Raw genomic sequence first — 72,089 nt, forward strand, 5'->3', positions numbered from 1 at the left:
CGATCACAATCTTTTCTTCTTTCGGCTCCTTCTACAAGCACTGGCCTCGGCCAAAGCCAATGTTGGGAATAACAACACCCCCGGCAGAGCACTGCACAAAGACACTCTTGCGTTCCTTGCCCCTCTTCCACAGACACCTGCTGCGTGTTGACTCTGTCTAGGACCTGACCAAAGCTGTCTCCATGGCAACTTGCTGTGACGCTATCACAATCTTCGGGCTGATGAATTTTGATTTTGATGCCAGCTCTTCGGGCCTACAAATACACAAACTTACATACATTCACACACACATATGTACACATATACAGATAAGCATTCTCCCCCCGCACCCCCCATCCCTCGCCTTTTTTTGTTATTTGTACCTCTAGTCTGACAAGCGGGTCTGTGACCAGCACTGTAATGGCTGTTGGACCGAATGGCTGTTTGCCTGCACTGGATTACCTCAACACTGCCCCCCCACCCCAATTTCCATCCCCAGTTGCAAAGTTGTGTGTTTATGGTGTATTGATTATGTGCTATTGTTGCTGAGGTGTTTTTCCTGTTCTCACACTGTGCTCTTTCCTAATGTTATGCTGTATCTCTTTTTTCCCTTTACTACTGTATTTCGTTGCCTTGTACCCACATGTGCAATGACAATAAAGTTGAATCTAATCTAATCTAAACATAGCCTTGGGAACATATTTTATCTAGGGATGCTGTGGGCGGGGCTTGATGTTGATCTGTTTACATTAAATGTGTCTTTAAATGTCAAAAGAATGAATATATTGATAATATAATGTAATTAGGGATGTCAGTCAATACACATTTTTTTATCTGATTAATAACACGGTGCAGTGATTAATCAGATTAATCCCAAATTAATTTTGCCTGTGAAAATACCCCAAAAAGATTATTCAAAGCTAGTATTGTGTTAAATGAGAAAGTATCAAGTAGACAACTAGTATCTTTAGAAAGAACAATTTTTATTTGTTTCAACATAAAATGTATTACACATGAACGTTTAGGCCACAATGTCCTAACATTATATGGTATATAAAATGTATATATATATATATATTTATTTATTTTTTTGCTGTATGCAGTGAAAGTCACTGGTAACCGAAACCGCTTTGTTACCAACAGTTTTCAAAATAACTTATTTAATTTTGTGCAAAAGTAAGTAAGCCATTCATGTTTGAAATGACATGAAGGTGAGTAAATGATGAAAACATTTTTATTTGTTTATTTATTTATTGACCAACTGTCCTTTTAATGTTTATTTATTTAACGATAATATAAGTTGCCCTGTGCATCATCAGTATGAGAAACTAAAAGGGCAGCAGGTGGCATTAAATGTCTTGGAGTTGTGGGATTACAAATTTATAAAATGTTAAATCTAGGTTCCAGTATAATAGTAGACATTTTGAGATAATAAGGCTGACATATCCAAGAAGATTGAATCAGGAAAATCTAGTTTTTGAGATAATGACCTTTTGTTTTTATGCTCTTCCTGAACATACAGTAAACTCAAGGCACAGCTGTGCCTTTGTTTCTATGAAAATGTGGAGGTATGGGTGATACTTTCAGGCACTTTGCCTTTGAATGACACTTTTATGCTGAAGAGATCAAGGCTGATTCCTGTACTTCATTTGCATGCTATAGATTGTCTCCACCTCTACTGTATGTATCCCTCCCACTTGAATGTATAAAATCTCCAAAGTATCATTGCTTTGGTTAGACTTGGATGATGGCAGCGATGCACAGCGAGTCCTCAATAAAGAGCCTGACCTGGTCTTCGCTTCTGAGTTTCCAACAGAGCCATTCATTCATTTGATTTGTTCAAATGGCTGATTCATTCAGGAATTAAACAGCTCTCTCTATGAATGGGCATTTGAATCATTGGTTCACCCGATTCGTTCAAAACAAGGATTCATTCAGAAATTAAACACAGCTATGTTACTCACAGATGCACAACAGTTCTGTGGTGGCTTTATATGTAATATTTATTTGGCAAAATTGAGCAAAAACACAATATTAACTTCTTATTTACTGAACTGTTGTATAAAATCCCATTTGTACTCTTGCTATTCATGCAAAAACAGCACTCGTGTGATATTGCTCTCGCTGATTGTGAGAAATTGCTTATCGTGATATAAATATGAGACAAAACATTTTTTGCAATTTTAGGGCATAACTGCATTTATGGCTTGGGTGCCCTGCATAATGTTTGTCAACAGTCAACTGTATGAAATGTATGGTAATGTACAGGTCTGTGGGTGGGGCCACTGCGTTAACAGTGTTAAAATAGTTCAATTGATTATTAATATAATATAATATAATACAATATAATATAATATAATATATTTAAGAGATTAAATACATTTAAGACATTCATATTGTTACAAAAAAATTTAGATTTCCAACAAATACTTTTCTTTTAACTTTTTATTAATCAAAAATCCTGAAAAAAAAAAGGTTTACACAAAAATATTAAGCAGCACAACTGTTTTCAAGACTGAGAACAATGATAATTTTTTTTCTTAATTTCTTGATTAACTGTATTCAAGTTCAAAAGTTCAAAGATTTACTGAGTTGAAAGCACAATGATTATTTTGGGACAGCGTGAAACAGACAGACACTCATTAAACTTTTTCTACACCATCTTTGGCCACAGACAACTTACCGTCAGATAACATATTTTCAATCCTTCACATCAATCACAAAATATTCAACCACTAAATGTGAAGCATGTGATTATGAGATAGATTCGCTTTGTAGAGACCTGTCTAATAGAATTGAGAACAGGGATGCTAGCTCATAAACCGACTAGTAGTTTTTATGCACTTGAATAATTAATTTAATTTCATGTGTTGCCTGTATATGAACTATAACAAGCCCAAACCTGTCACAGTCAGAGCATTACAAAGACATCACAATGAGCTGTTGGGCGACGCCAACCCAGCCGAAATGACTCATCTGTGTGTGGGAGAGAACAAATAGAGAGATCAGATGCAGGTCTTTGTATGTGACCTACAGCACAGCAGGTCTCTGATTCTATGCCTGACTGACTTAGACATTTATTACAAATAATAATAATAATCATCATCATAAAAAGTGCTTTCTAATTGCACAATTGTTTTGTTGTAATACTATATAATCACACAAATTATCTGCATCTAAAACTAATATCATAAAAATGCCACTGGACCAACACACAACATGTGTTATAAAAAGAATAAAATGAATGAATGAATTGAATCATATCCCGTGACTTATATTTAATGTTCACACCATCTGAACAATTCAAGTTAGAATTAACACCTAAAAGCGAGTTCACAGTCAGCCCAGCTCCAGCTGCATCACTGTAATGAAGCTGTTATTTAGTATGTTTATTAAGGTGTTTTCCTTCCAACATTCCCCACAATGTAGGCAAAACCTGACCACCACACACACACACACACACACACACACACGCACACTGCTTTCATCATAAGTCAATATATTCTCTAGTGAATGGAGCTAGATTTGCAGACACAACATATCTAACAATGATGCAGTGAGCATAAATTCAGTGCTATATGTATGCACATGTTTATGTGTGTATACATGCATGGAAAGTGTGTATACAGTATAACAGACTTGAGAGAGGAGATGCCAGCTAATTCAATCTGCCAAGATGCAGGGCAAATCTACCAGGCTTGATTAAGTTCTCATATAAATTGCACAATAAGCAACCCAGACATGGCTTAGATCAATTAACCCCAAAAACACATGGTGAACTAATATAGACACAGAACAACTCATATTGACGGCTTAAAGGATGAAGACAGAGATAAAAACTGATTCACATTAGTGTGTAAACAATAAATATACACAGGCCTCATTTACACATGGTTTTAACATGAATCAGATTATATTAATGGGTGGATCTCGGACTATTCATCAATATACAGTACATCAGACAACAATGCACACAATGAACACCCAACACGTACACTCAGAAAAAATACAACACACAGATGAGAGAGAACACGACCAGAGCAAACTCAAACTGCACAATCACACAAAATGGACACCCCTTGGCGTCTCCAATGTGGGACACTGAACGCAAGACTGAAACACCACACAAGACAAGTGAAGTGACATACAGCCAAGTATGGTGACTCATACTCTGAATTTGTGCTCTGCATTTAACCCATCCAAAGTGCACACACAGAGCAGTGAACACACACACTGTGAACACCCGGAGAAGTGGGCAGCCATTTATGCTGCGGTGCCCGGGGAGCAGTTGGGGGTTTGCCTTAAGGGCACCTCAGTCATGGTATTGAGGGTGGAGAGAGCACTGTACATGCACTCCCCCCACCTACAATTCCTGTCGGCCCAAGACTCGAACTCACAACCTTTCGATTGCAAGTCCAACTCTCTAACCATTCGGCGACTTTACCACAATAAAACAAAAACACGCCAGCCTCACAACACTAGACAGACAGTGTAAGACAGCAGAAACAAGATGGGGATGGATGGAGGGAGAGAAACCAAACCAAAGCTTGTGAGACAGCCCAAGAAATCTTGGGACAATTCAGGACCAACGCAGATGACCAGGAAGAAATCGGAAGGTTGAGCCAAGGGGGATCTGGAAACTCAGAAATCCTGCCGAATGACCAGGATGGAGCTAGAGGGATGGACCAGAAAGTCTCAGGGATGTCTGGAGTCCAGGCTGAGGGCCAGGGCAGAGCCAGAGGAACAGACCAGGCAGGCCGTGGTAAATCAGGAATACAGTGTCAGTATGTAACCTGAGACTCTGGACCTGGGGCGGATGCCTGAGAAGACTTGAAAGGTTCTAGGGCTGGAGTAAACTCTGAAGCAGGTTCCTCCACTGAAGCGGACTCTGAAGAGAACTATGAGGTCTCCCGGAGGGCTTTTGAGTTGACCTCTGAGGGCTCCTGGACTGAAGCAGGTCCTTGAGTGGACTCTGATGTGGGCACCCGGACTGGAGTGGACTCTGGAGTGGACTCTTAGGCTAACAGACTGGAGCGGGCTCTTGAGTGGCCTCTGATGACTCCCAGAGTGGAGCAGGTTCTTGAGTGGACTCTGAAGTGGGCTCCTGGACTGGACTCTGAGGGCTCTCGGACTGGAGCTAGTAGCCTCTGATGCAGGCGCCTGGGAACCTAGAGCAGACGGCAGGGCAATGATCATGGGTGGCCAACATGGCCAACATAAGAAGAGCAGACTACTCAGTAGCAGCCTCACTGGTATCAGCAACGAGATTGGGCTGTTCTGTGGTGGACTGTCCTGGAGCAGATTGCTCAGGGACCTCTGGGACCACTGAACTTGGGACCACCGGAGTTGGGTCCTCCAGGACAACTGGACATGGGATTAGCAAATTAATAAACTCATAATAATTTATTGCATTTATATAACTCTTTTCTAGGCACTCAAGGCACTTTACATTGTCAGGGGTATCTCCTCATCCGCCACCAGTGTGCAGCATCCACCTGGACGGCAGCCATAGTGCGCCAGAATGCCCACCACACACCAGCTTACTGGTGGAGAGGAGACAGAGTGATGAAGCCAATCAGAAGATATGGGGATTGTTAGGAGGCCATGATGGTCAGAGGCCAACGGGCGAATTTAGCCAGGAGGCCGAGATCAAACCTCTACTCTTTTCGAAAGACATCCTGGGATTTTTAATTACCACAGAGAGTCTGGACCTCGGTTTAACGTCTCATCCGAAGGACGGTGCTTGTTGACAGTATAGTGTCCCCATCACTACACTGGGGTGCTAGGACCCACACAAGACCACAGGGTAAGCACCCCCTGCTGGCCTCACTAGCACCTCTTCCAGTAGCAACCTAGTTTTCCAAAATCACCTAAATTTGGACCCCTGGAGTCAGGTCCTCCAGGACCACTGGAGCTTGTGGGGTTGAAAACAAGGTCTCATTGAGGAGATGGCCACTTCTTGAAGAACTGCAGCATCTTCAGCTGTCTCTAGGGGAGCTGCAGAATTTTTTGGCCACCTCTTCCTCTGGGGAAGCTGCAGTGTAACAAGATGTGGACACAAAATGTACACTCACACAAAAACAAGATACATGAGTGTCAGGACTTTGTCATATAACCAAGAATAAACCAGGCCAAAGTTGACAGAACCCTGACATCATTATTACAGTATTACTACAAATTGTAATGTTGATGTGTAGCAAGTACAATGTAGTCACATGCATTTCTAACTACATCTAAATGTGCTTCAAGTAATCAGACACTATATATCAGACACTATATATATATATATACATATATATATATATATATATATATATATATATATATATATATATATATATATATATATATATATATATATAATGTATAAATGTATAAATGTATTTGTATTTACATTGTGTATTTGTAATTGTACAAAAAAAAAGGCTGATAGTGGAATAATAAATCACCCACATATATATATATATATATATATATATATATATATATATATATATATATATATATATATATATATATATATATATATATATATATATATATTAGGGGTGTAACGATACGCGTATTCGTATTGAACCGTTCGGTACGACGCTTTCGGTTCGGTACGCGGTACGCATTATGTATACCGAACGGTTCGTTGGAGTATTTAATTATATTTGAAAAAAAAAAAAAAAAAGAGAGAGAGAGAAATATAATGATATGCGTTCAACAAGGTAGCCCAATAACCCAAACAACGTAACAGGCAACGCCCCTGACACTCCCGAAGAAGAAAAAAAACACCATCTTATATGTTTATGTTAGGCTACTCAGCAGGCGCTCGCTCACTCAGTACGCGCTGAAGGCTCGTTGCAAAATAGCCAATGCGTTTAACAGACTAGAAATGAGAAGATCCTCCAATAACCAACAGGTCTGGTGTTTGGGTGCACTTTGGATTCCCTTTAAGCTATAATGGTGATGGCAAGAGAGCGCTCGGGCAGAAGCGCTCGGGCTCGCTCATGAGGCGTCTGTCTTTGCTAAGCAACAATGACGTGCTCTCTCCATGAGACGCGGAAATTTCAGCGAAGGATAAATGGATTTGCAGCTCTAAAAATCGCTTGCAGTAGCTCTGCTACTAAATTTATTTCAAAATTGCAATCCATATACAACTATGATCAGCTGATCCTTCATCTTGGCTGAGCTCTCAACGTTGTTACGGGAAAGGATGAAGCTGATTGGTTGGTTCTTGTCACATGACCCGCGGTGCGCTTGCGGCATTCTGAAAAGTTGAGATGTTTTTACATTTTGCTGTATCTAAAACGTATCGAACCGAACCGAACCGAACCGTGACATCAGTGTATCGTATCGAACCGAACCGTGAATTTTGTGAACCGTTACACCCCTAATATATATATATAGTATAATTATTATTTTTACTCAGTTGTCCTGGAATGTTTTGGTAAACTTTTCTCTTAATACCAAGTGTTAAAAGGGGTCACAGTTTGTTTGTCTCTGTAGCGTTGCTGCTGTCAAACAGTATAGTACACTGGTCATCTCAAAAGAAAGCGTGTGAGAGGGAACAGATAAAAGAGTGAAAACCAAATGCAGCATCATACCTCTTCCTCAGCATCATGATGAAGAGGCAGAAGAAATGAGAAATGAGAGAATAGATTACATGGACAGAGAGATGGAGAACTTTTATATCTACTTTAAGGGGACTGACATGGTAGGGGCCCCGATGAGACAGCTCCTCGGCTGCAGTCCATTTGTCTCCCTGTTCCAGTCCGTCTCTTAGGAACAAAATCAATATATTTAACCTTTTCAGCAGCCGGAGGCTTAACACACGTGCTCGTGCGCACAGTGACACACTCTTCACCTCACCTTGCTGCTGCTGAGTAAGATTTAGTAAATCACATATCACCTGCTGCTGTTCATCCAGAGACATGGGGCTAGATGCCATGTATATGACTCAACACACACACAAACAGACACACAATAAATGTGAGATGATCTTTTGGGCAAAGATGCACAGAAAACACAGAGGCAGAGTGCCATCTGTAGGTCAATATGAGAAGGACAGCTTCAGCATGAGTAGCAATCAAGTTTTGCAGAGGAGGACGTCAAGTTCTTTAGATCTCAAATAAAAGGGTCTCAAAACATTAATTGATTCTTTTATCCATTATCCACAGTGATAAAACTGCAGTTTAATCTGAGAACGTCCAGATTTTAGATAAAATTAACAGTCTGGGTGTGTATCTGATAGCACACAAGTGGAAAGGAAATGTTCTCTGTTAGAAGTGCAATCTGCTATTAACAAGTTGACTTATAATCTTCATGGTGCCTTTCTGTTCATCAATATGAGAGCTCTGATATCTGCATTGTAGGCTGTGGTTGACGTGCATTAATCACTCTTTTGTGATACAGGCCCACATCTACACAGAAATACTGATGGCTCTCAAAATCAGCACAATCCTTCATTATGATCCATTGAGGAGTGGATACTAGAAAACTCTCAGACAGTCTGTCTGTATTTAATACACCGTGAGGCAGAAGACTTCAGCCTTGGGTGTCAATCACTGATGCTAATTCATGTGGGTCACAGCTGTGGCCTATCTGTTGTTAAGCCTCATTCAAAGCACAAAATGACCTGAGCACATTCATTTTGAATGAAAGCCGCTACCTCCCAGTTATATGAGTGACAGCAAATATTACCAAGAGGGTGTGTCAAAAATAAAACAAAATAAAAAAATAAAAACAAATGGAAGTGAAGATATTGGAGCTCATGGCATCCTTCTCTTTCAACTACTGTAATCGTGTGTCAGAATGATGGAGAAAATAATCATTGCAGTTAGCAATTTTGAAATGTTATGACATGTCTGATTACACACAGGAACAATAGTAAAAAATATGTAACATTCATAATCTTTACTATGGTGACATGGAGTCCAATAACTGTATGGATGCAGTGACAAAGACACTTCAAACTGTTTTTTCAAACAGAATATGAAATAATCTAAGAGATATTTATGTGTTTTCATATCAACTGAATACCACTGCTGTGTTTGGCTCTCCCTCACCAACTGCATATTCGCCAACAGTTCCAAGAATTATTTTGTTTAAAGATTTAAAACCCTTGCTCTCTTAACCATCTGAAAGTTCACAGGCTGGTAGCAGAATAAACACTATGAATCATGCTCATTTCATGCTTCATTTTTAAATCTACATCAGTACCATTAAGTTGCAAGCCATCCTTTTGTGTTCTTTTGAACTCGATCACAGTGAAGACAGAGAGCAGAAGATAAGCATCCTTACAGCGTTGATGTATATTTTAGGAAATGGTTAGGTAAGGATGTCAACTGCACTGTTTCTCTTTAGAATCTCTAAAAAAAAATTACAGCACATTTCAGGAATATATAAAATATATGGAAAACAGATTATTCAAGCATCTCATTCACCTCCCACTGATGGAGATGTCTGATATATCTATGATATTTCTATGCCGCTGTGCTTTGTTTTGTATCACCACTGGAAATACCATTTGTCACACTGATTAAATTAACGCAATTAGATTAAATTATTTCATTAAATATGTTTAATTCATTTTAAGAAGTCTTTAATAACTTTTATTACAGATGAAAATGAATATATATATATATATATATATATATATATATATATATATATATATATATATATATATATATATATATATATATATATATATATATATATATATATATATGTGTGTGTGTGTGTGTGTATATATATGTATAATTATACCTTAAAGTATTTATTGAATTGGAACAAGAAGTGTGCGACAACACTGTGTGTGGTTTAGGCTTTGCTTAAATTGTAGGGCCAGTAAAACCGGAAATCACCTACATTCATCTACTCATTGGGTGGTTCCCACAAGGAAACCCATTATTCATTTTTTTTTTTTTTTTTTTTTTCTAAATAAAGTATTCAGTTTCAGGCACACATACAGTACGTGGTTTGACTAACCAGTGGCAAACTCTCAGGGCCAGCAAATATGTCATTGTCGAAGCCTTCTAGTGGACCTTTAGTTACACAATCATGAAATATGTGATTTAGAGGGTGAACAATTTCTGATTTGTTGATTACTCGAAATGGGATGACAGAAATGTAAATTAGGCCATCTTAAAGGGATAGTAATTCCTAAAAGCCCTCATGTTGCTCCAAACCTGACTTTATTTCTTATTCAAAATGAATGAATAAATAAATCAATCAATAAATAAATCAATAAAAAATAAAATAAAAAATAAAAACATTCTGAAGAACTCTGGGATCCAAACAACACTAGACTCCATTGACTTTTAATGAATGGGTGGGGAAATAAGAAAGTCATAATAAATAGAATGGAATAACATGAGAGTAAATCACAACAGAATTTTCCTTTTGGTGCAAATCTCTAGGATCATGTCATGCAGTTGTTGGTGTTCACATCTAGTTTGTGAGAAAAAAAAAAATGTTAATATAAATTGGCTGGTAAAACACTGATGAACGATTACCATAGAGTGCCTTATTAATTGTGTCAAGGTGTTTCTTAACAGCATGAATCATAATAAAGGCCTTGACTTAAAATGCAAAGGCATAGGATGCCAATGACTGTAACTATTTGTTCACTAAGGACTTGAATCAAAATACTGTCATGCATGAGTTTCCTTGTTTTATTCAGAATATTGTGTGCCACTTGTGTGGCTTAGCTGTCAGTGAGGTACTATATTTTTTCATTATTGGTTTAGTGATACCTCCCTGTAGCTATCCATTTTCATTCAATTCAATTCAAAAAGAAAAGAAAAGAAAAGAAAAAAACACCTCCAGAGACATTAGCTATTGCTGAGTGAAGTAATTCATCACTGCAAGCTCTTCAAATACATGGGAGTTGCATAAAGCAACATAATGCATAGTTCACCAAACACAATGTTCTCATTTTTCAAATGGCATAACGCTACTGCTCTGGGATAAACCTCAGTGGCCTAAAAATACATTTTAGGTATTATTAAAGAAACGGTTCTGCTGAACATAGATCAGTAGGAATGAGAGAGAGAGAGAGAGAGAGAGCAGCCGTTATACCTGGGTGAAGAGACACATTTGATGGAGTGTGTGGGTCGGAGATGACAGCGGGGCTTTTTCATTTGACTTCTGAGTGCTGGAAGATGCAAGATTTAGGGCTGACAGTTCATTTAAGTTATGAGAAGGTGAAAAAAATCTCAGATTGTGCCTGCACCAACACACATACACCCAAACCAGCCTGAGAGAAACAAACAATCTCTGCACACAAATATTAGCATTCACAAACAATTCCCACCCTGTGGTGTACGTCTCCAGTGATGGAGAATTGATGAGCGAAATCATGATTCCATCACCATAACATCTGGCTGCAGATCCAGCTTCAAATCTGTGTTTTTGAACCAAAACTGTTTCACCAATGCCTCAAGGTGTCATTGAAAGAGGCAGGGTGTTAGTATATCCTGCACGTTTGGCTCACAGCACTCCACTAAAGAGCCGTCAGTGCGGAACATTCTGAATAAAGAAAGTCATTTAGCTGCGTTTTGCTGCTGGACAGAGAATAAGTGATTGCCCTGGGCTCCTCTCTACTCACTCTCAAAAACAAAGTCATAATTGAGGTCTTTGCAGGGAAGAACATTAGACTGTAAAACATTTATGAATGTGCTCACCAGCCGAATAATAATAATGCCAGCAGTGTTGTCTCTTTAATATAAAAAAATAATAATAAAAAAACAAAGAACATTTGCGCAAGTTATCTTCCCTTATTACTTATAAATGCGATAATGAGATGTTTGTGCTATCAGAATTTTTCTTAGGGAGAATTTAATCTACTGCTAACAATGTCAGCTTTATAGAGGTGAGTAGGTCCTATGATTTCTGCAAAGCAGAAACAAAAACTGAGCCATAAAAATGTAATTTACAGTATAAAATGTAATGTCATAGAATTTGCCAAGTTTTAGACGAATAAATCAGAAATTAATGAAAAAAACTGATTAGACGTTTTATTTATTTTTTGTCAATAATTTTTTGTTAAATTTATTTACAACATTTTGTAGTTCTAATTCATTTCAAATAATGGTTAATCAATGAAAATGATATTTCATATGTTTATGGTAAATTAAATGCTGATATTTAGTCTGAGAATCAGTGGCTTACACTTAGAAGTCAATGGTCAAATAGAGGGTTAATGTTCTGGCACCTTCTGTCTGAAAAAGAGTCACGAGTTTCTGTGTTTAAAAATTATAAATGGCCAGTCACAGTAGTAGGAGAACCAAAGTTATAACTCTTATCTATATATCCCCTTACAGAAATCTATACTGTTTTAGTAGATTTATCAAAGATACTTGAGAGAAAACCATATTAACACTGCCAACATAGTATATATTAAAGAGGGGAAAATGTGAAAAGGGGGGAAAATATCATCTGTAAACATCCAGTATCAATATCATGTAAAACATTATTCTAAAAAATGATTATAATAAAAAAAAAAAAAAAATGAATGAAAACAAGGTATTGCTACTGTATAATCCAAAACACCACAACCGTGGAATGTTTTGGTTCTTTTTCCATGTACTGTATGTAGCCCTAATTTTTCAGTTGTAGGCAGGAATTATTCTTTAAAGTTTTGTGGAGAGATCCACATTGATAGTTTGTAGACCAGCAGCTGAATCTTAATCTCAGTCTCAGTTTTAATAGAAGCTGTGTTTAGCACAACCCTGCTGACCACTTCACTACTGAAGTGAGAAAAGAAATTAAAACATTATTATAAATTCAAGTTGAACAACCACTTTCCTCACTTGCATATCGGTATATAATGATATTGCATATATTTTTTAAATTGCTAATCTTTACAAAGGTGAAAGTGTCATTTCTGCACCACTAGCAGTACCAAACTAATTGAAATCTGCGGTTTTGTTTTAGCTGTTTCAAATATCATATCATAGCATGTTACTGATATGCTGTAGGAGACTGACACATGACAACACTGATTGGTCGATGGCACCATAAGACCATACACAAGTTCTTAAATCCTTCAACTATTGTGATGTCAAAAGGCAACAGAGAAGAAAATGTAAGTCAATTTCACGCTTTTAAAAGCCTTTTAAAAAAAAAGGGGGATCAGGCACCTTCACAGCACATGGGTACTTCTGAACAACCATCAAAAGAACAAAATGCTTTTCTGTGTTCAGATGGTTAAGACATGACATTTGCAATGACAACGTAAGATGTAACTTCTCAGAGAAACTACAAGTTAAGAAGCATACTGTATGTCTAAACCTGCAGTTAGAGCCCAGACATCAGAATTGTTTCAGTCTAGACAGGTTTTTTTTTTTCAAAGAATACTCTCGCATTATGGATGTGATAACAATACCTGTAACTCTTCAGTCGAAAATGCAAAAAATAATAATTATAATTATAATAATTAAAGAAACATTTGTTCTAAATGATGACCAAACAGAAGTTAGCAATATATAGGAAGTTTCAAATTATGGATATGGCACATCATTGAAGTGAAGAGGCTTCATAAACATGGCTCTTATGAATAAAAAAAAAAATACAAATCATAAATTGCTGTTATGAAATAGTGCTTACTTACAATATTGAGTGGATTTTCCTAAAAAGTCTATTATAACAGCAATATAGTAAAATATAATAATAATAATAATAATAATAATAATAATAAAGAAAAAAACTAACCATTTACTATAAGAAATTTAAAGTCATAAGTCTTAGATATCTTAAATGTTGTAATAAAGATCTTATAATTCTAGGAGGTCTTAAATTTAGGAATGGAGAAACTATATAACATATTAAAATACCTTGATTTCATTAAATAAATACAAATGCTGCACGTTTAATGTAAAAAACATGTCACCGTTGCATTTTCTACGGCCTTGATGGTTCGATACATTTTGCAATCAGTCAAGCAGTTCTTTCTTTCTTTTTTTCTTTCTTTCTCTCTTTTTTTTTTTTTTTTTTGACCGCCATTTGTCTTATTCAGTTTTTGTTCAAGCATGCAACAAGTTCCAAAGTTGAAGATAGCACTTACACTGTTATCTTCAAAAGAACAAGAAGTTCTCTTTGCACCTTTTCACTCTGAAAGCTCATTAAAGCATGCACACTTTGAGACACGCATGCCTTTAATTAATAAAAACCTTCATATTTATTTCATTCAATATAATCTGCATATTGGCCAACTGAATAAGGTAGGCGGGACATATTTTGAAGCTGTGTGAAAGCCAAGAAAGAGAAAGAGAGAGATTTCTTTGCTGTGAAATGTAATCTCCTGTATTGGTTTGTGAGTAATGGAGGCAGATTCAGTGTTTCATTAAGTTGGCCGAAGTGATGTATCATCCCTCTCTTCTCAGTAACGTTGCATTAACTTATTAGCTTTACTCTCCCACTTTCACTTGCTCTCTCACTTCCCCTCGTCTGTCATTGCAACATTATCACCCTGTAAATGTAGAGATAATAAAAGCAGAGGCAATAAATGACCTTAAGAGAGAGAGAAGTTTACAAGATATTTTCTCCCTTAATTCCATCACTGTGACTCAATAGACAGACTGACAGTGGGCCATCTATGTGGCTGTGAAGGTTGCATCTGATATTTGCGTGTGTGTGAGTCAGTGCACATGTGTGCATATTTGCATGTGTATTAATGGCTCTCTGCATGAATGGAGACAGTTCATTACTGAAGCTGTCCTCTATCCAATGATAAAGCCTTTTTAATTATGCTTCATGAAACAATAAAGATTATTGGTGTGTGCCTAATTTTTCTAGACAGTGCCACTCCTCTCCGGGACGGCTGCCACCATGGGACAGATGAGAATGACTGACAGCGGAGTGAACTTCAGAGACATGACGGGATGTCGCTTGAGAGATAGGGCTGACGCAGCTCTTTTGGCCCATCTAGATGAGGAGCAGGACATTACAGGCATTTTAATACTGACAAATACAGATGTAATGCGTGAGAGATAGTGTACAGTCAGTTAGTTATTATGGCAAAATATTTAGCAGTAATGATGACTGGTTGTACATTATGCATTGTTACATAGTGACTCGGCAAATACATGTGTGCAATGCATCATTTACAAAAATAAACAATAATTATAGTAAATAATAATAATGTATATTTTATAGCTGCACTGTAAAAATCGCATCCTTATTTACATGATGCAGTTGATTGGATTATTTTTGTATCAGCAACCAATGAGTTTGGTGCTCAGTATTCAGATACTTAGCTAGTGCTGCTAAGAGCTACAAAACTTTCTTTATATTGTAATCATTATGATCACACTTGCAATAATAGCTTTAATGAGCTTCTGCCTGAAATTAATTCATGCTAGCTAACTGTATGATTCAGTTAGCTTGAACTGTTCATTTGTGAGATGAACATTACTTGGACACATTCACTTCTGATAACTGATCACTCTAAATTTTAGTGTAGACATGTTTTATCATTATTATCAGTATTATCATGGTGGTTATAAGTAAAGCAGATTTTGGTAATTCAAGTATTTTTTTTTTTTTTTTTTTTTTTTTTTTTTTTGTTATTAATAAAAAAAAAAAAATCCTAATATGTCATCTAATATGTAATACTTGAAACAGATATTTTTTTTTTTTAAATTGTGTATATTATCTTACATTTTCCAAAAAAGTTAATCACAATGTACAAAACATTCAGTGCTGTAGCAATATTATGGTAATCTCATTAATATGTATAATATCAGTCCCCTGAGAATTGCATTGAAAACATACCATGAAAATTCACTTTTATTTTATGCTTGTGTTTGTTTGCAATTGGTTTAGAGAAAACTCAACACCTTGAGCTCATTTAATTGACCAATTAACTTTAAATAAACAGTTTATTAAAGAGGATGCACTTGAATAGTGCATTCCACTGGGACTCAATCTAGGAAAATATCAAACAATTAAATGAACCATGTTCGTTATTAAAATAAAGAATCAATTCAAAACAAATCCCATGGTCTAATTAAGTGTTGATATGTAATTAGTCTTTTATTAAAATGATAAGGTCCCAAAACACTTATAAAGCCTGACAGACAGAGGCTGGATGAGAAGTGGGAGGGTGATTTATTTATTCTTATTTTTTCTTGCTTTTCGTTTAAATGTGTGATTGTCCTGGACTTATTTCAAAACTTGAATTTTCTCAAAGATTAGCCAATGTGAGTTCTCTCTCACACACTCACACACACACACACACACACACACAAACAAGCACACAAGCAAACTCAAAGCATGGTCCCCTCTGAGGCACTGATGCATTTAATCAGAGGGGCATTTTTCCATTGGAGGGAAAGTAATCATTTTTGCACAATAAGGACCATCTGAAAACATCCACTCACATTTGTGTGGTGGCAGCATGCTGCCCAGTGGATGCATTATGTATTCCAGTGATAGATTAGACTCATAGTATTTGTGCTACCCTATTGATGCTGAATGTCACCTTCTTTAATCATTCTTTCCCAAACAAACAACTTGAGTCTGCTGTTTTACAAAATAAATAAAAATTAAGCCCAAGCTGAAGAGAAACCTCTTCACTGTGAGTACTGTATCATTTAGAGAATGAATTGCAATCACGGAGGAAACAGTGATAGATGCATGCAAGAGGTTCCTGGAACAATCCATCAATTCACATCAAATTATTATTATTTTTTATAATTATCATAAAGTGTTGTAGCACCACTGAACTAATGATGTAAAGGTTGTGTTATTATGCTCAGTTTTTACTTATTCTGCACTTCCCTCAAAAAGGTATTAAGTAAGGGATAATGTACATCCAGACGGTTGTTATCTCAGAATTAACCCCCACAGGGTGATAGGGATTGTATCAGCCTGAAGGGGTTTATTCTGGGATAACAACTGGCTGGATGTACATTATTCCTCTTATTACACGGCTACTTGCCACATAAGTAAATAATTAGGCACAAAACATTGAATTGAGTTGAAATAGTTGAACACAAAACTTCCTTGTACTCAACAGTTGCGAGTAAGCGGCAAGTTCAAACTTAAAAGACTTCCAAAGGAAATGGTGCAGTCAAACCACTTATTACACAACATTTCACCACATAAATAATTATTAAGACAATAAAAGTTTTAAGATTAAAATGTTTTAAAATCGTATCAGTTGGTTAGTTAACTTATAATCCATTACAGCATACAAAACAATCGTATCAAAATGGTAGCAGCTGCGTTTGTATGAAACAAAGATGACATAATTAAATAATTGTGCACCATTTTAAATCGAGTTTAAATATTTTATAAGCTAAACAAACGCAAAGCTTCCACCAAGAAAAAAAACTGTTCCTAGCAAAAGTACAGCACCGACTTGAGTTACCTGAATGAGCCTGTGTTATCAGCTTTTACCGTTTGTTATCGGGGGATAATATACCTCGAATGTTGTGACTGACCAATCAGAATCAAGTATTCCACAGAGTTGTGTAATAAATAGAGTAGTCTCCATTCTTTTTTTTCTTCTTCTTCTTCTTCTCCTTCTTTTTTTTTTTTTTTAAGCAAAATAGTATAAAATAACATCAAATTTACCAAGCAATGTAATTTCCAAAGAGTCACTGCAAATCCATGACACTAAAACAAAGTCAATCAAACACACAGTACTCATTACTGATTCAGGAGTTAATAATAAGGTTTTTGTTGTTGTTGTTGTTGTTGAGGTTGACCAGTAGTTTGTCCCATCCCACCATTAGAATTTATTTATTTATTTATAAATTGCGTACCAAGAAAATCACATTAATCTTTATTACGAAAACTCACTTCGCCAAGCTTCCTGCAGAAATATAAGAATGGTTTCCCAGTACAGTTAATTAAAAAGCGCCTTTAAATTCATCATAGCGTCCTAAAAACATGTGTGAGGCGAAACACAACAAATGCCTTCTGTGTGAATCAACCAACAGTAAACAACGTTTCTTTGAAACTATTGCATCCGTTGATATAAAAAGGTTACATGGAACATTTCCTGTTTCTACAAATTGTGGGATATATTAGGGGTTATTCAAGGTAAAGATAAAGGTAAAACCTGATGGATAATTGTTGGTGGAACAGGACTGGGAGGAATAGCATGAAGTTGGTCCGACAGACTACATTCTAAACACCTCAAATTCCCAGTGCAGCAATGTGAAGAGTGAAAAAAGATCTAAAGATTTAAAGGATAAAACGACTGGTTATCCCAGAGAGCTTCACGTGTGCCCTGAATTAACTTATCTGCTCCCAGATGTCATGAGCTACCATCCTCTGATTGGCTGCAGGTCAGTGAAATACTGTCATGCTGCCAAAGAGGACACCTAGTACTGCTTAGAATAAGATCAACGAAAACAGACTGTTAAGAAAATCTGTGGAATTTTCTTTTGGATGGATGGATGGATGGATGGATGGATGGATGGATGCATGGACGGACGGACGGACGGACGGACGGACGGACGGACGGACAGATAGATAGATAGATAGATAGATAGATAGATAGATAGATAGATAGATAGATAGATAGATAGATAGATAGATAGATAGATAGATAGATAGATAGATAGATAGTGATATGTCCACTAGATGGAAGCAATGTGCACATTTAAGTTCTTTCTTCATTTGATTGATAATTGCAGGTTATTGTCAGTTATTTGTTTCAAGTTTTTTGGCACACCACTTTAATAAAAACATACACTTGATTCAAATATAATATAAGACATTGCATATTTCAAAAAGAGCATTGCATTTGGCACAACCTATAAAACATATAGAGCGGGGGGTGAAAAGAAAAGGATGACTACCAGAAGGCTTGATCCTCATTATGTCCACAGTGAGGGGTCTCAGGACACTTAACATTTCTCATGATGAAAATATCTCTCCTTTCCCCCTTTGGATTTAGATCTTGGCACAGACAGATATCAAGAGAGCCATCCCAACTTCTCTCATTCTGGAGATGTTTATAAATCTCCTTAAATGTCCATTCAGCAACTGTCACTTGTTTGCTCCCAGAATATCTAAAGATCAATTGCAGCGGATGTCTCTGCTCCCATAAGTATGTTGTACACAGATTAAGTATGCTATTTAAACCATGGCTTTACCGCTCTTTTCACAAGAATGCATCACTCTCAAAGTGATGAATATGCGGCTGAAAAAAAAAACCTAAGCTTCTGTGATTACAGTTTATTTTAAATTCAATTCTGATTTACTTCATAACACATGCTTGTCAAACAAATACCTCGTCAAACCAACCATCTTACACAGACAACAGAGGACACTTAAACCGATGATGACAATTTGAGACAAAAAAAAATCCTATTTCTATAACTTTCACAGGAAGTCCTGAACACTACTGTTCCCTGAGGAGTTGGAGTATGTTGTTAAAACATTTTTTTTTTTTTTTCCGGCAAGTGTTAAGTGTCCCTCTGTGCTTTCAGCAACTTGCCTGTGTCCTCATTGTCGAGAATATAAAAGACCAGATCAGAACAAACTATTCTTGGCACTCCAGCTCCCGGTGCTTGTAAAGCACTTTTTAATATACTCAGAACCATGCATTAACGTAATCAAAAAGGTTTAAAGACATGTAAAAGTGTTATTTAATCTATATCAACATCAAACTGATCAAAAGCTTCTAAAATTGAACTTATATAAAATGTAAACAATGTAAAACCACTTTCTGAGACAGAATCCCAGCATGAAAGATGTTTTGATTTGCCTGAGTACACTTGAAACGAGTATTAGTAAAATACATTCACTGGCATTAGTTCCCCCCGACCAGGATCAATGCTGCTTTCAAAGACTGAATTCCTCAGCCACAACAGATAAAGACACTATGTGTTTTACATTCAGCTGTTCACAATGTATTATACAATTTCTAGTATAAGGCTCATGCTGTGTTAGGCGTCATGGAGATGGAAGCTACACTTTGACCCTACCACTGGCCTTTGAGGTCTTGCTTGCTTTTCTTTCTTTCATATGCCATAGGTCTCATGAACAAAATAGCATTCTGGTATTTTCCTTAGATTTATTAAGGTGCTGTCACATTACCAAAATTTCAGCAAAATTTCATGAACAAAAAAGGTCCTTTGTCCATTATCAACAAATGGTAATAATTAAAAATAATGTCTATTAACTAATGTTGGTTAATATATTTGTTAATGTCAGAAAATTATATATATATATATATATATATATATATATATATATATATATATATATATATATATATATATATATATATATATATATATATAATTGTTATATATATATAACAAATATATACCCATAAGTGGACAGCACAGGCAGTGGATACCACCCAAGACCCGCTTCCCACACAGGACCGGGAACGTGATGTGATGTCAGCTGTCACTCCTAGTCGTAGTGTCCTGGGTACAAGCAAACAGAGGTAAGACACAGATAACACACATAGCATAATGCCAAAACCACATGAGATGAAGTACAAAATTTTCTACTGGCAACAAAGAGCAGACGCAGCAGAGATTATAAGGGGAAAGGAACAATAAATGACAGTTGAGGGAAATCAGCTTGTGATCTGCACACCCACTCCCTCCAGTCCTCTCACATCAACTGCACCAAAATATTTGTTTAGAACAGTTTTAGACTTCTTTTAGCCTTTCTTGTAAAGAGTGCTTGATCTGTGCATATTTCCCTTCTCCTTATTCAGACAAAATTACTTTTTTCTCTGGAGAAAGCAATATTATGTATAAAGGGCTCGCATAGGATTTGAAGATAAAAACATCTTAATGATGAATTTGTTTATTACATACACAAAGCTTTACAATTCACAAGATGTTAATTGAAGGACTAGAGTTGTGTGGATTACTTGGGGATTATTATGATGCTTTTACCATCTGTTTGGACTCTCATTGGACTCTGTTTGACGGCACCCATTTACTGCAGACAGGGGATCCATTAGTAAGCAAGTGATGTCATGCTTAACCTAATAACTGTCACCCGGCCCCTTGGTGGGATGCCAACGTTTACTTCACTATATTATAAGTAATTCCTGATCTAATCCTGACAAATTATATATCGTTGGAAAGGTCTAAGACTCCTAAATAGATATCTTATCTTTTTTTTATTATTTATTTATTATGTAGGAAAAGTATTAGCTTAATTAATGGCAAGAGTGCACCTCAAAAACCTACATCATAACAGGAGTTCTGACCTTTGTCAAAAAAAGTCATCACACTTTAGAAATCATCAGAAATTATATATAACCTGAAAACATAAAATCTCAAAATTCATCCTTTGAAACCCATTTTAAAATCAAACATTGCATTTACCACGAAAATGAATCAAAATCATGTTACAAAATGTTTTCAGGTTTGGATCATGCACTTTCAAGTTTATGTTCAAAAATGTGAGTGAAATGTTAATTTCCCTGAATCTGTTCCGATGAAGAAACAAACAAATATATCTTGCATGGCATCAGGGTGAGTATTTTCACAGATACAACTTCTGATATTAATAGTGTTTTGGTAAATGTTAGAATTAACATTAACTAAGAATAATAAATATTGACATATTTTTCATTGTTACTTTTCACTAATGTAGTCAACTAATTTCAACAAACTGAACCTTATTGCAGTGGTTCTCAACCCTGTCCATGAAGTGCCCCAGTACTGCACGTTTTATATGCTTTCTGTTGGTCAGTGCAGCAAATGTACTTGACCATCATGAACCTGATGCAAAATCTATGAAACAGTTTGAAATATTCCAGATCACATGGATTCCTGTTGAAATAGATTTCACCCATGAAAATTCGCAGAACAGCAGTAAATGTGACCCTACCTTTCCCAACTGCTTTCCCACTCTTCAACAGCATCCAAAAGGCCCAAACACTAATGTACCCAGACACACATTTCAGACAGGCTATTTCTTCCAGAAAGCCCTCTTTCTTTCCTGTCACAGCCGTCAGCTCAGACTGACTGTAATTCAGACAAGCATAGCTGACACTAGGACCAAGAGGGCATGTTCAGCCCCAGTTGCCTTAGACTTCCTCCTTGAAGTGTAAATGAGATTTGTGTCTCTTGGGATCCACATCATGTCTGTAACAAAACTGGGTTGGTGTCTGTTTGACCTGAGATGGAGGATAAAGCCACATCAAGAGGTCAGAAAAGGTGCTGGGGTTTTAAAAAGGTGCAATATGAACACCGGGACCTGAGACAAATGTGTCACAACAGGGTGCTAAGGAGCATTTTACTCATGAGACACAACAGGGCTGGCTGCACTTAAGGCATTTGAACATGATTTTACACAGGCACACTTTCCAAAAAGAAATGCCACAGACAAGTTTTTATTACATGCCCCTAGCCATTTTATTTTCGCACAAAGGAAATGTTAAAATGACATGCTTTATTATGTGAAGTCTCTGTGTGAATTTGCATAATGTACCCGGCACAGGGACTTTATTTCTAAAAGTGAAGGCTAATTTATTTTTACTGCACTTTAGCTTCCGAAGGTTTTGTCAAGATAAATCATATACATTTTAATAAATGTCAACATGTAGAAATGTTATGGTGGCTTAGAGAGCTATAACTGCGCTGACAGTTTGCCTATTCCTGAAGCTCTCCAGAGTATCTTATAGTCTAAATCACAACAAAATACGATCGAAAAGAGACATGTTAAGATTTCAACATTAATCTGACACCGTTTTAATATGAACATTTCTAGCAAAGTGAAAAAAAAAAAAAAAGTTTGCATTTCGGCAGTAAATAAAGTAGTTCAGTGCAAATCATATTGTCAAATCTTAGTAATGAAAATAAGAGTGAGAGGAATTCCCAAAAGATAAGTTAACAGTAATGGTAAACCTGATAAATTAGAGTAATACCAAACTCAAGAAGTGAGTATTTCTTCAACATGCCAAAAAGAAACAAACAAGGAAACGGAAGTAAACTGTCTTAGCACAAGTCTCACAAACAAATACTAGAACTTTTGTAAAAATAAATAAATAAATAAATTTCCAAGATATATCTTTTTACACTGTCTCTTATAATTTGATAGGATTCTTTGGGGGAATTTTGAAATGCCAGATGCTTTTCTCTTGCTAGAATTTTACATTTAAATTTAAAACAATTCTCAAAAAGTATTAAAAAAACAATCATATGTATTAAAAAAAAAATAACAAATATAAATATATATATATATATATATATATATATATATGTATATATATATATATATATATATATATATATATATATATATATATATATATATATATATATATATATTACCATGAAAGGGTAATAACAATATATATAATGATTATTATAAATCTTTGGCTTTGAAATAAGGTTAAAACAATAAAATACATTAATGGCATTTAAAAAAAAGGCAAACTAAATTATGGAGGCATGGTGAAAAGTCTCATGAATATATATATATATATATATATATATATATATATATATATATATATATATATATATATATATATATTTTTTTTTTTTTTTTTTATAAAAATTAACCCCTGGGACATAAAAGTGGATGATGCTTGTGAAATACTCACATGTTAATTAACCAGAACGGACAGGGTACTGTATATTTAATTCCTAAATCATTCATCAAGACCATGAAGGTCAGAAACATCATTTAAAATAGCACATGTATAGTAAACTAAACCTCATGGGAAACGTCAAATCTCCATCTGATAAGGCATTTAAGCCTATATCATGGTCTAGATGTAGTGGCATATCCCGTTTCTCAGCTCCGGTACTTTCCCCATGCTGTAGAGAAGGTGATGCGCTCTTAGTTCCCACAGTCTGATAACTTGGATATCAAAAATTCCCTAGCGTCAGTTAGAAAATAAAAGAATAATAATAATAATAAATAAATAAATAACTTATCTCATCTATGCTTAAGCTTCACATGCTTACATTTTTTTTATTTTAAAACAGAGAACATAGACTACTGAAGACAAATATAGCTGACTTGTTGTAAACAAGCAATCACATAGTTTACTCGAACTGATGACGAAGATGTATTTGATCTGTTCTGTGAAAGAACATTATTTTATATCAAACAACCCTATTTTGAAAATGGTCTTTTCTACTGCCTTTGTAGGCCTACATATATAATTAATTTGTCCTATATGAAGAGTTGGGGTTAGTTCGCTATGAGTTTTCCTAAAAAATGAAAAAAAAAGAAACAAGTTTGTGACTCAAGGAAAGAGCCATACTGTATGTCAAAAAACATAACGATGAGTAAATAGGACAGAATTTTTATCACTTAAAGAGTCCATAAAGCACTATGGTTTGATCGACTGTATCCTGCAGGGAGGTTTATACTGTCCAAGCTGCTGGTCTCCCCCAGGATTTTAAGTCAGTCAGCTATTTCCATTTAAAGCCACTCAATACCACCTGAATTCTATTTTGGACTATGTTATGTGAGCAATGTTTAGAAAAAAAAAAAAAAGAAAAAAAAAAAACATTTATTTTCAGAGTTATCTCAAGGCATCGTAAACTGATTTCAAGTGGATGGATTTGGGTTCTTATTTCAAGGCACCAGTAGATGCCATGGGTTTGATTAATAACCAGGGAGGTCAGGGGGTTGCAGTGTTCCCTTGCCAAACAAAACGTCTTCCAGGTGCGTGGACAACCAGAAATAACTCTATCTCAGTCTGTTCTCTGAAAAAAAAGAGGTACTTTGCACAAGGACGATCCCTCATGGCAAGTTTTAAATGTACCTGATAGTGTCTGATTGCAGGCTTCAAGTATTCAAAAATATTCTCTAATCAGGACGTAGATGCTCCATGTACACTGAAACCTCTAATCATAATAAAAAAACTCTGACATGAAGAAGTTTCAAGACAAGTTTCCAGGAAAAAGATTAACCATCAGCATGGACTTTATTATGTTGTCAAAGAAGATTCTACACCTCTGACTAGAATTAATCTGTATTAAGGGTCACGTTTTTCGTGTTTTTTAAGCTTTGATTGTATTAACAGTGCAATATAACATGTGTTCATGTTTCCTGTGTAAAAAAAAAAAAAAAAAAACAGTATATTTCACACAATTCAGTTATCTGTATACCGCTGTTTTCACTGTCATAAAAACGGGCTGATGACTTCCTTGTTCTATGAAGTCCCTCCTTCAGAAATACGTAACAAGTTCTGATTATGCCAGCGTTTCCTTTGTTGTGATTCAACAGCAGCTTAGCGCACGTTACCCTCCTGAAAACGCGATTGGGCTAGTTTTGGACAAGTTTTGAGAAGCAAGTGGGCAGGATTTGTTTTGAAAACCTGGAAATCCTGATCTGAACGCACGTCCTGGAGATGTACTTATAATCATAGGAGCGTTTTTACTGACGAGATGCGCATGAAAATCGCATTAAATTTTTTGCACAGCGCTACCATCTGGTTAAAAAAGCTAAACAGCGTTGGCCTTAGTGTAATAAGTTACAGTAACTGTTAAACGCACCAACTTAAATAATAAAATACACTTACCGGTTGTGGTCCATAAACAACGCCTTCTCCAGACAAAGAGGGAACTGCTCCATCTTTCAAGAATAATCTTTGTGCGAATCCGGCATTAAACTGATTGAGGTTGAGAAAGCTGTCCTCAGCAAAATGTGCTGCACATAGTTTTACATGTGGATTAAAATTTTCGGGAACTGAGTTAAACATAAATTGTAACCATTAATCTCCAAGTACAGCATCCCTGGGAAGCCCAAACAAAGATGATTGGACTAAGAGATGAAAATAGTATTTCGACGACATGGCGACAAACGCACTCTTCAAACGCAACTCTTCCTCTTTCTCCGTGCGAGCGCAACAAGACCAGGCCCCCTTTTTTGTGTATTCCTGTGGGTGGAGGTTAATCAAAAAACTGTTTTAGTGACGTCATTACTGCAGGAACTAGAGGGATATAGTCCAAACGAGTAGTTTTTGTAGGCGAATTCTGTTAAATAAAATATCTCGCTTGGCATTGAACTTTGAGCTTTAGAATTTTACAGATATTATTTATACTATATAACAACAACATTACACACTAACTACAGTTTGAAACATGGGATCACGAAGAACGGGACCTTTAAAGTAACCGCTTGTTTTATTCATCTCTGACCTATCTCATTCCCAAGAGCTAGGTTGAAAAAATAGACTAAAAGAAAACAAACTATTTCTCAATATAGAACAACATAAAACAAGGCAGATATAAGTAGACAATAATTTATATAAAAATTACAAATCAGGAACAAATCATGTGATCAAATTTATACTGCTTTTAGATCCTTTTGCTTTTGAATAAATTATCATGCTTATACTTTTAATATATAATTCACCTTTCTTTAAACATATGCAGTAGAAAAAAAAATGCCATCAAAATTATAAATAAATTAGCTTTATGATATATTGATGCCATTTGTGTCGGTCTATAGGCATGTCATGTTTCTTTTTTGTATATGAAGCATTTTCGTACACTTTGGGAATGTTTTCACATGATGCTAGCAAGTCAAGTCAAGTCATTTATACAGTTTATATACATTTATATACTTTGTTTATACAGTGCTTTTTCAATACTTACTGAGTCAAAGCAGCTTTATGGTGTCAGACAGGAAAATAGTTGGTTAATAATGCGAGAGGACAAAACAAAGAGTCATTTTCCCAGTTAATGTCAGTTCATTGATGATTCAGTAATGTCACCATGCAGTTCAGCTCTCTTCCAATAGTACAATCAGTCAAGTGTCCCCAACTAAGCAAGTCAAAGGCGACAGTGCTGCATCGAACCAAAACTCCATCAGAAAAAATTTTGGGAGAAACCAGGGTCAGTCGAGGGGTCAGTTTTCCTCTGGCCAGACGAGCAACATTAAGGTTGTGGGATCAATTTACAGGGGATGCATGAGCTGATAAAATCTATGAGTTAGATGCAACAGAATGAAAAATAATATGCAGAATAATTTTTTTAACAATACTTTATAACAAGAATGGGACATAAGAAAAGCTCTCTATTCCTGGCACACTTTGGGATTAAAACCTCATGTCTCCAACCCAGTGAGCTCATCTTCAGACTCCACAGGAGATAATGAAGGCTTTGCATGAAACAAAATTGTGTAACAAAGTTCGCATGGTTATGTGGTTTTGTCTGGGCTCAAGTGTAAAGTATAAAGCTTTTAGATAAGTACAGAAAACAACCTGTGACATCACACTAGTTTATTGCTTAACAAAATGTTCTTGTATACTTGAATTTTCCTCGATGGCTTGAAAAAGCTGAAAAAAGGAGGCTTTAACCACATGGCCATTAAGCATTTCAGATGTAGGATCTTGCAATAGATAATTACCAATGACGTTGGAAGAAGGGCCTTTTTGGAGTGCAAATTTGTGAAACACTTGCAATGACTGAGTGAACGTTTTCTGGCCATTTTTTTTTTTTTTTAACACCATTCTACACCAAGTTTCTCAGTGTAAATTTTAATTTGTAGAAAACAAATATGGAAAAAAAATATTTAAAGGTTAAAGATAATTCAAAACTCTCCAGCTTCCACTTTAGTGTATTGTGTTTGCTTTTCAGCACTTTTACTCTGTTTAAAAAAGAAAGAATCAACATTTACTGAAGCAGGGATGGGCGGTATTAACGCCTTACCCCTGAGGCAGAGACTCTTGTTTCATTACATGAGTGCATCAGAATGACAAGGATGCTTATCAGTAACTCTTGCAACTTTCTAGACATTTTAATAGCAACCGGATTTAAGCAGCCAACCAACGTGTCAGCGATGGAGAACATTTTTCGCCAAAATGAACCAACAAAATGAAGATGAAGTCACACAGTCGTGGGGAAGCGGTTATTTGGATGTGCACGAAGGGTCACCGAAGTTTTCCAACTCTTCCGAGATAAATGGCACAGGACTCGAGCCACTCCACCTGTCCCGTGCCGTCCCGCTCGGCTTGGCTTTGGGGACTTTCATCATCTTCTCGGTGGCTGGAAACATCTTGGTGATTTTGTCAGTGGTGTGCAATAGGCACCTGCGATCTCCAACTAATTATTTCATCGTTAATCTCGCCATTGCCGACTTGCTCCTCAGCACAACTGTGTTACCCGTGTCAGCCACATTGGAAGTACTGGGTTACTGGGTGTTCGGGAGGATTTTGTGTGATGTTTGGGCAGCGGTCGATGTGCTATGTTGCACCGCATCCATCATGAGTCTGTGCGTAATCTCCATTGACCGTTATATCGGAGTGAGCCATCCGTTGCAATACCCCAACATCGTGACGGGGCGCAGAGCTTTGCTCGCCATGCTGGGGGTTTGGGTTCTGTCTTTGGTCATCTCCATCGGACCCCTGCTAGGATGGAAGGAGCCTCCGTCACCGGACCCCACGGTGTGCGAAATAACCGAGGAACCCTTCTATGCGCTCTTCTCATCGCTCGGCTCCTTTTATATTCCCTTAATTGTTATTCTATTTATGTACTGTCGTGTTTACGTAGTGGCTAAACGGACAACTAAGAGTTTGTTAGCCGGTGTAAAGACGGAAAGCATGAATGCAGGTGAAATAACGTTGAGGATTCACCGGGGTTCGCAGGTGCACGAGGACTCCGGCGCCGCAGGCAAAGGTCGCGCGCATCAAGGGAGGAACTCTCTGACGGTCAAACTTCAGAAGTTTTCCAGGGAAAAGAAAGCAGCTAAGACCTTAGGGGTTGTGGTTGGCATGTTTACGTTGTGCTGGTTGCCATTCTTCCTCACTTTACCAATTGGTAGGTTTTTCTTAAACACAGTTGCACAATTTGTTCCCCTTTCATGTTTTCACACTATGGGGTACGTTGTCACAAAGGGAGCTGCAATTAAATAGCATATTATGGAACTTTTTAAAGCATGTCTCTTAGCCTGATCATCTAAAAACCAACTGGCAGTTGACAGACAAGATCAGCAAAGAATAAGTAGGTTTCAACTTTGACTTTCTTTCTTTCTTACTTACTGAAAAACAATGGGAACAGCAAGAAAGCAGGAAAACAATAATGAAAACAATAGGACATTTTTGAAGCCTATATACACAGATATTTCTAGAGAATACACCCATCCAGGCTAACACACACACACACACACACACACATCATTATGTCAGTCTCACTATTAGGAAAATGCCCCAAAACACCTTTAAAACGGGCCAACAGATAGGCTGGTCCAGGCTCGGAGAGCAGCTAGCCAACTTATTGTATTATTTCAGTGTTAGTAGTGAGAATAATATTTTTTAGTTCAAATACTGACATTCTTAAAATTCTAAATTCTTAATGACATCCTGCCTTTCATTTATTTGCCCTTACACATCCTGATGCCTTATATATCGCATGTGCCAGTCAATATTTGTTCTCGTGCCATGACTTAGGATCTATGAAAGGTTAGCAAACAGCAATTAAGATGCAATCCTCACAAGGAGTTAATTTAATTACATTTAATGCTCAACAAATAATGATTCATCATAATTGCTCTACTGATTCCATGTAATGATAGTTTGGTAAGATAAATAGAAAATTATAATAATTTAATTAAATTAAATTTTACTATACTAGGAACAACACAAAATACAAAACAACTAGGACTTTCCCATACCAACATAATTTAAAGTTAATAATAATAAAAATAGTAATATACAAAAATAGTAAAGCAATAATAATAATAAATAATAACAATCAGGAAAATGTAGTTAAATTACAGTGGAAGTATGCATTCTGTGTTATGTTATTCAGCTAGATTGTGCTGCCTGTACACTGACAGTGATTCATCCCATAAGCCTTCTGCAGCTGAACATTAGTGGTCAGTGGGAAGACCGCAGAGTAGGGGGTTAAGACAGAATAAATCTTTTTGCACTTTATTTCCTCCTCCCTCTCATGGGGTCCCAGTGTGGGGTCTGCCGTATCCGCCGTTTGGCTATCACAACAGGGAGTATGAGAACGAGGCCCTGGACCGCAGCCATTCAGACTCAAAGGCAGGTTATTATTAATTCATTAGCTTAGTCGTCATTCCTGTCCCAGACAGGGTTATCTCAGCAGGGCATGGTGCTTGGAAGTTCAGCTGGCCTGCTTCTTATTTAGGCAACTGTGGCTTTCTTTGGATTTTTGAAAACAAAAACTTAAGTGGAAAACAGTAGTGAGTTTACATTGAATTTTCGTAGCTCCAAAGGTCATATTTACATGTTTCATGTTAACAAGTTTTAGACAACCTCAGTTTGGGTTACATGGAAACACTTTAAAACTTAGAATTTTTTAATTATTTCAACTCAAATCAATATTTCATGTTTATTTATTTAACGAGTTCCAGAATTGTTCAGGAAGGCATAATAAACACTAAACTGCATAATTCATCATTGTCAGAGGCAAGCGATTTCCTGTGCTAGTTGCATGCCTTTAAAATCACTCCCCACTAGCTTTCTTTTTAATATGGAAGGCCATTTCCGCAACTGAATATTAATGAAAAATGTAATTGTGACTTGTTATTTCGCAATTCAAATTTAATTTTCTCTTGCACGTCTTGCAATTCAGATTTTATTTTTATTTTTATTTTTTCTCGTGGCATAAGCATCCATATAATGAAAGAAAACAGCTATATTGATATAGATTTTTATATTTATTTAATAAATAATGTCGCTAATGTTTATGCAGTAAATAATGTATATGACAATACAGCTTAAGAAGAGCTGCTCATAATGTTGGCTGATTCATTGCTGAAGAAAAAAAAGAAAAAGAAAAAAGAAACAAATTACACAAGATATGCATGATATAAGTTATGTCACATAAATCATTGATATTTTTCTAAACATGTCATACTAGACAATGGACGAAAACCTAGTGAACCACTCGACTGCACATAACTTGGAAAAACAGGATGCAAGGTTGTGGACAGTATATCGCAAACTTATTTGCTTCCTCTTAGAAATCTATTGTTTCAGAACAGTTACATTCAAGAAAAAGCTCTTTGATAAGAGAAGAAATCAGAATATGAGACTATATTCTATTTAAGTGAGTGAACTGCTTTGGTGTTGCTTACATTAATTACAGGCTATTAATGTCTATGCATGACTTATTTTAAAATGTTAAAGCCTTTTAATATATCTTTGTCACTTAAAGACTAGTTTGGCCTTGTTTTTTTCAGCGAAGTCTCATGGTTCCCATGGTACTTTGAATGCAGTGGGTCACTGCACTAGGGCTGCAGCTTTGAGATGCCTCTGCTTTATACACAAAGGATCTCAGACTGAAGAAATTAATAGCACAGATCCACAACTCTACCACTGCAATTTAATGAAAAAAAGGGGATAAAGAACTTTTCCCACAAATTTTTGCTTAATATTATAATAAACAGAAGTATTTAGTATTTAGTAAAAAAAATAAATAAATAAATAAATAAATAAATATATATATATATATATATATATATATATATATATATATATATATATATATATATATATATATATATATATATATATATATATTTTTTTTTTTTTTTAAATTCCTAAATAAAATAAAAACAAATCAAGTATTTACATCAAATCTAAAACATTTATTAATTTAAAATTTAGTTTTAATGTTGACTTTGTTCTGTTTGTAAATGCTCTGCACATCTGGCATTCGATGTATTTTTATTTTCATAGTTTTCACACCAATTTGCTATGGGCAGAAAATTTGATAAGTAAACGTTGCTGCCACCTGCTGGATGACATCTTTAATTTAAAAAAAAGTTGTGCCGACAGGGGGCAGTCACAAACAATCACGAATTGAGACAGCAGGGGGCACACCAGTCATGTAGTAATGTTATATGAGGGAGAGAGAGAGAGAGAGAGAGAAGAGAGAGAAGGAACCCCACGTGTTATGGTTGGTTCTGGGTCCCACAAAGCATCACAGAAAATATAACCTAAGGTTTCTCAGGAATAGACTAGAATAGCTTAGACTTTCTCTAGATATGTCATTTTCAAATTCACATTTTTTGAATAAAAGTACTATGTAAATCAAGTTTATAATCTGAATAACTCATAACAGTCTTACGACTGATGTCAACATTAATGTATAATAAAACTTAACCTCACCGATGTACTCTCTTTGCAGTTGCGTTCAATGTCAGCCTGCGGCCTCCTGAAACCATCTTCAAAATCATCTTCTGGCTTGGTTACTTAAATAGCTGCCTGAATCCCATCATCTATCCCTGCTACAGCCGGGAGTTCAAGCTAGCTTTCATCCGCATCCTGAAATGCAGATGTCACCGCAGGAGACGGCCAGGTTGGAGAGCGTACAGCTACCAGCGCGCGCACATCAACTCCTACTCACGGCAGGATTCAAAGGACTCTGTGAACTATGGTAGTTACCTTAATGGGAGCCAGAGAACCCTGTCCTCTGCCAGCCCCAGCCCTAGTTATCATACCAAAGGCCTGTCGCATTTCCAGGAGGATGGACCCAGACATGCCCGGAGCAGGACACCCTCTGTGTTGTCGGAGAGTATTTTGGATCATCATCTTGAGCTTGTGGAGGAAGATCCAACTAATTCTGTAAGCAATCTGGATCAAGCTGGTATCACAAATTGGCCTCAAGGACAATTGAAAGAGTAGGAATGTCAAACTAGTGGCGCAATTCTTTTATTTTGTTTAATCGTCTTAAGTATTTCTGTGGTCATGAATAGTACAAAGAAATCATATTTCTTTTTAAACTATTTAAATCTAATATACAGTTTGGCATTAGTTGACAAGCACAGTGTGAAATACTTCTTTAACAAACGCAGCATTAAAGCAATTTTGTTGCACTTTTTCATTAATTGTATCTTTAAGATGATGAATACAGTAAACTTAAAAATGTGTTCTTGCAAAACTATTTTTTTTTCCATCATAGATTAACAAAGGACAAACAACTGAATTTTTGAGCAAAAGGAAACTAATACATTTAGCTAAAGGGATATAAGCTAACTTACTGGAATAAGAAAATTCTCACATCTCAAGAATCTCAGAGCAGATTATTTATTTATCATCAACAGATGCATTTCAAAGGCTCTTCACTGGATATAGACAATGCACTGTACATTTTATTTACATTCATTTTCATACGCACCCATTTTCAAGAAAGGGGTCCTATCATTTTTTAGTAACAAAGAAGTCAGGCTACTCAATTAAACCCCTTAGGAAAAGGTGAGAACCGGCGATCAGTTTCCTCAATACTGCCTTGAACATTTCACATGAGGAATGTAAAACAAGACTGCAAAAATACACATTTATACAACAGTCTTTGATCAACAGTGTAATTAGAAATAGCATGATCCGTTTACGGTCCAAATCACTCAAAACACTGAATCCAAAGAAGAAACTTAAACGTGTAAGTAAAAAATAAATAAATTACACTTAAGATTTAGTAACTTCAACCCAATATAAAAAAGGCAAACAGAATATGAAAGAAAAATATTCATAAATTGAACGGAATACACTTTTTACCTCCACCAGCAAAAGAGTAGTTTATAGTATACAGAGATTTAAAAAAAAAAAAAAAAAGGAACAGGGCTCTGTTTTTATACACTATACAGTTTTGCAAATACAACATTCCTCTGATTAAACCCTTCCATCTACAAATCTGAAGGGCTTTAATATCCCCCACAGCACTGTGTGAAAGGTCAGATCCCAGGACAGTTTTGTTTTGGTCTGTCGGTCTCTTCTGAAGAAGATTTGAATTTGATACAGATTCAGTCTCTTGCAGCATCTGAAATGAGATTATAGCATGAACAATTTAAGAAAGGATATTTAATATCATTGTAACGATATGAACATTTGAAAAGAACTATCAATGCTCACTGTTTAAAAGGCTCCTTAAACAACAAACTTATTCTTGGTGGTGGAACCACTTTTGGTGGCTGTGTCCGCATGTGACTGGTATCCAATGATGACTTTCGGAGGCACACCTAATCTTTCCTTATACACACGCCTGTGGATAGACAAAACAAATAATATATACATTTAAAGACAGAATCAAAAAGTAACATTAGATTTGGGTTTAAGGCTGCTCTATGCCTGCTGAAAATTCAGTGTGCAATGCTGCATAAAAGTAAAATAAAGTTGCACTGAAATGCAAGTAGCAGCAGATATTTTCTTCTGTATTGTGATATACATCCAAGTGTAACAGATTAACAGAACAGAAAAGAAAAAGCAAAAAATCTTGAGCTGGAACTTCTATGCACAGATTGATTACTGGATTTTGAGATGTAGGTGTTGCACATAAAAATCGAGGCAGATGAATACAAGCTTGAAGGGGCAAGGTTTAATGAACTAAATGATTTTTACCCTATGTGTACTATAGCATCTTTGTTCTCATAGTCTGTTGTCCATATTGCTATTTTGTCTCCCTTTGTTCGGATGTTGACGACAGCTCCACAGACGTCGTCACTGTGGTCATCAAATGCTTCTCCCACAAGGCACAAAAGCTGGAAAACAAAACATCTCAACCTTTATAATCCACAAACACACTATATATACACACATTTCGCAGCTAATGCGGTCACACTACCTGGAGAGAGTATGGACTTACCGTCTCCAGCCAGAAGCGGTCCAGGTCGGCTCTGCGCTGCTGTTTGGACAGGGTGATCAGCCAGCGGCCGCCCAGCTTGTTTCTCTCATCTTCCCACATGGGCTCAATGCCATCCTGCTCCAGAAAGAGCGCACAGATCATTTGAGATGATTTCAAATTTACTGCCATAATGTTATAATGCAATATTGTGCCTTACCTTGAAGAGGGAGTAGTCACATCCTGACATTAAGTTACTTGATAACTGAATGTGATTGTATAACCTGGGGAATCAAGAGCTCTGTTAGTGTCACAGTGTTGCTTACAACTCACTGTTGTCTGTTTATTTAATCAGTGGCTGGTGAATCTATCATGCTGTCTGTGCCGTTTCAATTCTCTCATTAATACTCACGCCCAGAAGTCTTCCACCGTGTCAAACTTTGAGATGAGACGAAGATTAGCTTGCCATGTTTTGCTTTTGTCATTTTTAAAGAACCAAAGAGCCCATCTGCCAAAAGAAATACACATGATAACTCTTCCAGATAGATAGATAGATAGATATAGTAAATAATAATAATAATAATAATAATAATAATACATACACAAAACATGACATACGTGCCCTGGTTGGCTTTACCTGTTTTGCAAAGGATGTTTAATGTAATCTTCAAGACTCACTATCTCTTGCTTATTTTCATCATTTTTTTCTTCATCTGAATTTGTTGGATTTGTTGAAGTTTCCTACAGGGAAAGAACAGAACAATTTAAAAACATTTTAATATTGTGTTTTGCAAGCAGAATGTGACATTATTTAAAAGAAAATGCTATACGAGATATGCTATACTCACAATTTCTATTCAACAAAATATCTGTAGCTTGGCAGAACTACAAAAAAAAGGTATATATACTGCACAAATGAAGATGGAGTTATCCAAATTAATTTACATGATTTTTCCAAGTCTATAATTTACACTTTAAAAATTAGGCATCCTCAAATTATTATATATTGTTTTGTCTTATTTAAAATCATTGAAAGTCATCTCGGAAGTTTCCTGAGGTCCCACGGTGTCAGAGTTAAAGGTTATAGATTGCTTTAGGACAAGACACGAAAAAATTAAGCTGAATTTATTACATCAATGTGCTATTACTTTTACTAATGAAACGCGATTTTAAATGTGTTTTGCCCATTCCAAAATATATCATCGGAACTATATAAAAAACTATTATGGATCTATATTATGGAACTATTAGGGATCCTTATTTAAGTTTCTCAGAAAGCTGCACTTTCTGGAAGTGTACATAAAAGTTCTCTAAAAGGGTGTCTGAGGAAAGGAAACAACGATTATCTTTTTTTTTTTTTTTTTCAGTGATAAACAGGCATGTTTAGAAAGAAAAACAAATAATCTTACAACCAAACAAGTAACGTTAACTGTGTAAAATTCGACACACTGACTAAAAGTTCTCTACAAAACTTAATTAACATTTCACGAAACTAAACACAATTCCACGCACATTTGTATCTTGACTAAAGATCAGATCTCTGATTTTGAGCTACATTAAGCGATGTGTCCATACAGAGACTAAAAACAATCACATCATCCATATTTTCAGTGACACATCAGCAAAACATCAATTCTAGATTACCATACAAGAACAGATACTGTTTAACAACATGTTCAACTTTCAAGGAAAACATCAAATACTCACAACACTCCTCTTAATTAAATAAACTAACTATTTAACACTTTTGCACAATCTCTTTTAAACGCATATGTAAAACAGGCAAACACGAGCTCATTTGACTGTCTGCTTTGAGAGATATCACTCCACAACAACATATCGTTTAGGATTAGCTTTTAGAAAGCCCCGACACAAATAAGCACGTGCTTAACATTAATAACTACCACTGTTGTCATCACATTAATAATTGTAAGAGCACTTATATTTACTAACCGGTTCAGCAGTCGCCATCTTCTACAAACATGAAGGGTCTTTCCGTGTGTGTGAAAACACAATTTGATTGGCCCAACTCAACCGAACACATGTGAGTCAATGAGTAGCACGCGTCCGGACAGCGACACCTAGAGGACACCGAGAGAACATGACTCCCGCCGTACTGTCTATGGTAAAAAGCGGTTTCTGATTCATGAACAGACTACTAACCTAGAAAAAACTCTTAAGTACTTTATTTATGCACATAATTATAAAACAGGATAATTCTTCTTTTTTTAAAACTGTGTATTTTTACATTTTGTATAACTAAAAGTAGAAAGTAACAGAGAAAATATTATTTGAAAAACCTAATTTGAAAATGTTTTACTATTTTACATTTTTAACATTATGCAATCAACTAGATTGTTTTGAACATGCTGATATTAATCAAATTATTTATCTGGTAAATGTTTATGGTTCTAAATGTTCAAGATTTATAACTTACAACAGAATATACCAAGCCACTAATAATGCAACATTTTGACTATGTATAACAATAAAAGCACAGAATGTTCTGTTTGATAATCAAATTTATTCATTGTGTAACTGGACCTCTACAGGCAAATAAACATTATCAGAACAACCTCTAACACAACAGTCAACACAGCAACTACTGAGACAAGGATGTTAATGATTAGCATGTTTGTTTCATGGCAGGACAAGGCAGAACTTGAGTTTGACTGAGTTTGTTTGAACTTGAGGCTCAGAGCTGTAGAACAGTTCGGATACTGTGGAAGACACAAAAAGTTACCATTTTGACAACAATTTGTTCACCATATTGCATACATATAATATTACAAATAACACCAGGTAAAAACAGCCATATTATAATGTATGCACCTCTTCCCAGCATGCATCAGGTCAAAAGCCTCATTGATCTGGGCAAAGGGCAACGTGTGAGTAACAAACTCATCCACCATCAGCTTCCTGTTCATGTACTCATTCACTAGCTTAGGGACACTCTCCACACTCTTCCATCCTCAAAAACAAAAAGAAGGTGTATTACCCGGCTATTTGTAAATGGTAACATTATATAATATCAATAATTCTATAATAATAACAATAATAATAATAATAATAATAGTGATAAATACACACACACACACAAAAGCAATAATAAAATAAGATTATAAAAAAATAAAATAAAAATATAATACAATAAATTATAAATAAATACTAAAAATGATATTTAATGGGGAAAAATAATAATAATACAATGTAAACAAAGCAATAAAAATAATTGTTTATTAGAAATACTTAATAATAAAAGTGAGAAAGAAAAACAGAAAATACCCACCACCAAAAGCTGTGCCTTTCCATGTGCGCCCTGTGACCAGCTGAAAGGGGCGGGTGGAGATTTCTTGGCCTGCTCCTGCCACACCAATGATGACACTGGTTCCCCAGCCTTTGTGACAAGCCTCAAGAGCAGCTCTCTGAATTCAAACATGACAACAAGAAACATGTCAGCAATAACGGTCATCCTGAACCTAAGCTGTATAAACAAATGAATTTGCACTTCACATTAGTAATAATAGTGAGCATTATTTTGGCTCTAATTTAGAGATACCATGGAAGCAAATAAGCTGTGGAACAATGACGACTCCAAATAAGCAGTGCACAGCTGGGTGGCTGCATTAGCCAGTTTTTGTTCAACCTTAACTAAACGGCAGCTATTGCCGCAGCTCACCATAATGCCAACATTGCCAATGCATTCAAAGGAGTAGTCGACTCCTCCATCTGTCAGCTCCACCAACACTTCCTGAATGGGCTTGCTGTGGTCCTTGGGGTTCACAAACTCGGTGGCTCCAAACTTCTTGGCAATTTCAAACTTGTCTGGGTTGATGTCAATGCCAATGATCCTGGCGGCGCCGGCTGACTTGCAGCCCATTATGACTGCAAGCCCCACTGCTCCCAAACCGAACACAGCACATGTAGAGCCAGCCTCAACCTGCCAGGGTGAATACAAGTTCATGTTCCATTCTGAGGCAGCAGGAAATATTCAGATATAAAGAAATACTCATTAATTAAACAAAGCAGACCTTAGCAGTATTGATGGCAGCTCCATATCCAGTGGAGATGCCACAGCCCAGCAGACACACTTTGTCCAGGGGGGCATTTTCATTCACTTTGGCCAGAGAGATTTCAGACACCACGGTGTATTCGGAAAAGGTGCTGGTACCCATGAAGTGGAAAAGCTGCTTTCCTTTGCAGGTGAACCTGGAGGTCTTATCAGGCATCAGACCCTGACCTTGGGTCACACTTAAAAAAAAAAAAAAAAAAAATGACATTAGAACTAAGTATTTACAAACCAAACTATTTCAGTTAGCATTAACAATATAAGGCCTAAGCTACCCTTCAAAGGTTCGGGGTTGGTCTCTTATGCTTACCAAGGCTGCATTTATTTAATCAAAAATACATTAAAAACAGTAATATTTTGAAATATTAAAATACATTTTGATTTTGTTTTTCTGTTTTAAGATATTTTCAAACTAATTTATTCCATTGATGGCAAAGCTGAATTCATTACTCCAGTCTTCGGTGTCACATTATACTAGAAATCTTTTTAATAGACTGATTTGGTGATCAAAAAAAAAAATCAATTGAAAGTTCAAAAGAAAAACTTAGTTACATTTGAGCTAACATTTAATATGTCATAATAAATGTGTTATTTCTTGCTTAAAAAAAAAAAAAAGAAAAAAAATTACCTCAACTTTTTAACAGTTGAGTGATGATAATGACATTATTTTCATAATTACCTGATTTTCTGACACAGGTTGGTTTTAGGATTTTTACAAAACTTGCACTCTCCGCATTGAGGTACATACAGCAGGATAACAGTATCACCTTCAAAAAAAGTATACGAGCTTCAAGATTTCTCCATAACACCAAAACGGCTCACATTTTACACACTGAATGTCATTCATGTGAGGGTAAATAGTCCATGACATGCCTGGTTTGAATTTGGTGACCCCTTTGCCAACACTCTCAACAGTGCCTGCCCCCTCGTGACCCAGGATGACAGGAAACAAGACCTCAAGGCCACTCCCACTCAGAGTGGAAGCGTCAGTGTGACACACTCCTGTAGCATGAACCTAAAACATACAATCACCAAGACTTCTCAGTTACAGATTTTGAACAGCTATGCATGTATTCTTGACTCGATTGCTTAATTATTTAAAATAAAGAACACAAACGCTCTTCTGCATAATCATGCTCAAGATAAGACTGCAGGGTCATTGAGAAATCTGTCACAGAACATGGTGTTTTGACAGAGTGCAGCTGCAAGCTGGTTTGTTACAGCTTTAGTAGAGCCGGTGCAATTACAATGTGAAATCTTAACTCTATCGGTTAAGAAAACACCTCAAAATCCTCTGATATGTCTGTTTAAAATGTCTGTTAAAAACTAAGGTTTTACAGAGCACCAAAGTACTCTGTGTTATCTACAATTAGTCCACATCAAATTACTTATTGCTTTTGTCAAAAAGAACAATGTTCAGATTAATGGTTTACCTTCACGCGAACTTCATGGGCTTTAGGTGGAGCTACTTCCACCTCTTCAATGGAAAGAGGTTTACCAGCCTCCCAGGCCACTGCTGCCTTGCATTTGATCACCTGAGGATGAATTAATAAGATTCCAGTTGATGCAGTTTCGAGATGCAATTAGACTCACAAAAACAATGCAGTTCATGTACAGTATAGCAAAATCGGCCAATATATGGCGAATCTCTATTTAATATGCTGTAATAAATCAAGCTCGGTGAATGCAACAATAGATCAGACTGGCATGTTTCTGATATTTTACGCATGCATTGTCATATATCTGGAAACAAAGGCAACGGAAAACAGGTCAAAGCATCACAAGGTATCTTTGTATAAGTTACCTATCTGCACTCCTGTCATGCACAAGACAAGTGCTGCTACATATTTGAAACCGTTTTTGATTGAACGTCCTGACGCTCGAGTTTTTTTCACAAATAGTGCAAAATTACTACCATTAAACGCAACCAAATGCACACTGTAAATACTTTACGTATTTCAAAAGATGAGGGCAAATTTCGCTGTCAACTTACTTTCCCAGTTGTGGCCATAATTTCTTCCACCAGGAGACGAAGGGAAGGAGGGGTGTGCCAAACTGAAGCACTCTTTCTTCAACCAATCAGAGACCAAGATATGGCACCGCTTGAGCAAAGTTCGTTTTTTTTTTTCTTTTTTACATTTTATTGATCTGTTGCTAAACGATTTATCTTTTCAATTACAAACAATGAAAGAAATAAAAGAGCAAATTTCCCTGCAATTAGAAATAGGGTGTCAAAGCATTTCTGATGCCTGTACCTTTGTAAATATGTCATAAGTTATGGCTGGAAATTGAATTTTAGTCATCATGTGGTCTTCCATTGTCCACGTGCATACATAGGACAGTTTTAGTAGTTGAAATAGGCTGGTGTGTTTGTTTTATAGCCTATAATAATCACGAAATCAATAAGGAAAATACAGTTACCAAAATGCCATCCTTTAATGTCTGAAACGTTGCTATTTGTTTTTACAGAATTTGGAAATCATTCTATTTATCAGCAACTTAAAAAAAAAAATAATGTATATTGTTATTTTAAACTAGAGTCAGTGAAATAGCATTGGTTCTGCACTGAAGAGCTGGAGAGAGAAAGAAAAAAATATATCCTGACTTAACACCTTGTCCATCTGTTGATATTACATAGGGCTGCACAACTATCACATTTTCGATTCAATTATGTATGCCACAATTACGTAATCGTTCAAAACAGCAATTAATCATTCAAAGTCCACTTATTGGAATTTGTAATTATGTGTATGCAAATATTCACTATTTTATTTTATTTATTTTTTTTTTAAATTTTTTTGCATTATTATTAGTATCTGTAGAGTTGACTTTACCATTTTGTCACACTACATAAACTTGTTGTTCAAGCCTTTTCTAGTTCATCCGTCAGTGGATGCAAACCAACCAGTCAAGGTTATAGAGACGCCTGCCCTCTTTGTACACAGGGATGTGGTAACTTAAAAAAATAAAAAAAAAATATATATATTGCATAAAAATACACAAATGGTACAAAACGAAGTAAAAGTTCAGCTGTACAAGAGATTCATTAATTAACATTCCAAATGAATCAGGGCTTCTCAATGGGAGTGTCCCAGCAGAAGAAAGGACGCATCCCATACTGTGAGACATTCGTCATGTTCCACCTGCAAAGCAATGAAGATGTTTTATTTTATAAAAAAAAAAAATACAGAATACAGATATACTATTCACATATAATACACTGCTACTCAACGTAGCCTTGGCGATTATGAGAGAATTCTTTCAAAGATATTTTTAAAAAATCTTACAGATCCCAACTTAAACATTAATGTATATTCAAAATGTATAATTACATTTGTGGATTTGTAAAGGCATAAAAGTGAGTACATGATGGAATTTAAATTCTTGGATAAATTCTTCCATTAAACTGAATTCAGCACTTTCATCCAATTTCATCATTCTTTCTGATGATCAACATCGCTAATTACATCCACGTCCACTCCCTCCACCTCTGCCTCCTCTGAATCCTCCACCATCTCCACGTCCACCAAATCCTCCACATCCACTGCCACCTCGATCTCCACGAAAGCCAACTGCAAATACATCACTTTAGTGTTTTATCTTCAAAAGTTACAGTTATGTAGATGTTTTTACCAGAGATTATGATAAAACTGAATCTATCACCATACTGTTTTCTTGTGTGATTTAACCTCCTCTCCCACCTCTTCCTCCTCCTCTACCTCCACGGGGAGGCCCATTTTCACCTGGAGGCCTCGGGAGGAATCTCTGGAGGGGCAACAGCGTCATAGGGTCAATGAAGAACTGATGCAAGAGGAGAGAAAGAGAAAAGCTAATTAAAGATATCTGCATAATACTGTAGGTCACATCCTAGGGAACTGATAAGAGGCAGAAAAGCCAAAGTAAGAAGCTAAAATTGCTTCTAAGAATCCCTTTGATATTCTGAAGCAATATCTGCTTTTGAGATATGGATTATTTTAAAAGAACACCCACTTATCATTGTCTATTACTGAAAATAACAATGATAAGTGGTGGGGTGTTCTTTAAAAAAAAAAAAAAAAAAAAAAAAAAAAATTGCACAAGACTTAAAAAAATTTCTTTGGTGTGAAATGCTGTTATACACACACACATGCAAACACACAAACAGGGGTGCACATACGTTTTTTCAGCCTGGTTCTCAAATGAACACCTGACCTGGAGTTTTGGTTTGGTACTCACACTGTACATAGTGTGTCCTGTTAAATGTAACTATAAAAAAAAATATAATAATGATGATAAAAATATTATTGCACTATTTTATATAAATAAAATAATTGACAAAATGATAAAGTGTAATAATACTATTATATTTAAAAATAAAAAGGAAGTATTAAATAACAATACAATTGTTTAATAGCAAACGTATTAAAAAAGTATTTAAAAGGTGACCCACCTACTACTTAAAAAAAATATATAATAATAATAAAAAAAATACCATGGGAATAAGGTTCAAAACATCACTTCAAATCTAGGAAACCAAAAAGACAGAAATTACCTTCTCTAACTTCTTGAAGGAGGATGCCTTCATATTTTCAGAATGTTTGACTGAAAAATACTGATGAATTTGTTAAGAAATTTAAATGAAAATTAATTTAAGTGAAATTTAGCTCATTAACTCATCAAAATCTGACATATGAAATAAATACTGTTATCTGTTTTTCAAAGGGATAGTTCACCCAGAAATTTTAATTATGTCATTAATGATGTTGTCCCAAACCCGTAAGACCTCCGCTCAACTTCGGAACACAGTTTAAGATATTTTAGATTTAGTCCAAGAGCTCTCAGTCCCTCCATTGAAACTGTGTAAACGGTATACTGTCCATGTCCAGAAAGGTGATAGAAACATAATCAAAGTAGTCCATGTGCCATCAGAGGGTCCGTTAGAATTTGTTGAAGCATCAAAAATACATTTTGGTCCAAAAATAACAAAAACTACGACTTTATTCAGCATTTTCTTCTCTTCCAGGTCTGTTGTGAGCGCGTTCAAGTGTAGTGATATCCGGTTCGCGAACGAATCATTTATTTAAGCTGCTCTTCTTGAACCAGTTCACCGAATCGAACTCAATCGTTTGAAACGCTTTTTTTTTGGGGGGGGGGGGGGGGGGGGTGAACTATCACTTTAATTCCAAATACTAATACGATTAACTTAGAATACTTTTCTAGACCTCAGTTTGCAGAGCATGTAACTAAATACAAAGACTGACTAAGCTGAAAAAAAAGAAAAATTGAGCAAAGTGACTTCAAAGAGATTTTGAAGGAGAAAGTCTAGAGTTCAAATGACCTGTCACCCATGTAAGAAATATGAATGCATGCACTGACGAAACAGCAGGGGTCACTCTTGACACATGTGAGATGAGCAAGGCACATTACAATCTCTCTGTAGGGTGAGGGACCAGAATATTTGGATTCTGATCAGGGAACTGCAGGCTCTCCTGGGTCTGCACAGTAGAAGGCGATATCTGTAAATAGAAGTCAGTTTCCCCCGAATCTCTCTACCTGTTTTTTTTTTTTTTTTTTTTTTTTTTTAGTTTAGTTTTTCTTGAATGCCGCAGGCAACTGACAGCATCCAGCGTGGGAACTTGAGTAGTGTACTGAAGAAGAGGGAGAGAGCGCTAGACAGTCAGAGAGAGAGAGAGCACCCTACATCAAGAGGAGTGCCGCACTTTATGTGGAGCTTATTATAACCTTGTGTTGTATACCTTGTAACACAAATACCTTTACACTCTCCCTTTAAACCTTTTAGAAAATAAATCCTGCCTTTATACCTGCACATCCTCAAACTCAACAATGACTGGAATTTTGACTTTATCTCTTCTTGGCTGACTGAGAGACACTACAGCCTCTTGTTGTCAGCACACACATGCTCAGAAACCGTGCTGCTTTTCATAGAGGAGATGGAAGACATACACAACCATTGTTTTGTATTTGCAAAAATGTGTCTGAATGGATGACACAGTTACAAAAAAGAACTGTAAAACTATTTTTTTTGTTCCTAATACACTTGGTATTCAGTGTATTTGCACTTGATGAGACCTTCATACTTTGTACAAAATCAGAACATTTTTAATAATATTTCATTTTAGAAGAGCCAAAAAAATTGTATCCATCAAGGGAAAAAAGCATTGAAAAGGTGTCTTAAAAATGCTTGCCAATTTAAATTCCTCATACTCTTGCAAGGCACACAAAGTCTTTACTTTGGAAAACTAGTTGTAAATTACCACAATGTGTGGCCACTCTACAAATTCCTTTTGCACCTTTTAGGACATGAACAATGTGATTTAATTGCACGAACGTGGAATGGTTCGTATCCTGTTGTATTGATTTTCATGGTTGGGTAATCTATGATTGTCACAATGGCCAGTCAGATTACGGGATAAAGAAGGCCATGTGGCCTTTTAGACTGTAATGGGGAAAAAGACTGTTAATTGCTCCTGAATGCTGAAAGTAAATGAATTATTGATCGCTTATACCCCCTTTTTTGTACTTACATAGCTTTACAAATCCTTTTTATCTCCCCTAAGTGTAAGTACATTTTCGCTCTGGCATAATTACTAACGGAGGGAAGCCCATGGACCACTAAGCACCTCATTAGATCCAAAAAGTTGTTTGTTCTGGATTTGTTTGGGATGCATATACCAAAACATGTCTCAAACACTTTTTGTAAATTTTGTACATTTTTGTAATGGGCCTCATTTGGTAATGGAGAAAAAGCACAAACAAACAAATAATAAATAAAGAAATAAATGAATATATATATATATTGTTTTCAATTTTCAATTACAAAGACATTTAGGCTATAAAGTTTTAAATGTTTCTTTTTCAAATAAATGCTGTTCTTTTAAAGTTTCTAGTCATCCAAAAAAAAAAAATCTGAATAAATAAATAGCTTTCAGCACTGATAATATATTTAATTTTTATTATTCAGTTTTTTTTTTTTTTTAAATAAATGCAGCCTTGATGAGCATATATTCATATATGGACAAACAAATCTGTTGTGAAACCTACAGAAATTTTGCTAAAGATGCTTTTTACTGCACAGTACACAACTTGATCACAATTATTAATCAAACCCAGGGTCATTGACTTCTTTTTTCCTCTCGCTTAGGCTGCTGTGCACAAATAATGCTGGGTACACACCAAAAGATAATCGGGCTGAATTTGGGCCGATTTCCCCCCTTCCGACAATCCTAGCTATGTCCTGATTATCTTGATGATTCTACAGATTATTTTAGCAGATTTTCTCTTGGTGTGAGGTGTGTTAAGAGTGTCCGAACCTGATCGGAAGAACGTCGGAGCAGCCCCGATCGCGAATCGTAAATATTCAACATGTTCAATATTTACGATCAGAAATCCTGATGTGGGGAGAGTACAAACCTGTGCTCTGGAGATTATCAGGTGAAACGAAACAATATCCCAATCAGAAAGCGAAATAATGGAAGATGGAAGCAGTCATGGCGCAGCACAAAGTGAAATTGATGTGGACAGCTGGGAGCATCAGCTTGTTGATTTGTGGCAAAAGCACAAATGTTTATACATTATGTCATGTATAAGATCATTCCAAACAATATAATTGCAATTTCTTCCTGCATATCGTCCGCCATGCTTATTCTGAAGTCTTGTGAGATTTACTGTGTTCACAGTCGAGACTCTGGTTGAAAATCTGTTTGTGTGTGGTGTGCTGGTTTTGTCACATCATGGCACACCACACACTATAGGAGCAAAACGGTTAAATCTAGGATTTTTTTTTCCTTGTATTTGTGGTCTATCACATTTTGAAAATCGTTTAAAATTTAAAAAAATAGTTTGGTGTGTACCCAGCATAAGCCTATACCGTCATTAATGGATATACACGTGGAGACAGAAGAAGACAGAAGGAAAGAAAGAATGTAACTGAATTCAAGCCAACACAAGACTGTGCATCATTATTCTGGCCATCGATTTTCCATTGGTCCTCGAAAGGGCCTTGTGCTCTTTCAAAGGAAGAATAAAGAAGGTACCAGCATGATATAACACCTGTTTTTATTCTGCTTCAGGAGACAGCAAGCCCAATGGCTTAGAGGTATGCAAGAAGAAACGCAAGTGTGCATGTGTGTGTCCATTTCAAATGGCACACTGTTCTCTCAGCCCGTGTGAATGACACTCGTTCTCTGATCAGGTTGAGTCAGTGCATTCTGAGTAGGAGAGAAGAACTGAGCGTTCAGGGACATCTGAAGACAGGTCATCTGTTGCTTAGAGCCAGGCTGTGATGTATTCTGAGTTGGCATTTCACCTTTGAGATGAGAGACGATATGAGCTGGCATTATGTTTGGTTTCCTTTAATGCTTTGACAGGCTGGGTCCGATTTAACCAAACTGAGTGAAGTGTTAAGACCAAGGGTGAGAACAGCAGTGATAAAAGGTCATATCTGTTAAGATTCCAAAGTTATTTGTTGTTTTTGTGTCAGTAGCCAAGTTTACTTTAGTTTACCGAAAATAAAAATATGTTTTTTTTTTACTGTTTCTTCAAATTCAGTGTTGTCAAGAATTTCAATGAGTATTCATGTTTTCTAAGGTGGCAGATGGACTCCTTGATTACTTAAGAGAATATCACCATAATGGTAGAGCTACGAGAAAGAAAAAAAAAAAAAAAAAAAAAAAAAAAAACACATGCCACCAGGTCAGATAATTGTTAGCTACAAGCTTTTTTGTACTTTGATGTTAGTAAATCAAATACTTTAATGTATTGTAATTGGTTCCCTTTGATATCAGTTTTACACATTCCATCCCGCTTTGCCTTCTCTATTCCATTCAGTACAGCAACGATGACCAAGATTATACCCTGAAAGCACCTATACATACAAATAGCAGTGTCATTAGAGCTGAGAGGTTTTCCACACTCTCACTGCTCCTACTGTTCATCCAAACAATCCTTTCAACAAAATCAGAGAAGATAATGTGTATGATTAGGTTTCCCATTCTCTTTAATAAATGATGGACGAGTGCATATCCTTTCCAGGTATCAGACTCGTCCGCAGGGTGTTATTGGTGCCATCACCTAATGAACTGGACCAAGGGGGCTTTTGAATTCTTGGTCAAGGTAGGGTAAAGGATTTGTTAATGGATCCAGTTCAAAAGAACAATTTGTTAAAAATGTATCGTTATACTTCTCTGAAGAACACACTAATAGGAGTTTGGGTGAACTTGAGGATTATTTATTTATTTATTTATTATTTGTGAATAATTAATCATTATTCTGTTTATTTTGATAAAATAAATTGATTTAAATTAATTTTGTCGTTTTAAACTCAAGCTTCTTCATTCACATGCATCATACCTTCATCATAGAGTGGCAAGGATATTCTTTAATGAACTTTTGTGCTCTATTGAAGAAAGAAAGTCATATGAGTTTGACACAGGCTAATAAATAATAACATAATTTTCAGTGTTGGTTGTACTATTCTAGTAAGGTTCATAAAGGTTTGATCACATATATAGGTGAACCTATATATATATATATATATATATATATATATATATATATATATATATATATATATATATATATATATATATATATATATATATATATATATATATATATATATATATTTGATCAAAAATATAATATTGTGAAATATTATTATGATGTAACAATGATTTTCTAATTTATTAATGTGATGCAAACCTGAATTGTCAGCATCATTACTCCAGTCTTCAGTGACAGATGATCTTTCAGAAATAATTCTAATATGCTGATTTATTTTCAGTGCTGGAAACTGTTGTGCTGCTTAATACACTTTTTTTCAGGATTCTTTGATGAATAAAAAGAATAAAAAGGAAAGCATTTATTTAAAATAAAAATATTTTCTAATATTTTCAGTTTACACTATACCGTTCAAAAGTTTGATGTCAGTTAATATTTTTCTTTTTAAAAAATGTGATAAGAAGTGATAGGTTCTTTTGAACCTTTTATTAACCAAATAATCCTGAAAAAAGTATTGCAGTTTTCCGGAAATAAAACTAAAACAAAAAAAATAATAATAATAATAATGAAAATAATAATAATGAATAAATAAATGAATAAAAAAAATAACAATAAAAATTTGGCAGCACAACTGTTGCCAGCATTGATAATTCTAATAATAAATCAGCATATTAGAATGATTTCTGAAGGATCATGTGACATATAAGACTGGAGTAATGGCTGATGGAAATTCAACTTTTCATCACAGTAATAAATTATATTTCATATTATATTAAAATAGAAAACACTATTTTATAATGTAATATATTATTATGTAATAATCAATTGGTACAATACCCCCAACAAATTCTCTTCACTTTTTCATTATATGTCACATCAATGTTTCAGTAGCCAGTGTTTGTGCCCAATATGGTTCCATTTATATTTAATATCTGCTTTTTCCACAATCCGCTGTGTTTGTGCCCAATATGGTTCCATTTATATTTAATATCTGCTTTATCCAAAATATTCTGCCGATCATCATAGCAGTGCTGAATCATGCAGTGGCAAGAGCAGAGCCCAGCAGACACAGCAAGACTTGATGTGTCCTTATACCTGGTGGTGGTGTGTTATTTCTCTACAATTGAGAGTTTTCTAGTTGTCAACAAATAATCTAAGCTGTGTATTTCAAGGTCATGCCACCAATGATACAGTAAACAAGTTTCTAACATTGTAACAAGACAAAATCTTCATCCGGTATGACAGATACCAAAGAGTTGGGGATAAAAGCATTTTACAAGCATTATGTTTCTACTGGTTCCTGTGGGGCCTTTGTGGTAATGCAGTTTGTTATAACTTGCTTTATTAATTTTCAATAAATGTTATTAAAATGTTTTATTAATTTATTTAGTATTTTTGTTAAATTAAGTACAAGATTGAAACTTACATGACCTTCTCTTGTTACTCACCTTAAGATGAATTGGATAATAGTGGATATTACTATCCAAATATAACTAAATGGGATGCAATGATATTAAAATTTGCATGCAGTTACCATAGTAGTTTACCCCAAAATTATGTATTTCACTGCTGATATTAAAAGGTAAATTTGGAGAGAATGTTTTCAGATCTGCTGCAAAGTGGGAGGATTTGCAGAGACTGCAAAGCAAAATTTCAGTTTGCTCCTCAGACAAAGCTCGAAGTGGTTTGGCATACACTGTATGAACTTTATGGCACTTTTATAGTTTTTTATTGTTGTTTTTGTTGGTCGTTTGTTTGTTTTGTTTTGTTTTTTTCCATAGAAAAATGATCAGATGCCACTGCCCTTTGTTTCGTCTTTAATTGAATACCCCTGGTATATAGGTTTGAATAAACATAGAGATGAGTAAGTACAGATTTTTCACTTTTGTCTAAAGCATGCACAATGGTCTCCCACGCATAAGCCGCATGGACTGTATTCCCTAGCATGCTTCACAGATGACAGGCTGAGAAGCTGAGAAATGAAAGAAATGAGTGATGTGAGGCGTCGCCAAGCGTGTCTTATACTCAGAATTTGTGCACTGCATTTCCCATCCAAGTGCACACACACCCATACCCGGAGAGGTGGGCGGACTTTTTTATTTTTTTTTTCTCGCAGTGGTGCACCGATGAAGAGAGCACTGGTCTTTCACTGCCCCCGAGCAGACCTAAAAAAAGGTCTTGGCTCCAGAACTGAGCACCTATTAGCAAAGATTGCAGATTTCAAATAAACTGAGATGAATGGGAATGTAAATGGATACCTTTCAGCAGCTAATACAGACCTCCCTAGTATTGCTGGTCTGGGTAAATTGTCTAAGAGAGAGAGAGAGAGATAGAGAGAGATGTGAGGTGAACAGATAGAGAGAGAAAATAGGAGTCATTTAAGCACAGACACTTCCACCCACACTGATACTGCAGCAGCTCTTCATCTGCAGTTCTATGTTAAACACCATCGTCCATCCTTCCCCTCTCCCCCTCTCACTCATCTCTGAATTCTGTCCGTTGTGTCCACAGTTTTTATTGCAGTCCTTCTCAAGTGTGTTCTCGGATTCTGCCTCTACGCAATGTTTGTTTTGAAAAGACGACAAGAATGTATCCTTTGAGATGGACATTTGTGTTACTTGGGCTTTCTTTTTGTCTTTTGAAATAATAAAAAGCTAAATAAAACACACACAGTACAAACACATGACTTTATCAGATACAATTTTCAGAGAAAGTAAAGAGATGGGCCTTGCATAGAAAATATAAAGTTATTTGCATTCAGCCATCTATGGTTCCAAATAAAAATCTTCTTCACACTAAAGCAAATAGTAACTGTTCACTGGGTTCTTTGGGAAACTAAAAATGATTCTTCAGTGGCATCACTTTGAAAACCCTCTTTTGGAACCTTTATTTTAAGAGCATGTCACTTATCATAATCTTTGTTTTGCATCATGGTTCAAATAAAGTACTCCCAATGAACATTTGAAGGAATAGTTCATCCAAAAATGAAAAATTGCTGAATGGTGACCCAAACCAATCCAAGATAGCTTGTTTCTTCATCAGGACAGATTGGGAGACATTTAGCATCACATCACTTGCTCACCAGGATCCTCTGCAGTGAATGGGTGAAGTCAGAATGAGAGTTCGGACAGCTGATAAAATCATCACAGCTATCGACATGTAATCCATACAACCTTTGTGAAGTGAAAAGCTGTGCAGAAACAACATTTTTAATTTTTAATGCATCGTCTTAATTTTAAACCGCCACTTTTGGCCAAAAGACAAGTTCATCCCCTGTTAACCCCCCCCCCCCCCCCAAAAAAACACTAACGTATAATTATTATTATTATAAATATGTATTTGTGTTTTTTTTGTTGTTTTTTTACAGCTGTTTTGGACCATTTCACTTGTAAACAATGCTTTATCTGTGCAAATTTCTCTCCTGAGATGTCTTTTTCATGGGAGAAAGCAATAATATGAATGAAAAACTTGCCTATTTTAACCAGAAGTATCTAAATCTGGGATGGCATGAGGGTGTAAATTAACACTGAATTTCTGAGAACTAGCTATTCAGTAAACTAATCTTTGTTCTATTTTATCTCAACCTCACTTTTTTTTCATTATTTTCCCCCTTTTTACCACAATTTCTCTTTGCATTTCAGTTTCCCCTTTGGTTTTGAAGTGTATTTCAGATCGTCAATGCTCATTTGAGCTAGCATTTACTGGTGTACAGGCTGCCTTGACAGTGACAGGCATGTCAGTGCATAGCAGTAGGGGTCCTTGTTTCTTCGTCTTGCCAATTATGCTCTGCCTAACTGCCTTTCTTTCTACTGCAGATAGTGTTAGCTTCATATCATATGGTATGTTTTATTAATTGGAACGTCTGCAAAATATTGACCCCGGTATTTGTCCAACCTAATCGTGTTTACTGTGCTTCCCAGCGGCATGTAAATAATCCCAAATCAGCTTTAATGAGTTAGGAGAGAGTTTGAACTGCCTGCGAGCATGAAGCGTGGATGATTCCAGCTTTAGGAAAGGGGAGCAGTTGGTTTCTATCACGTTAGCGCCAGTGCTGTGGCACATGTTTGTAAAAGAAGGGGCAGTGGTTGAGATAGGTGAAAGGGTTGAAATGAACACGAGACTGCCATTTCGCGTGTGCATGTGTTCATGTGCGGGTGTGATGGGACACTGTGGATAAAAGTGTTTGATAACGATCCCATTTGATCTATGATGTGATCATTAGCATTGATGTTATAATTGATTCAGTCAGCAGAAAGAAAAGCAGAAATACAGAATCAGGATGTGTGGGAGTGTGTATAGATGTAACTTGTGTGCATATCTGTTAATATATGCTAACTAGCCTGTGGTTCATAACCAAGTGTGAACCTCTTGAAGAATATTTAAAGCTTTATATTTTTGGAAAACTAATGGATTCACTTTTCTGTGTACATGTTGAAGAATATTCAGAGGTTAATTCTGCAAGTACTTATAAAAATGCAGTAGGCATAACTGTATATGACTCTTAATTCAATGCATCCATTCTTTTTTTTCTTTTTTTTTTGACAAAATTATCTTCCCATACATGTCAATGGCATATTAACATGATATTGTGTCTAATGATCTAGGTGATCATATTGGTTTGTCATTCATCTCTCTCACTGACAGCTTCTTAAATCTTTGTTATAAACACAGACTCAGCAAATCTATGAATACCCATGCATATAAGATTCATGACCACATTAGGGCGATCACTAATGTGTGGGATGAGAAAAGGAACAGAGAGGAAATGCATTGGCAGTTGAAATGTAATTTGAAAGGTATAATGCATCCTTTAATGCAGCCTTGGTTTGAGGAAAAAGAGTAGAACTACCGATCATTTCAGTCACTCTAATGAACACAACATAACATATAATGTAATTTTTGTGGTTAGTGAAACAATGATATATGTTTACAGTGCAAACAGTAATGAAGTAATGTTGTAAAATATAATTTATTATGATTGTGTTTTAATATTTAGTTAAATGTAATTTATTAATGTGATCGATTTTGAGCTGTCATTGTATTGTAACAGTATTATGTTCAAATGTATTTTATTCCTGTGATACATTTTGAGAAGCTGAATGTTCAGCAGTTATTACTCCAGTCTTCAACATTGAGAAATCATTGTAACATACTGATTTGGTGCTCATGAATTTTATATTATTGTCAGTGTTGAAATTACACTACTGTAATACTGTACATTAAAGTAATACTGAGCCCAATCTTTTGAAGGGTTTATGTCACTTGATTGGAATAATCTAAACTAGATTTAAACTAGCTTTTTACATCTTTGATTCAGTTTAATTTGTCTGCCATTATTCAGTTATTTAAACAAAACACCAGATTTTCAAAATGCATGAATTTAATTTGAATATTTGAAATAGCATTTTACATCAATGCCAACTTTTTCAAATACAAAAAATGCATATTCATAAATAATATCTAAATGTTAGCATTTGTGGACTTGATTAATACACATACAGCTATAAACTGCACTATCAGCAGTCCCATTTAATCTTAGTAACCCACCCCACCACCTCAAAACCAGTGAAGTATTAGAAACCACCTAACTGTGACCTTTCATTACCTTTTTCCATCTCTGAATAAAGACTTGACCCCATCTGACACTTATTACAGTTCTCTGAAAGGGAAACGGTCCTCGGCTGGCTCTCTGAGGAGCGTGGACCCGAGGTGACGAGGCCTCACTTCAGTCCATCATTGCGGCGACCCACGTGAGTGTGTTATGTGGTGGGTGTATTAGCGGGTAGGTGGATTTAAGCGAGAACTGTATTTTAAACAGCCCCGTGGACGTGTACACATGTGGGCTGGGGGGGTTACAAGTTACGATTCAGGTGAGTTGGAGCTATATTGTGTGCGAGTGTGTGTTTCATGTGTATCAGCATTTCTGAAGAGCACCTGGAGTGTAATGGAAAGCGGTAAGCAGTGTTGTGATGAACTACACTGAAGCAGCCGGTGGCGTTCACCTTCAGAAAGGGTCACACACAGCCTCCGTAAAGAGCCAGTAATAACTGTTCTCCCAGCCAGAGCTTACTGATACAAAACAAAGCTAGGAAACAAACCACACAGGTGCTTAAACATAAAAACTTGCACCGATCCGCAGGAATCTCTTTGTGTATGGGTAGAAACTGCTCATTGATCAGATTTTATTTGGTAATTGCTTTTTCCTGTGCAGCTTTTGTGAAGAGAGAGTCAGGCAGATGTCAATTAGACTGCAGCAAGCTGGCACAAAGTGGGCAAGTGTGACGGTTCTGGAGATGATACCCTCTTCACCTCTCCAGGAACAGCTGGCCGTTGTCAAAAACCTCATTAGGTGAGTGGCATGATGCAGAGCTGGTCCGGCTAGGTCAATGTGACACATCAACACTCACAGTACTTGCACTACTTCCTCCTTCAGGAAACAACTCATCATGCCAGCTGATCCCTTTTGATTTCTGGTAAACAGGCCTTAATTAATCTTATCGTCAGTCTGAGTATTTTGACTATGGAAAGATATTTTAATGCCCGTTCAAGTGTTCATATGTAAAGATTGAAAGCAATATATGTGCCTGAATTATACATAGTCAGAAAGAATGGAAGGTTTAAAGTTAACCTCACTGCCGAACTTTCCACTAGCCTCTTCCCTACCTGTCCAACACAATGAACCCTCAATCCCACTGAGCATACTAACCCAAACAACATTTAATTTAATCATCCACACACCTGGCTCCTTTTTCCCTCTACTTTGTCTTCTAGACATGTTGCTTGTGCAGACAAGGCAGGAGTTTTCCCAAAATGTAATCCAATCCGCTGTGGTGGACTAGAAGACCAAGGATGCCCCCTCGATGACATCCACTTCATCAAAACTCTTCCCACGCCTGGTTCCTACCTTTGTAGTGAAAGTGCCTGTCAAGAACAAAGTAACTGTAATGACATGTTCAGCGGTGTGGATGGGGAAAATGAAAAGAATGACATTACAGTGTCACTCTGCTGGAAAAACTTTCAAAAGGGCCTTTTGCTCCCCTTTATCTCCGAGGTTTGGATCATGTCTAGATGTATCGCCACTCATTCCTTTATGTCATTGCAGGTTCATGTATTGTCCATCCATATAAAATCATTTAGCTTTTTAGTATGCATCGGCCATACGTGGTTGCGATATTACCCCCCCGGTGAAATAACTCAGTATGATAGGTTCAATCCAGAGAGGCCTGGTGTTACACCAGCTGAGTATTAATTTCACATCTGAGCTTGAGAGCCATGAAATGGCTTCCCTCTTGCCTTCCAGCTTTATAATCTAACATTACACTGGGTTCTGGACCACACAGTCCCATGGGGCGGTGCACCTCATGGTAGATACACCACAGGGAGAAACAGACAAAATCAACAAGATCACAGGCTCCTCAGGGGCAAATGCAGGCCTGATTGCATCGAAAGAGACCAATGTCACCTCCCTGCTCTTCTCCACTGCATGATCCACTGGTTGGCCTCTATTAAATCATTCAGCCTCAGACAGGGGCAGGCTAGACGTCGTTATACATGACTCTACCCCCCACAGGTAAACTGCATGGCAGCTTGAAGAGCTACCTCAACACGGCTGTCTTAACGGTAAAAAAAAAAAAGCACCATCCTTACGGGAACCTGCTTCAAATGTTATTCCAAGTGTGGGCACTGTGGTTACATTTTCAAGTAAGTGAATCTCAGCATGTTGAAGGAGCAGATGCAGAGTTGCCATATCCTTCATATTGATATTAATTACATTTTTACATTATTTCTTGTTTGACTATTAATCAAGTTATGTCAAACGTGATATGTGTAGCCTTATGTGCACTCATGAGATATTAAAGAATCCTGCTTTATGCTATATTTCTACCCTCTAAGATGATGACTTCATAGTGTGTGTGTACCAAAGCATACTGATCAAATTCTAGCTAGGGCTAGGCGGCCTTAAAGATCTGATATGTTTTCTGCGTATGTGTGTTAGTACCTGACTGTACAGGGAGAAGCTCAAACAAATGTTCAACTGCCAATGTCCAGCGTATCAGATATACGTCTTTGGAGAGTTTATTTAGGTTTTGGAACCAATCAAAATTTTGTTGACTTATGCATTGATGCAATTAGTATCCTCTGTCAGGGTATAATTGTCGTTCAATTGTACGCAGAGTGGCCTACGAGCTCCATCGAGAGTACTGAAGCTGACTTCTGCTTATGAAACTTTTTTTTTTTCTTCAAATAATTGTATTATTAATTGAACACATCTCTGACTTCCTGGTCTTCATTCATCATATCTGGTCCTTAGGTTTTACATTCCCCTACAATGTAAATATAAAATAAATAAAAATAATATGTAAATTAGTGGACCATCTTATTTATTATTATTATTATTATTATTATTTATTTTTAATATTAAATGATTTATTACTAATTTAGGCAGTCATTGCTGGATTTCTTAACTGTGGACCAATTTTACAAATTGCACATGCTATTTATTTATTTATTTATTAAATTTCAAGTAGAAAAGTAAACTAAATCATTAAATATAAAAATTACTTAGAATGTGATTTTAAATACGTTTATTATTTAGGGCTTTACAATGCATACATGTTCACAGAGAAAGTGTTTAGCTTATACTTTTGTAAAATATGAAATGTATTATGGCGCGTTCCAGGCAACCCATAACATGTGTTTTTCCAGCCTCAAACCCGTGAAAGTGCACTGGAACGGCAGTCAAACCCATGACTTCCCACCCGTGAACTCGTACTAGATTGATGTACTCCTAGTTCCGAGTTCTGACCTAACACAGCATGCGAAACAATGATGGCAACCCCTACAAATAATATTGCCTACGGATGCAGTTTATGCAAGTGGTTGAAAAATAGATTTTAGGACAATGTAACGTTGCAATAAAATTCATAATCTAGCTAAAATTCCTTGCCCTCAGGAATTTTGGCATGACTTGTCTGGAATGGTACAAAGTCGTTAGTCGTGGTTTGAAATCGTGATTACGAGCTCAAAAACCTTCCTGGAACACAGCATAAATCAACTGCTCTTTAATTGAAAGTGCCGTATTATGCCATTTCCTAATATTGTTTTGGGAGTCTTCAACATTATATTTACATGCATGATTATGCAATTAAATAAATAAATAAATTAAACACACACACACACACACACGCACAACACACACACACACGCACACACACACACACGCACACGCACACGCACACACACACATACATATATATATATATATATATATATATATATATATATAAAGCCAGTGCTCCATACAGAGATCTGATCTCACCATCATCCAGTCTGTCTGAAATAATATGAAGAAACAGAACAAACTGAGACAGACTCAATCCAGAAGCGACACAGACACAGTGACTTTTTGATATGATGTTTACCACACAAACAAGCTACAGTGTTTGAGAGTGGGTCAAGTTGTTTGCGACCAGCAAACATAGAACATAGTATGTATTATGCAAATGTTATATAATGTGACATGTATCTGTCATGGAAGTGGGATTCTAATTACTGAAGACTCGTTTAGGCTGTTCAGAGAAAATTCTTTCTTTTGGGAAAAAAAATAACTTTTATTTTTATAACTTTTTATAACTTTGCAGATTATTTACATTCACCTACAGCTACATTACACACTGCATGGCAATATTCAAAATGGCATAATAAGGGCACTTTAAACAGAAATGAACAAGATTGTAAAACGTATCAATTTATAAATGTTTAATTTATTTTATACATTTATCATTAGTGAAAAACAAACTGTAAAATAATCACTCAGTGTGTTTTTAAGATATACTTCAAGATAAACTAGCTTAGAGGCCCCAGACAATCCACATTTAAAAGGGACAAACAAGATCTGACAGAAAACAACCAAGATCCATTGACAGATCCAGTGCTCCTCCCCCAGGAACTCAAAACCATCTCAGCAATACAATGCAATATGATTCACCAGAAAGAGGATTCTCCAGGACTCCTGGCAGCATCTTCAGAGTTTGATGTAGAAAACAGCAGCATGTAGAAAACAGCGGGTGAGAAATCTAAATGGGGAGAGAAAACATAAAAGGACAGTAAATGGGCTAGAAATCGGTTGGCAGCACAGGACGACACTTCTTAGGTAGAGTCTCCTGGAGTATAATGGCTACCTCAGAAGAATAAAAGATTGAAATTGTTTTGCGTTTTAACACCATCAAAAGCTGTTCCATTTTTTTTTTTTTTTTTGAGATTGAGAGAGAGAGAGAGAGAGAGAGAGAGAGAGAGAGAGAGAGAGAGAGAGAGCATGACATCAGCTGTAGCAGAGGTAATGCTGAGTGTCAAAGAGAGGGCTTTTACTGCTTCGGAGGAGCCATCTTGCTGATGACAATATTTACATAGCTCCCCTGCAGTTTTCTAAACTGAGTGATGTTATAATGCTGTTCTTTTTTCAGGGTAATTAATTTTACAACCTGGCAGATAGAAATAATAAAAGTGGAATTTATTGACCCGTTTTATTATCTTGATGCAGGAGGAAAGAGGCTCTGAGGTTTGTAAATAAACAAAGATTCATTATTATATGTAGAACTGTGTTCATGTATTGGATTCTGTTGAAGAAAAATATCAGCTTGTTGCCTCCTTGAACATCATTTGACCTTTCATTTCTGCTGTTGATCCAACAATGTGAACATTTGAGTACACTTGGCATAGTGTGGGACATTCTCTTGGATCAACATCGTTGTTGCTTCCTGGAACAACATTTTTGAGCAATGACCACTGATTCTAAAATCACAGGTCAATGATTGGTTGAAACTAATTCTGGATCAGATGATCAAATAAGAGATGATTTAAATATGACTCCCAAATTATTTACTTGATCCTACAGGTACCCCTTCCATGGGCCTAAGTTATTGTTTACCTTCTGGCTACAAGCTGTGTGGCCAAAGACAATTTCTGTTTTGTTTTTTATTCAGTAGAACAAATTTTTCAGATATCCACTGCTTTACTTCCTTCAGACACTTGAGGAGTATGGCATTTTGAATCTTACTACTGGGTCTCAACAGCGAATAGACTAGAGTGTTATCCAAATACAGATGGTAAAAAAAATACCATACTTCTTAAAAATCATTCCCAAAGTAAGCTTGTAAAATAAAACATGACTGGGCCCATAATGGACCCTTGTGGGACACCACAGGTAAAAGGGGCTGAAGCAGAGAAATAGTTACAGACACTGAAAAGGATTTACATTTCAAATAAGAGAATAACCATTTTAAGACTGCCCCCTGAAAGCCAACAATCTGTTTTAAATGAGACAGAAGGATCCAGTGATCAATGGTGTCAAAGGCTGTTCAGAGAGTACTGTGTCCACCCCTAAAACCCATACTTGAATTTATCCAACATATCATTTAAGAAAGTAGATAGTTGTTTCAACAACTTTTTTCAAGTACCTTAGATAAGCTAGGCATTTTCAAATTGGGCATTTTTTTAGATAGGTCTCAGTGTAGATTTATTTAAGGCAAAGGGTTAAAATACCAACTACTGAAAACTAGTATTAATAATAGATAAAACTTGGACTGACAGTATCAACACCTTCTTTAAGAGTGCATGTGAAAATGCATCTCTGGGGCAGGATGAATGATTAGGTGGAGCATAACATCTCTAATATCAGTGAGTGACACCAGTTCAAAATGACTTAAAGAATATAGTCCAGTTATATCTGTTAGCACTGGGTTAGCAGCCATAGATGAAAAACTTGCTTTGACTCCATTTATTTTCTTAACTAAAAACTTGAAAAATTCAATTACACGTTGTCTGCAATAAGGTCAAGCCAGGTTTTATTCTCGGACACAGCAGTCAATTCATAACAACAAAAAACCTCACGTGGTCGGTTATTAGCAATCAAGTAGCTTGCAAGTAGCTTGCTCTGTAATATTTTACAGCTTTTTGGTATTTTGACAGACTATCCCTTAATATTGGCAAGGAAACCTATAATTTTCCTCGACTTCATGTCTGCTTTTCTACATGACCATATAAGTGCACAAATCTCTTCATTTAGCCAAGGTTATGTTTTGGATTTTCTTCATTTCATTTTGCATGGAGCAATGGAATCCTTAATATTCATACAAACGGAATTAAACATTGTTATCATCTCAACTGAAATAAAAGAAGGAGACACAGATTCAGTACATTTGATTTGTGAAGAGGAAATAAAAGCATTTCGAAATGTACTGGTGTAAATTATGGACCTTGTGGATGATATTATTTTTTTACAGCAGACATCTCCATAAAGCTATCAGAGAGGTAACAGTTTTCATTTGTAGTCAATATGATATACATAACAAGAGTTATATTTAGTTTGTGTTTGTTCATATATATATATATATATATATATATATATATATATATATATATATATATATATATATATATATATATATATATATATATATATATATATATATATATAAACATGCTCACCAACTAACTATCCCTATCTGTTGTCCCCCAATGTTTCAAAACATCCACCATTGTGGCAATACAGAAGACATCTAAAGCTTTTTGCTTGAATGACTGGCGTCCTGTTGCTCTGACTCCCGTCATCAGTAGGTGCTTTGAGAAGCTTATCAGAGATCACATCTGCTCTGTATTACCAGCATCACTCGACCCACTGCAGTTTGCCTACCGCAATAACCACTCCACAGATGATGCAATTGCCTTCACTCTGCACACTGCCCTTTCCCATCTTGACAAAAGGAACACATATGTGAGAATGTTGTTTGTTGACTATAGCTCAGTATTTAATACCATAGTGCCCTCTAAGCTTGTGGTGAAACTCTGGGCTCTGGGTCTGAACAGTTCTCTGTGCATCTGGATCCTGGACTTCTTGACAGGCAGACGATAGGTGGTCAGAGTTGCCAGCAACATCTCCTCCCCTCTGACCCTCAACACTGGAGCCCCACAGGGCTTTGTTCTCAGTTCTCTCCTGTACTCCCTGTACACACATGACTGTGTAGCCACACATAGCTCCAACGTCATCATCAAATTTACGGATGAGATGTGTGAGGAAAGCATAGAAGATCATCAGAGACTCCTGCCACCCAAGCCACAAACACATCTCACTGCTATGATGAGGGAGACGGTACAGCAGCATCAGGACCCAAACCAACAGAACACGAGACAGTTTTTCTCGCAGGCCATCAGACTACTAAACTCCAGATACCAGACAACAATCACACACCTACCCCTCACACTGGATTCCATCTACACCAGCAACACTGACTCTGATAGCACTGTAGCATGTCTTGCACTGCATAGTATAGAACACTTGCAGATCTATTTCTACTGCACTGAACTTCACATTAAAACACGGCAGTATACTAAGTCATATATAAAAGCTATAGATTCATAAGTCTCTTTAGTATACTGTGTACTATGTGTATAATATGGATTTTTTTTTATTGTCTATTGTGAAAATTTTGTATATTGTGTGAAATTAAATTTTCATACCTTGAGTCTTGTACAAAAGAATTTCATCATCGTTACACTTGTGTACACAATGTGTAACAATAAAGAGATTTGATATACAATACATGCAATACAATACATTATATATATATATATATATATATATATATATATATATATATATATATATATATATATATATATATATATATATATATATTTTTTTTTTTTTTATTATTATTACATATTCTGGTATAAAAAAAAAAAAAAAGGAAAGAAAAAAAAGAATCATGAGTATCTTCCCAAAAAATAAGTGTGTAAGTTTCTGCACTTCAGAATTAAGTAAGCTTTGCTGATGTTGCTAAAATGACCCTTCAAATATTTTTCAGTCTCTCTATACCCCGGTCCACCTATCATATAAACATCCACAGTATCTTTTGCATAGTCATCATTTTTACTCGACATTGACACAGTCCTCCTCTAGGCTGTGAAAATAATTACAAACAGTACTTCAAACTTGTCTGACCAAAGTTTCTCCATTCCATTTCACTCCCTCCCGTTTCTCTCTCTGTCCCAGAAGTCCATCGCTCATCCTCCTACATGGGCCTAAGTTGTTGATAATGAGCTGGGATTGAGGCAGCAGAACTGTGGTGGAATTTGAATCCTTGTGCCTGCAAGCAGCTGTCTGTATCTGCCTCTCCTATTACTCCATGTTGCCTTGACTACTGCTTTAAATTTTAGTGTGGGGGATTAAATAGAAGAAGTTCTTTGTTCAAAATCAGCCGTTTCCAATGCGGATGACTTAAGATCAGACGTCAGCAGGCAGATAGCTGAGGCAACTAAAGAGAAACATTTCCCTCACAGACTGCAGGCAAATTTACAGCTGAAGAAAAGAAAGAGGACACAGAAGACTATGCAGAAATACAATGCTTCATTACAAGAGCTAATCAACTGGTATTTGTGTGCATGGCAAAACTTCACATGATTAAAAATGATGATTGAACTTTAAACATAATAAGCTGGCTTTAATTGTTCATTTAAATCTGACAACATCTTCACTGAAGTCGTCCTCTTGTTTTTTGAGCTTCATTTTATGAGTCCATAATTGTATCTCAATCTTACAAGTCCATTATCACTGCAATGTTAATTTGCTATCTGATAAAAAAAAAAAAAAAAAAAAAAAAAAAATGCTGGCTTTGAATGAATGTGGATCAGTTTTGAATGATATTGGCTGCTCTGTTTTACCTCACAATGCAGTAACCTTTATGGGATACACACTTTTCACCCCAGGCAAAATAACATTTCCCCCTCTAATAATGGCTTCCAGTTCCCTTATATTATTTATTGTGCTCATCATTTCTGAATTGAACATTTTTGTTCTTCATACAGGCACAAGAGGCAACATGACATTTGAAACATACCCCTTAAGTGGGAAACACGGGAATCATTCAACCCACAGAGCAACACCTTAGTTTCTGATGAGCTGTTTTAATCCAATAGATTTTCTTTCTCTCTCTCTTTCGCTATTGAATATGGAACATATCAGGATTTTTTTTAAGGTCAGGTGAGTTCAAAACTACCTTTTGCAAGTCATATGTAAGCCTGTTTCCACCATGAAAAAGAAAGCAAGCAAGAAAGAAAGAAAGAAAGAAAGAAAGAAAGAAAGGCCCTTTTGATCACTCAATTCTTTATTTCTCGCAGTCAGAAATGCAAACTATTGAGGAAAGCTTGAATCGTGAGATAAAAAGATGCAATTACTTTTTTTTATTTATTTATTTATTTTTTTTTTTTTTACACTGCAGTGGAAATAAGTTTCTATAAAACAGGATTACAGGTGGAAATGTTAGATTACACAATTAAAAACAACACCCACACGTGAATCCTAAAAAAAGAGCAAAGGAACATAGCATCAGATTCAGCAATAAGCAGTCAAATTGACATGGCAGCAGGCGGCCTGCCTCCCCTCAGGCCACAGTTCTGAAGACAGAGGCTCCAGATGCGTTGTCATAAACTAAATCCTTTGGGAGATACATGGGAAGATAAAAAAGGATCACGTTCTCATCTAGATGGATAGGTCATGCTGAATGTCAGCAGGTATCATTTCGGCATCAGATGTTTTTGGAGAATCATTGTGCTGTATTAAGGCACTGTCCCATCAGCTTAGAGTGACTTTTAATTAGAGGGACAACATATATTCCAAAGGTTTCACCACACATATGCTGGAGAGGGAAAAAAAGCCACAGGCAAATGTTTTCTTAATTAGATGGCTGGTATCTTTGATTTTATTCGCTCATGTCACTTACATAAGTGAGGGTCAGATTATCAGACTATGATTTGATTAGATTAGATATGAGAAAGATTCCTTATTATTCCTTCCTTATTATATATCAAGCAATTCTATAAACTCAGAATTGCGAGAAACAAATTTGGAATGGTGCCATTAAAAGTTAGAATAATCTTCCATAATGACCAAATCAATGATCTAAGAGGTTAAGAAACAATTAGCTTCTAATTCACAACCCATGCTTGGAACAAATGAGAGAAAGAGAGAACAGAAAAGGTTGATTTCTTTCACATGAAACTAAAATTGTTTTTGACCTAAAGAAATCACACTCGAAAAGATAGCAAAAGCAATTTTCCACATCCATCACTGACATTCATATCTTATCTGTCTAATTTGTTTTATCTTCTGCTTTGTTACTCTGAGTAAAAGACTTTCTTTAATTCAATGACCCCTCATTTATGCTGTCAGAGTTACTGGTTCTGTAAACTCTTCATACAAATTGTTTCATGAATATTATACCCCATGTTAGTAGAAAGCAGAGGGGTGGATTCCAAACACTTTTAAATAAGTCATTGACTCAAATGCAAGTGCCACTCCACTGAAACTCTTTTAAAATATTTGGAAACATTAAAGTCTTGCAGTCTTTTTTCATTTAAATGTTACATAAGGTCTCATAAAATGGATTCAGTTTCATAATTCCCTGCAAAAGCTGGAATAAAGATGAATGTCTTGCCATTAAAACGTAGTTTCATTAGCAGTTATACACTCATCTGTATTTTGACAGGCAGCAATGCATGTCAAAATAGTGTCTGACTATGTTAAACAACCAAATGTCATCCATTGCTGCCTTACCCTTTAATTTCAAAGAATAGCTGAATGCCTCGTATGTGAAGCCAAATGCTCTAGTCAGAATAAAGACTCCGTCGGCCTCATCAGTATGTATAAACTGACAACTGCAGGACTAATGAAAGAAATATTGGATTTTCTCTCTGTAACACAGGGCAGCTTTTGTTTTCTTAATATGCTGAAGTTGTAATCGTTGTACAGATTCTGCTGCAATGATGATGTATAAACGAGTGCCTGAAATGTGGTAAAACTTTACAATAAGTTTCAATTTGCTAATATTATTTGGTAACACTTTAAGGACCCATTCTCTCTATTTATTCGTTTTTACAATGCACATATTCATGTCTTATTATGCACAACCATATTTTAAATTGCTTAATACCTACATGTATCAACTACCTTATTATTAATAAGCAGCAACTTAAGAGTTTGGGGCAAAAGTATTAGTTAATAGAAGTGAAATGCAATTTATATTACATCAAGGCACATATATGTGAGAAGTATTATACCTTACATTTTCATCTCAAACTGTTTAATCTAAAAGAATTTCAGATTCTTACTTTTTATTTTTATAAGGTATTAATGTCTCATTTAAGGCATTTATGGAAAACAACAACAAAAACAAAATAAAAATTTGGTGCCCTTGAATGTATTCTAGTGATACCAGCCAAAGTACTGCAACTAGACTAATCAATTACCACATAAGCAAATGTTGACAGGGCATACATGTTTATGCAGGGACCAGTGTATTCCCATGCTGCACAACCTCTCCAAAATATCATTGTGAAAGCACACAGCAAACAAATTAAGAGATAAAACTTTGCCTCTCATTACAACCCGAATGACTCAGCAAAACACCCACAAACCCTTTCAAAGATGCTCCTATCGAATTAATCTCTGTTACAGTTATTACAACTATTTGGTATTATAGGTACTATAAGGTATTTTAATATATGCTGGTTATGATTTAAACGTTGATTATGATGACTTGATTATATCGATGTTCCCTGATCTATTTTTGTAATATTAAAATTTCTATCATTCTTTACTTCCCATTTTGATGATTTTTACCTAAAATTGTGGCTTCAACTATTAATGTTTGCTTTTATCAGAAGTTTACTTTGATTGCTCAGCCACTAAATAGTTTTTTATACACTCTACACAACTCCTTACTGTGTTTTGTCTCATGAAACAGTGACAGAAATCTTTTTTCTTTCTTTCTTTCTTTCTTTCTTTCTTTCTTTCTTTCTTTCTTTCTTTCTTTCTTTCTTTCTTTTGTGTTACTGTCCAAAAGTTTGTGACTAGGAGGCTATTTGAAATATTTTTGCAATAAGTCTTTGATGCTTACTAAGGACAAATGTATTTGATCAAAAATGCAACGACAACAGCAGTATTCTTAAATATTATAACATTTTAAATTGTAAATTATTCCTGTGAATGCAAAGATGAATTTTCAGTAGCCATTACTTTAGTCTTCAATATCACATGTTCCTTCAGAAATCATTCTAATATGCTGATTTAGTGCAATTACCAATGTTAAAAACTAAAAACTAAAATTATTTGATGAAAAGAAAGTTCAAAATAACAGCAATTATGTAAAATAGAATTTTTATGTAAATATCACTTTTGATAAACTGTTGCAGTACTTTGGCTGGCATCACTAGACCACATTCAAGGGCACCAATTTTTATATCTTTATTTGTTTGTTTATATATATATATATATATATATATATATATATATATATATATATATAATTGCATTAGAGGAGACATTAATACCTTATAAAAATAAAAAGCAAGAATCTGATATTCGGCTCCTTGCTTATTAAAAGTAAAAAAAAAAATAAAATAAAAAAAAAAACTGTGATCTGTGATGTCTTTCCGCCCAGAGCACCAAGCGAGTCAGAACTATTTCATCATAATCACCACAATTTATACTAGGGAGGGAGGAAGTCATTCTCTGTTTCAGCCTCTACACCACCCTTCTGTCTTGATTTTCTGTTTCCGGAGCCAAAAGCCTCTTTTCTTCACCTTTATCGCAGACTGTGTCTTTCACCATCTTCCCCTCGGCTACGCTGGGCGGACACTAAACACATCTCAGTGATACCAGTGCTCATCAGCCACAGAATTAAAACAGGAGGGTGAAAGGAGGAGGAGTACATCTGCAGAGGAACTGCCCGGAATAATATTCATTTTGTTCATCTGCAGTCTCCAGTGTAAGGGCAGCTCGCCACGGACAGATAGATTATTTTCTTCAAGTAATAATTGGAAATATTTTCATTCCCTTGTTCTTTTTTTTTCTCTTTGAAATAGTCAGAAACTTTGATGTGCAATCACACGTGGAATGAAACAATGAAGAAATATTCTTCTGAGCTGCCGTGTGTATTGTTTTGAACCATCATCAAAGTACACAAGTGTTTCTGTAAAAACTACATGCCATAGGTTTTATACCATAAAATATACATTCTGACAGCTTCTGAAGTCTTTGAATTGCAGTTTATTCACATAAATTGCTTAAAAGAAAATTACTGTTAGAGTTTCACATTCCAACCAGATGTCAAAACACTTGCTTGATGTCTTTAAAATACATTTAATATATGTCTGTCAAATCTAATTCACATTTATTTAGCAAAGACCTAACAGACCATATTTTTCCATACTAGCTAATAAGTGAGAGAACCTTGCCAAAGTGATAGTCAATGTGTTGATAAAAAAAAACAGTAGAATGTTCACTCCACTGCATTTTGTCTGGTATTTAATAATTTTATTAAAATAAATAAATAAATAAATATATAAAGCAGAAAAACAAAAACATTCATGTTCATGGAAACATGATCTAAAACATTTTTTGTTGGATGTTCCTCAAACATTTTAGAGATTACTTTTTTCTAAGTTCAGATGGTTTAGAGTCCATTACAAAGTAACATTCCCATTATATTTGCAAAAAGATAAAAGGTAACGTTCTCTGGTTTTCTCAAATGTGCACATACTGAAGTAAAAATAAATAAATAAATAAATAAATAAATAAATAAATAAATAAATAAATAAATAAATAAATAATGTTTCTTAAAGGTTTAAAAAGCTTGATGTTTTGAATGTTCAGAAATAATATTTTCTTAACTTCATGGGCACATTAGCAAAATGTTCTTAGAACCTAGTTTTGTTAACTGGGAAGAAACGACACCATGAAGAGCTACAATACCTGGAGAAAATGATCTGTTATTATTCTCATGTATCTCACATGCAATTAAACTAGTTATGAGCTAATTCACCAGTGTTGTCCCCATGAGCTATCCATGCAAACTGGCCAAATCCAGCTAACACAATCCTAAATTATAGTTGTATACCACCCGCACCTTGCTATTTAAATTGAGTAATGTTAAAGGTATGCAGGGAGGGATTGCCTGAGATTTTGATGCATTGTGTGAGTAAACATCATCCATCTGATGTAACTGCATTATTCTTGAGCTGCAGTCTTTGTGACAGTTTATTAGGTTTGTTATTGAGTCCATGTGTCATTGTCGGTGGGTGTTCTTCAGGCCGAGCGTTACATCTGTCACTTGTGATTGCTGATGTAAGCTATGCTGAAAATGAATGCCTGAGCACTCTAGCATTTGTCTTTCATTTCTGTATACAGAATGAAGGAACTTGAATCTCTCTCTCTCTCTCTTTCTCTCTCTCTCTCTCTCTCTCTATACTGTTCTATACTGAACTTATGGTCTGAATTTCACTTTTCAATCCTCCAAGTTTCAAAACCCCTGAAGTTCTGGAAAAACCTTAGCAATAATTGTATTGATGCCTGTACTATTATTATTATTCTTAACTTTTTGATAGTTGAGAACCAGTACATAAAAAATATTTTGAAAACTGAAGCAGTTGATGCTGTCAAGTCTGCTGAAATGAAAATACATTTTAAATGTTACATTGTCCCCATTTATACCCAACAACCATCTCAAGCCAAATTCAGATGTAGACAGAAATGCATCTACAGTGCTTTTTTAGTGTAAATGTTTATCTACCCTGATGCATTCTTGATGACTGCAAAGAACTGCCCTCACATGCACTAAAACAATGCTTGTTTTACTGTGGCAAAGATTATTCACTTTGGATAAATTTAGCAACTGCTAAATGAATAAACACTGAAATATAAATAAAAATAGACATGTAAAGTGCATGCAACTGAACTGCATTTTAATATTAATACAAATTTAATACAAGTGCTTAGCTAAAATGAGCATTCAGCTCAAACCATCCTGGCAACATTGCAATTTAGGTATATTTGTGTGTGCTAAGTGGTTATTGGAGAGAGACAGAGATGTGTTTAAATACCAGGTGAAAATGACACGAGCAAATAACGTGATGAATAAAATTAAAATATTAATTTAGGGAGAACTATCCCTTTCGCACCAGGAGAACAAGAGTGCTGTTTTACAATTAGTATATGTAGCATGCTAAATTACCTATTTATTTTATTTTCCCCCCTGTTTTTCTTTTAATTGTAATTAAAGTTTGTGATTTTGTTATGCTTTTTTGTCTTTTTTTCAGTTGTAGTACTTCAACTTAAACATCATTTGTTTCTGTTAGTTGCCAAGGGTTTCTGATTTTTATTTATTGTAAGTTTGTTTTTCATGTAATAGTTATGTTTTATTTATTTTTATTTTTTCCAGTTAACTAAACACATTTTTAATATTTTCTGTTTTAGGTTTATTTAACAATACCAACAATGGTATACAACAGGCCAGGGCCATTAAGCCCTGCAAATAATTTCTGTCTATCTGTAATTGTTGTATACAGTTTTCTGTTTCCCTGATTGACCATATATGGTCAAAGTATCAATAGGGCCCAGGATATACAGCGATCACGCTTAATCCGCCAAATCTTCCATTAAGTACATTTCAGAGCTCCAGTTTTCCATTTGTGATTTCCAGCATATCTAATCTAATACCACCACAATATCCACTGAACTCCAGACTTTGCCACAGGTTTATAGTTTCAAACCTCCTAAAACTGAAGCATTTTGCAGCATATTGCTGAAAACACTATGAGAACATTTTACTGTAAATAGCTTTTCCCTAAACCTGCTGTCACACACACACACACACACACACACACACACACACAATACCCTGACCCCAAACATATTTACATATTGATTAAACTGCATTATCATTATTCCAATGTATTACTTTATTTTGTACATTTTATCTGTAATTGCTGATAACTGAAGTTATTCCCACTCCCTTGATAAAAGGGCTAAGTGATTCCTTCTGAACAAAATAGCAAAAAGACAAGCCTCTTAAAATGGCTTAACTGAAATCTACTAAAATGAGTATGATACAAGCAGTGGAAACACTTATAAATAAGAACACCACAACAAAGCTTCAGCCATATAATAAGCAAATCCAGGGGAGATATAATTTAGTCACGCTCCATTTGAATCAGTTTGCTAAGGACATCTGATGAGTTTACAATTATTAAGCCAATGTTGCTTTAATTAAAGAGATGGATGGATAATTTGGTTGCCATTTACTCACCCTTCTTCGTGGAACATTAAATAAGATCCATTGTGGGGTGAATTATCCATTTAAGATTTAAGTATACACAACAAAGGACAAATCTTTAGTCACACAGGGTTGACATTACGTGTATGTGAACCTTTTGGTCTTCCCCTTTTTTTTTTTTTTTTACTCTCACTACTTTTCTCTTTCTCAGGAGTCACTGAAAAATATTTCAGGTTTGTATCTTAGAAGAGATATCTACTCTAGCCAGTTCTTGTTGGCCCTTTGTAATAAGTCACTATTGATTTTTAGCTTTATAAGCTCTCAGTTCTATTCTATGACATTTTCAGCAGAGAATGATTCTTAAAGAGGAAGCCCGGGGTGCACATTCATCAATAATCTCTTCTAAAGTGCCACCGAAGACAGAGCACCTCCTCTCTCTCTCTCTCTCTCTCTCTCTCTCTGTGTTTGTGTGTGTGTGTGGGGGGGGGGGGGGGGGTTTCATTCCTGCTATGTGGTGATTTTGGAATTCTGTAACTTAAAGGTGCTGTATGTACATAAGTTTTTGACTAAAGCATAAAAATACCATTATATGTTTGCAGATATTTAAGAAACATGCTAAGTTAACATATTTGTTTATATGAAAAACAATGCTACAGTCAGATATTCTCCTTTGAAAATGAACGTCCCGGGCCGGAATGTCTGTATTTGTTTTGGTTTGTGAAACCTGCCCACTGCTAGCTTACCAATTGTATTTTGCCATCCCGGGTTGCCAGTTGGTGGGAAACACAGCATATTTTATTTAATTCATCGTCATGCACACTCGTTCTTGTTGGTGTCATCAATCTGGCAACCTGCATGTGCATAAAGTCAGAGGAGAAGGGCCAGGTCAAAAAAAAAAAAAATAAAAATAAAAAAAAAAAATATATATATATATATATATATATATATATATATATATATATATATATATATATATATATATATATATATATTGAATTTCCCCTTGTCAAACCCTCTGGATCACTTTGCTGTCAACTGACACACACCCTTTTTTGGATTACTCTTTTGTCTTACCCTCTTTATACTGTACCAGTTTGCTATTTTCAGAACCTTGCCTGTTTTATGACCAAGCGTTTAAATCAAAGCTTTTTAGATGGATCTGCATGTCCACATGTCTTGTTTGCTCCATAACTATAACAATAATAATATGCTAGGGTTGTAAATATATGTAAATTCAAGTTCAAGTTGCTTTATTGGCATGACATTTGTATTATAATATTGCTAAAGCATTTTAAGTATACGTAAAATACAGAATATAATTACACTCCCAAATGAATAAAGGAGTCAATAAATGTGTAATACATAAAAGAGAGAGAGAAAAGCAGACAGTATCTCTAATATTAATTATAACAATTGCAATCATGTACAGTGAAGAATATCTAAAACAACCAAATTAATACAGTGGATTAACCATTCTGTATGGCGTGTATATATATATATGCATATATATGAGCCATGGACTTACTACTATCTCCCTCTCTCTTTCTATGCTTACTACTCTCTCTGTGTGTCAGGAGCAATTTTTTGGACATCAGAAGCTGTGCTTGATTAGAGCAGTGCCATGGGGCAGCCCCTGGGGCAAATAATGAGCTAGGTTTTCCTGACAAGTGCTCTCATAATAACATTTAACGAGGTGAGAACTGCTGCATCAAAATGTAATAAAACATAATCATATATGTATGTATTTATGTATGAAGATTTTGCTATAAATAATAATCTTTCCATTTATATTTACAACAGGACCTGCATTTTCATGGGTTACAATAAAAGATTTTTGAGAGAAATGAAAAACAACTTTGTGCATCTAAACTAATAGAACAGCAACAACAACAACAACTTCATTTTCAAAAGTCAATGGATTTGCAAGAGCTGAATGTCACATTTTTGACAAGCAAA

General features: G+C 35.7%; 3 protein-coding genes across 3 annotated transcripts; 1 reads left to right on the forward strand and 2 right to left on the reverse strand.

Annotated features, from left to right (window-relative positions):
• The first annotated feature begins 27,579 nt into the window (after window positions 1-27,579).
• Window positions 27,580-32,792, forward strand: LOC128027494 (alpha-1A adrenergic receptor). The gene is made up of 2 exons (XM_052615173.1): window positions 27,580-28,691; window positions 32,034-32,792. The coding sequence occupies exons 1-2, from the start codon at window positions 27,737-27,739 to the stop codon at window positions 32,528-32,530; spliced, it is 1,452 nt and encodes a 483-aa protein (XP_052471133.1). The 5' UTR covers window positions 27,580-27,736; the 3' UTR covers window positions 32,531-32,792.
• Window positions 32,793-32,916: 124 nt separating this feature from the next.
• LOC128027497 (eukaryotic translation initiation factor 4E-1A) lies at window positions 32,917-36,550 on the reverse strand. The gene is made up of 8 exons (XM_052615177.1): window positions 36,414-36,550; window positions 35,098-35,201; window positions 34,873-34,968; window positions 34,681-34,744; window positions 34,485-34,598; window positions 34,241-34,380; window positions 33,755-33,884; window positions 32,917-33,662 (listed from the first exon to the last, which is right to left on the reverse strand). The coding sequence occupies exons 1-7, from the start codon at window positions 36,429-36,431 to the stop codon at window positions 33,770-33,772; spliced, it is 651 nt and encodes a 216-aa protein (XP_052471137.1). The 5' UTR covers window positions 36,432-36,550; the 3' UTR covers window positions 32,917-33,662; window positions 33,755-33,769.
• Window positions 36,551-36,964: 414 nt separating this feature from the next.
• LOC128027495 (alcohol dehydrogenase class-3) lies at window positions 36,965-40,612 on the reverse strand. Its single transcript, XM_052615174.1, has 9 exons — window positions 40,523-40,612; window positions 39,963-40,064; window positions 39,403-39,544; window positions 39,209-39,296; window positions 38,492-38,711; window positions 38,140-38,400; window positions 37,750-37,885; window positions 37,293-37,431; window positions 36,965-37,180 (listed from the first exon to the last, which is right to left on the reverse strand). The coding sequence occupies exons 1-9, from the start codon at window positions 40,538-40,540 to the stop codon at window positions 37,156-37,158; spliced, it is 1,131 nt and encodes a 376-aa protein (XP_052471134.1). The 5' UTR covers window positions 40,541-40,612; the 3' UTR covers window positions 36,965-37,155.
• Between the last annotated feature and the right edge of the window lie 31,477 nt (window positions 40,613-72,089).

This window comes from Carassius gibelio, chromosome A14 (assembly GCF_023724105.1).
Source record: "Carassius gibelio isolate Cgi1373 ecotype wild population from Czech Republic chromosome A14, carGib1.2-hapl.c, whole genome shotgun sequence".
In the NCBI taxonomy this organism is placed as follows: Eukaryota; Metazoa; Chordata; class Actinopteri; order Cypriniformes; family Cyprinidae; genus Carassius; species Carassius gibelio.

What these genes read in the sequence shown, in the direction of transcription:
- LOC128027494 (XM_052615173.1), top strand. Translation starts at nt 27,737, where the DNA reads ATGAACCAACAAAATGAAGATGAAGTCACACAGTCGTGGGGAAGCGGT. An exon ending in CTTCCTCACTTTACCAATTG is followed by an intron (nt 28,692 to 32,033) that starts GTAGGTTTTTCT and finishes CTCTCTTTGCAG; the next exon opens with TTGCGTTCAATGTCAGCCTG.
- LOC128027495 (XM_052615174.1), bottom strand. An exon ending in AACCTGTGTCAGAAAATCAG is followed by an intron (nt 38,712 to 39,208) that starts GTAATTATGAAA and finishes TTTTTTTTTAAG; the next exon opens with TGTGACCCAAGGTCAGGGTC. An exon ending in TTGGCAATGTTGGCATTATG is followed by an intron (nt 37,886 to 38,139) that starts GTGAGCTGCGGC and finishes GTTTGAATTCAG; the next exon opens with AGAGCTGCTCTTGAGGCTTG.
- LOC128027497 (XM_052615177.1), bottom strand. An exon ending in ACGGTGGAAGACTTCTGGGC is followed by an intron (nt 34,745 to 34,872) that starts GTGAGTATTAAT and finishes TTGATTCCCCAG; the next exon opens with GTTATACAATCACATTCAGT. An exon ending in ACCGCTTCTGGCTGGAGACG is followed by an intron (nt 34,381 to 34,484) that starts GTAAGTCCATAC and finishes TTTGTTTTCCAG; the next exon opens with CTTTTGTGCCTTGTGGGAGA.